The sequence below is a fragment of the Erigeron canadensis genome, chromosome 6 (genome assembly GCF_010389155.1).
Source record: "Erigeron canadensis isolate Cc75 chromosome 6, C_canadensis_v1, whole genome shotgun sequence".
In the NCBI taxonomy this organism is placed as follows: domain Eukaryota; kingdom Viridiplantae; phylum Streptophyta; class Magnoliopsida; order Asterales; family Asteraceae; genus Erigeron; species Erigeron canadensis.
In genome coordinates this window covers 27,083,492-27,153,945 of record NC_057766.1, presented here as the reverse complement: position 1 = coordinate 27,153,945, position 70,454 = coordinate 27,083,492, and the positions used below count along the sequence as shown (strand labels likewise).

General features: G+C 33.4%; 9 protein-coding genes across 20 annotated transcripts; 3 read left to right on the top strand and 6 right to left on the bottom strand.

The window, feature by feature from the left end:
• Positions 1-1,676: 1,676 nt before the first annotated feature.
• LOC122604597 (uncharacterized protein DDB_G0285917-like) lies at positions 1,677-2,533 on the top strand. The gene is made up of 2 exons (XM_043777477.1): positions 1,677-1,875; positions 1,992-2,533. Exons 1-2 carry the CDS (start codon positions 1,677-1,679, stop codon positions 2,531-2,533), a joined length of 741 nt encoding a protein of 246 aa, XP_043633412.1.
• Positions 2,534-9,586: 7,053 nt separating this feature from the next.
• On the bottom strand, positions 9,587-14,502 carry LOC122605469 (uncharacterized protein At4g38062). The gene is made up of 2 exons (XM_043778423.1): positions 14,388-14,502; positions 9,587-13,568 (listed from the first exon to the last, which is right to left on the bottom strand). The coding sequence occupies exon 2, from the start codon at positions 13,547-13,549 to the stop codon at positions 9,725-9,727; it is 3,825 nt and encodes a 1,274-aa protein (XP_043634358.1). The 5' UTR covers positions 13,550-13,568; positions 14,388-14,502; the 3' UTR covers positions 9,587-9,724.
• Positions 14,503-23,324: 8,822 nt separating this feature from the next.
• LOC122605579 lies at positions 23,325-26,978 on the bottom strand. Of its 8 annotated transcripts, none has more exons than XR_006324646.1 (6): positions 26,823-26,978; positions 26,658-26,697; positions 26,482-26,555; positions 25,547-25,662; positions 25,209-25,325; positions 23,325-23,659 (listed from the first exon to the last, which is right to left on the bottom strand). XR_006324646.1 is itself a non-coding variant. In XM_043778541.1 (5 exons), exons 1-4 carry the CDS (start codon positions 26,919-26,921, stop codon positions 25,234-25,236), a joined length of 285 nt encoding a protein of 94 aa, XP_043634476.1. In that variant the 5' UTR covers positions 26,922-26,978; the 3' UTR covers positions 23,325-23,659; positions 25,209-25,233. The 8 variants fall into 8 exon arrangements, 4 of the variants coding, with proteins under 4 accessions (XP_043634476.1, XP_043634475.1, XP_043634473.1 ...); XR_006324645.1 differs by having other exon boundaries at positions 23,325-23,652; XR_006324647.1 differs by having other exon boundaries at positions 23,325-23,652; positions 25,209-25,305.
• A 1,880-nt stretch (positions 26,979-28,858) lies between these two features.
• On the bottom strand, positions 28,859-33,111 carry LOC122605143. Of its 3 annotated transcripts, none has more exons than XM_043778025.1 (4): positions 33,047-33,111; positions 29,606-29,676; positions 29,411-29,484; positions 28,859-29,308 (listed from the first exon to the last, which is right to left on the bottom strand). In XM_043778025.1, exons 2-4 carry the CDS (start codon positions 29,637-29,639, stop codon positions 28,928-28,930), a joined length of 489 nt encoding a protein of 162 aa, XP_043633960.1. In that variant the 5' UTR covers positions 29,640-29,676; positions 33,047-33,111; the 3' UTR covers positions 28,859-28,927. The 3 variants fall into 3 exon arrangements, with proteins under 3 accessions (XP_043633960.1, XP_043633961.1, XP_043633959.1); XM_043778026.1 differs by lacking the exon at positions 33,047-33,111 and adding an exon at positions 31,511-31,829 and having other exon boundaries at positions 29,606-29,639; XM_043778024.1 differs by lacking the exon at positions 33,047-33,111 and adding an exon at positions 29,754-29,796 and having other exon boundaries at positions 29,606-29,639.
• Positions 31,747-33,786, top strand: LOC122604596 (kinase-interacting protein 1-like). The gene is made up of 2 exons (XM_043777476.1): positions 31,747-31,842; positions 31,952-33,786. Exons 1-2 carry the CDS (start codon positions 31,749-31,751, stop codon positions 33,784-33,786), a joined length of 1,929 nt encoding a protein of 642 aa, XP_043633411.1. The 5' UTR covers positions 31,747-31,748.
• On the bottom strand, positions 33,218-36,900 carry LOC122605142 (nicotinamidase 1). Of its 2 annotated transcripts, XM_043778023.1 has the most exons (6): positions 36,683-36,900; positions 35,614-35,797; positions 35,346-35,479; positions 35,078-35,263; positions 34,407-34,539; positions 33,218-33,490 (listed from the first exon to the last, which is right to left on the bottom strand). In XM_043778023.1, the coding sequence occupies exons 1-5, from the start codon at positions 36,836-36,838 to the stop codon at positions 34,447-34,449; spliced, it is 753 nt and encodes a 250-aa protein (XP_043633958.1). In that variant the 5' UTR covers positions 36,839-36,900; the 3' UTR covers positions 33,218-33,490; positions 34,407-34,446. The 2 variants fall into 2 exon arrangements, with proteins under 2 accessions (XP_043633958.1, XP_043633957.1); XM_043778022.1 differs by lacking the exon at positions 33,218-33,490 and having other exon boundaries at positions 34,303-34,539.
• A 2,120-nt stretch (positions 36,901-39,020) lies between these two features.
• LOC122603754 (protein ecdysoneless homolog) lies at positions 39,021-45,166 on the bottom strand. The gene is made up of 6 exons (XM_043776548.1): positions 45,039-45,166; positions 43,095-44,306; positions 42,667-43,005; positions 42,349-42,473; positions 41,476-41,639; positions 39,021-39,481 (listed from the first exon to the last, which is right to left on the bottom strand). Exons 2-6 carry the CDS (start codon positions 44,252-44,254, stop codon positions 39,305-39,307), a joined length of 1,965 nt encoding a protein of 654 aa, XP_043632483.1. The 5' UTR covers positions 44,255-44,306; positions 45,039-45,166; the 3' UTR covers positions 39,021-39,304.
• A 4,511-nt stretch (positions 45,167-49,677) lies between these two features.
• Positions 49,678-57,355, top strand: LOC122605055 (nucleobase-ascorbate transporter 11). Of its 2 annotated transcripts, none has more exons than XM_043777927.1 (10): positions 49,678-50,244; positions 54,763-54,860; positions 54,948-55,118; positions 55,214-55,314; positions 55,392-55,527; positions 55,681-55,731; positions 55,835-56,122; positions 56,204-56,438; positions 56,530-56,810; positions 56,899-57,355. In XM_043777927.1, the coding sequence occupies exons 1-10, from the start codon at positions 49,779-49,781 to the stop codon at positions 57,118-57,120; spliced, it is 2,049 nt and encodes a 682-aa protein (XP_043633862.1). In that variant the 5' UTR covers positions 49,678-49,778; the 3' UTR covers positions 57,121-57,355. The 2 variants fall into 2 exon arrangements, with proteins under 2 accessions (XP_043633862.1, XP_043633864.1); XM_043777929.1 differs by having other exon boundaries at positions 56,530-56,806; positions 56,899-57,008.
• On the bottom strand, positions 57,216-60,920 carry LOC122605054 (putative U-box domain-containing protein 50). Its single transcript, XM_043777926.1, has 8 exons — positions 60,701-60,920; positions 60,504-60,616; positions 60,297-60,421; positions 59,823-60,204; positions 59,603-59,743; positions 58,960-59,499; positions 57,967-58,629; positions 57,216-57,516 (listed from the first exon to the last, which is right to left on the bottom strand). Exons 1-8 carry the CDS (start codon positions 60,843-60,845, stop codon positions 57,322-57,324), a joined length of 2,304 nt encoding a protein of 767 aa, XP_043633861.1. The 5' UTR covers positions 60,846-60,920; the 3' UTR covers positions 57,216-57,321.
• Between the last annotated feature and the right edge of the window lie 9,534 nt (positions 60,921-70,454).

Genomic DNA, 70,454 nt, shown 5'->3' with positions numbered 1-70,454 from the left:
CGGGTTTTAAGCCCCAATATCTCGACGGTGTATGGAGGAGATTAAGATGTAGGCAGACCTTACCTCTACCTAAGTAAAGACTCCAACCTTTGCATGGGATGAGGATCGAACCCATGACCTCTACCTAATTATTGATGTGTAATATGTAGATACAAATTCTTACTTGGTTTAAAGTTTTTCTTTATAAACTTTGATTTTAAATATTTTGATTTATGTTGGTATATAATATTCGATAAAAATTATATAAATTGATTAAGTTCTAAATGTATATTTAATCAGTATAATTCTCATCAAATATGATATACCACAAATTAATATATTTAAGGTTAAAGTTTATGAGAAAAAAAATTGAAAAATTCAAAATATGACACAGGGATTGACGGAGTATTATTATTAGCTAGATTATAATTAAATTAAATTAATTTAATAGAATATTAAAAGTAGATATTTACGTATGCAGATTGAAATTATACAATGTTTATAGCTAGAGAAAAACTTCCGTACGCTCATATTAGTTTGACTGAGTATTTTGAATTTTCAGTATGTTAATTTATCTTTTGATCTATCTTCTTGTAATTATAACTAAAATAATTACAAGGATATAAAAGTTCATGTTCGTCAACTTTAAAATTTTACATTAATCGTTCAAATTTAGCGGGTTAGTTGCATACAATGAACCAAATGAAAGTTACATTCATACAATAGAAAAAATGTAAAAATCACTTACACTTCCAGATACTTAACCCTTATGTATATGGAAACTCATATTTGTACCATGATTGACTCAATCAAAAGTTATGTTAGGATTATCAATTCTCATTATATATACTCCTACACTACCCTCATCGATATCATTCTCCAAACTAAGACAACATCCCTAAAAATTCGTAAGCCCAATATTCGAGTATAGCTAGTTAGGAGAAAGAAGTAGTTAATTCCATCGAAGGGAAAAAAATCTGGGGATCTATGTAACTTGTCATATTTTACTATTGTATGTATGCATCAAAAAAATTGAACGTTTGATGGATGTACGTTTCCATAATGAATAAATCGTGTACAATTTTACCTGCTTGATGCTTAGCTGGTCACATAAAATACGAGGCGCGTGTTTTTGATGCTGACATGGAAAAACAATTACACGTCGATAATAATTTTCAACCACCTATAAATGCGCCCACTAATTTCTCTTTCGGTTATCACTTCTCTTAAATTAACACCCACCCACCCACCCCACCCCGATCCCTTTCCATTTCATACAAAAATCTTTCAAATAACCCACAAAATCAAGAACGATCTATGGTTTAGATAGTTATTTCTTGTTATATTAAGGTATCTTATACATTAATCATTCAGCTACGATACATGTTTTGTAAAAAAATTTAGGGTTTTCAAAAAGGGGAAAAAATTAGGGTTTTTGATTTTGATTATAAAAATTGGGGGTTTTCATAAATAACGTATTGGTTTTCAAATACGTTTGTTAATTAGTCTGAATATATATTTCTTTTATATGTTTGTGTTTAAAAATTAGGGTTTTTGATTTTGATTATAAAAATTGGAGGTTTTCATAAATAATTTATGGGTTTTCAAATACGTTAGTTATTTTGTCTAAATATATGTTTTTTTTATATGTTTGTGTCTGAATTTAGGTTTTTTTTTTTATATGTTTGTGTTTGTAAATGGAAGAGCAACAGCCTGTTTTGTTCCCGATAAATGTCCATCACGATGGTATGTTCTTTTTTCACCCTTTTCGTTATTCTCATGGTCTTCAAAATCCACTTCAGATTAGACAGTTTGATACGTTACAAGGGTTAGTGCATCACATTGAGCTTGAAATAGGAAATCCAATAGAAGGGTTGTACTATCAGTTAAGACCAGGTGACATGGGTTATTCATGAAAATAAGAGATAATGCTGAAGTAGTGACCTTTTTTGACTTAGCTGATACATATGGGCTTATGTAAGTGTTTTGTGAGCATGTGGGTGTCAACCTAGATAATTATGTGCAAAATAGTCAAAACAATGAACCACAAAAGGAGATAGATTTACACGACCATGAGAATGAAGATCATGAGACTGAAAAGGAAAACAATGAGGAAAGTGAAAACAATGACAACGCTGAAAATAATGAGGAGAATGAAAACAATGAGGCAAGTGAAAACAATGAGAATGAAAACAATGAGGAAAGTGAAAACAATGAGGAAAAAGAAAACAATGAGGAAACTAGTGAAGGTAGTAGGAATCCAGGAGATGGAGATAGTGATAAGGATGATGATTGGGATGTAGCTGATGGGGATGATGAATCAGTAGCTTCCTTAGATCACTTAAGTGAAGGAGAAAATGAACTCAGAGAAGTCAGGCAAGGTAGACCCATTGCAAAGATGCCAAAGCCAAGCCAATTACCTAAAATTGATGACTATAAAAGTGATCTTGGTCATGAGAGGTCTGTTATACAAGAGGAGTATGATGAATTCTTGAGGGACCTAGTTGAAGCAATGAACAAGAAAGATGGGGAGGAATTTCAAGATCCCCTATAACCACCACCTAATGACAATGGAGCATTCCCTGTTTATGACAAATCAACTCACTGGAGATTAAAAATGCCAAAGGTAACAACTTTATATGATTAATTTTGTATAATATATATGATCTTGTGACTGTAGTCATCTGCAATGTATAATATACATTTTTTTTGTAGATTGGTGAAAAGTATGAAAGCCCTGAGCAACTAAAGGAGTGTCTGACATACTATGGCCTTGCAAATGGTTACTCTTTATGGTATGAAAGGAGTTGTAGTAAAAGCATCATTGCAAGGTGTGGAAACAGACCACCAAAGCTGAAGGATGAAGAAAAGGGAAAACAGATAAAGGATGGGATGAGATATCAAGACAAGGGAAAGTGTAAGTTTAGGTTGTTTGCAACTTGGATGGCTACAGAGAAGAATTTTCAGATTAGGACAATGCAAGAGGAGCATACTTGTGCCAGGAATTTTAAGTTTGGGACATTGATAAATTACAAGTGGATAGGCAGGCATTTTGCACATAGGATTAGGCAACAACCAGATATAAAATTGTGTGTCATTCAGGAGTTAGTCATGAAAAAATACAAGTGCTTTGTAACACATACATAGGTCACAAGGGCTAAGACTTGGGCATTGACTGAATTTGAGAAGTCTTTAGAGGAGCATTATGCTCTACTTAGGCCATATGGTGAAGCATTGCTGAGGACAAATCCTGGTTCAACTGTTCAACTTGGCACCACTGTCAACCCTGATGGGGCAGTTTACTTTGACAGATTCTATGTATGCTTGTATGGTCTGAAACAGGGGTGGAAAGTTGGATGCAGGAAGATTGTAACATTAGATGGTTGTTTTTTGAAAACAACATGCAATGATGAGGTACTGACAGCTATTGGAAGGGATGGCAACTAGATATATCACATTGCTTGGGCAATTGTAGGAGTGAATAATAAGGATAATTGGATATGGTTTTTAAGGTTACTAGAACAAGATCTTGAGTGTGAACAAGGTGATCAACTGGTTTTGATGTCTGACCAACACAAGGTTGTCAAGAGACCAATGAAAGACATAATTCATCGGAACAAGTTTGTGCAAGGTTGTCTGGCAGGAGACAATCTCATAGTCAGCCACTTCCTAATATGCAGAGGACTGCAAGTCAACCACCACCAAGTCAGCCACCAGTTTATATTCCTAAATTTGGAAGTGAACCAAGTAGTTAGCCAACAAAGGAAGGAAGTCAAGCAGATAATGAACCACAAAGTAATGATGCAACAAGGTTTTCAACTCAACCAAGTAATGAGCCAGTAAGGTTGTCAAGTCCACAAAGGTTCTCAAGTAGCCAGCCAGCCAGGTTTTCAAGTCCACCAAGTAGCCAACCAACAAAGTCTTCAACTGCAACCAGTAGTCAGTCAAAACATGGAAACAAACCAACAAAGACTTCAAGTGCAGCTAGTAGTGAGTCAACACATGGAAACAAACCTGAACCAACAATTGAGAAGGCAACCAACTCCTTTACTCAACCACCAATCAGTCCTGGAAGGAGGCATGGGGTTACAAATGGAGGTTTCAAGTTTGCATTGCCACCAACAGTCAGTAAGTTATTACTTTAATCTTGTTTAATTTATATATTTAGTCTTGTTTAATTTATATATTATACTTACAATAACATATAATCTTGTTTAATTTATGTGTTACAGATAGTGGTTATATAAGAAGCACTGGGGCCAAGTTAGGAATCAAGAAGGGTGGAAATGATTTTGGTAAGGGTAGGGGAGGACACACAATTGCTTTTGGCAGAACAATGTCATGGCTAGGAAATGGCATTGGTACATCAGGAACAATGGTTCAACCATCCAGACCACAAGCAATTGAAGAAAGGATTCCAGTGTCTGCACCAAGGCAACCAAGTGAGGCACATCAAGGAAAGAAAGTTGCATTAGACAAGACAAAGAAAAAACCTCCAACACCAAAGAAGAAGGCTCCACCACTGAAACTCAGGACCCCTAGCCAGAGAATTTTGTCAATAAAGCTTGCAAAGCATGTGCTAGGACCAGGAAGCACACCTGATAACATGTTGGTAGTTGATTAGGAATCAAACAATTTAAGTCTAAAACTTAACTTATGTAACTGTATTGTTGTCTTTTGGGGTATGAAATTGTAGTAGTATGTAGATGTGGTAGACACTTAACTGCAGGTAAACTGTGATCTCTTTTGTGACTGCTAATTGTGTGGCATGCCACACTTAACTGCATCTATTTTGTAACTATTAATCCTGCTATGAATGAATGGTATGTTGCAGTTATAATATGATGCCACAATTTTGTATATGGTTTGTTTTGTTAATCATGCAGGAAATATATGATCTAGTGTCACTGCTAATTGATGTTTTTGTTTAAGTTAGGTATGGTATATTGTTTTTGTATATGGTTTGTTTTGTTAATCCTGCAGGAAATATTTTGTAACTATTGTCACTTTTTTTTCCCTTACAAAAATTTTGCAGTAAATTACATTATTTTGACAAAATCAACATAAAATCTGCCAACACTTTCATTACATAAGTCCAATAAAACAGATACAATCAAACCAACACAACCTACTTAGTTCATAAGCACTAGTCCTATCACAACGATCAACATGAATGCAACACCAACAGAAAAATAAAAAAACTTGTCTTTCATATTCACTCTTTTTTTCGAGAAATTCAAGTCTTCCAATGCTTTCAACAGAGATTGAACCTTTGAATCGTCTTCTTCATCTCTCATTCCAGATTTAAAGTTAGCAGTTTCCTTTGATTGAGAATGAAGATCATAAAAAAGGTCCTTGTAATACTGATTCGGTAGTTCTTCATCAAGGAAGGAAAAGGTCGTACACTTTTGACTTTTCACCTGGACAAAAAACACAAAATAACCCTAGTAAACAAACCCTGATTCAATTTATTCATTATTATATGGAAACTCACCTAGGGGCATCGTACAAATCGCCTCCCTGGATTTTTTGTAGTCCACGAGGTGTAAACGAACATCTTTTCCCCGCAGTGACACTACACATATCGATTAGTTGGGTTTCTTGAAGCAGTAGACAAGCTTGAAGCCATGGCAGAAGAAGAAGAAGAAGAAACAGAGAGGGAGAGGGAGCGGTAAAAAAAGAGAGGGAAAAGAGATGGGGGCGGGAGAAATAAAGAAAAAGAGGGGAAATATTAGGGTTTCGTTATTATTTACGTGACATGGAAGCCACGATGGCACGTTACCAGCTACAAAATTCATCCAACCGGTAACTACACGCTTTATTCAACCTAGTAAGTTTACATCCATCAAACGTTAAATTTTTTTGATGCATACATACAATAGTAAAAGATGACAAGTTGCATACATCCCCAGATTCTTTTCGCTTCCATCGAATAACAAAATATATATCTCTCTCTCAATATATATATATATATATATATATATATATATATATAGCATGGTGTCGGAGGATTCATCTACTGGTATCAACGGATTTTTGGTAAAGCATGACAGGAAGTACATTGTTACTGTTACGAATGAAGATGACCCGATGCACTGTTGCGTTCTTCAAATCGATCCCTTTCCACGCCAGTCGTAAGTTTTTTTCTTCTTCTTCTCTTTATCGTTTTCGATTTATGAAATTAAATACAAGTATATATATCCATATTTTGATACATACAAAATATTCTTGGAAAATAACAATGACAGTCGTCCTAGTATTTTACATATAAAAGACCACCCAGTGAATTTTCGTATAAGAAAAACAAATTTTCGCATAAGTGGTGTCATTAACAAAATCCAATACTTTTTATATATAAATATATGACATAAGCAAACAGGTTTTGCGGATTGTAAGCATTGAAGTAAAACAAATAGGACAAGATCTTGGCCTTTAAATCATGGTTAATTTGATACACAAAGATTCACGGAGCAATTTTTGCACGATGATTTTCATGGTGCACGGTGATTTGAAGAGAGACCTATTGTTTTATTTGTTTTACTTTAATACTTGTTTTATTTTACCTAAAACTTAAGCAAATATTATTACCAGTATTAAGTAAATATGACATAAGCAAATTTTAATTTTATAAAATTTTAGTTGTCTTTTAGCATATATAAAGACTAATCTACTTGCAATTTGTACGTGTTTTAGGTTTCGCGTATACTTTTGCTTTTTGTCTCTGATGCTGGGATTTGTTTTCATGAGACTGCTAGTATGCCTTAGATATGATATCATAGCCAAAAATCAATCTCCTTTTGAAATTAACAGTTTGTTTATGATCATGTCGATTGTTGCGTTATCTGTGGCTGTTGTCGTAAGTGGAGTTATGATTTTTACATACTACTTCCTGCAAATGAAGGATAGACATTACCGTCATTACACCATACTTTAAATCATCGGTGTCTACTCGGCCATTTTTGCAACTTTCTCCCTTGGGATGATGTTATATGCTCCCCGTAGCATGTCCAACTGGCCCATCTGGTATCCGTGCTCATGTCTATTTTTGTTCGGTATTGTGCTTTCAATTTACTACTTATTTTCAGAAGAATCGTCGAATGCTTCTCTGCAATTAATGCACCTTTCTCCCTTTGGATGGTGTTTTTTGCTCCCCCCCTGGACATTGTATCAGCGATGCTTTTGTCTTTTTACGTGAATCAGAGGACAAAACTCCCAAGATATATTATGTGGGACTTCTTGTACCTGTCTCGCTTGCGTTGGTGTTATTGGTCCCCAACAACCTTCATGACTGCATAACATTTTCGCCGTTTTTCTTACTTTATCTCATCATGTTACTGAAGACGTTTCTTGGTGTCTCAATTGAGTCAGAAACATTTGCGCATTCAAAAGAAACCTTGGGCAGAATTGTGTTGAGGAGGTCAAACTACACATTCACCTATGAAATCGTACCAGAAGATTAAGCTGTTGTTTCGTAATGATGTTTGTTAAGACATTAAGTACTTGTATGTATCCATCCTTGGTTTATTGTTGATTTTACTTTTGTCTGGCCTTGTTAATTACTCCTAGTCAGTGCGTTAATGCTGTTCCTTAATCCTTACAGTTTTTTATCTGTAAATTATTCTTATTCGTGAGTCGCGTTGATTGTTTGTTTGTAGATGTATGTGGCCTAACCGAGTATCTAGTATACTTTTGTTTTGAGGTGGTTTATATAACATCATCCATGTAAAAACTTACTCGAGTTTCCATACCGTTGTGTTTAGTTAGTAATGCTTTTAAAACTATCATATCATATTCAGCTGAAGTAAATTATATATATTCAAAACCCCCTATAATAATATCATCTATAATATACAGAGTTCATATGAAGTCGATGGTCAACATGTACACACGCATATAAAGAAAAAGAAGAAAGACGGATGCTGCTTCCATAGCTCGTACATTTATATGACGGATGTTAGTTGTATTCTCTCCTTTCTTCATTTTACGCTATACTATATATCGATCTGCGTACTCTGCCCAACCTTGGCTTCTTGATTTCTAACATGCTTCTCAAGCCGTTTCAGGCTTTTACTTTGAGTTTAGCGGCTCATCCACTAATCTTATTCCAATTTTTTTCACATGTTGAGCGCTTATATTTGACAAACTAGTCACTAATGTGGCTTACCTGTCACTGATTTCTAAAATCATGTCTTGCTTTTAATAATAAAGCATTGTCTTTACTCATGCTACCTAAATGTGGTTACCATCTTTTTAGTCAAACACCTAAATAAATTTTTTCTTTTTTTTACATCTGAACATGAGTTCTCTATGGATGTCGGTGGTTTGCCTTTTTGCATTAGCATTTAAAATTTTCAAGTCAGAAAGACTCGATGGTTTTTAGCTCCTGTCTGCTTGGATACGAATGAGATATGATATATTTACTCAAGTGTATTGATTATACATGGACTGCCCAAGACAATGAATCAGGTGGCAAAATGGGTGGGTTTTACATGGTGGGTAACTGGTCAAATTTGGGTGGTGTCAAGGGATCACCTGAAAAACATGTTTGGTTCATTTCTAGGCATAATTAGTTAAACTATGACCAAATCAATATATTTATAAGTAAACCAGTTGAAACTGCCACCTTTTTTATACAATGCAAAAACTATGAATTGTTCATTTGCACATGCTAATTTATATTTTTGGAACCACAAGTAGCTCTCCTAGAGGACTGTTTATGCAAATGTGAAATTGTAACTTTTGACAAGACAAAATCTGCCGCTGTAGATGCTTTAACAAAATCTTACACACCAGGTTATTTGACTGATAGGTCTCATTTTCTAATTATGGATAGTTTTGACTTTTGTGTAGTTGACTAAACGAGGCTCAGAATAATTTCAAAATGTCTAGGATCTATAAGCTTAAATTCTGGCACTTAACTTTCAACTTGGAGAAGAAGACATGCACGGCATAGAGATTTACAATTCAAACATGTGCATCAGTTGTTGACTTCGACATATCAGCATCAAGTTACTACAAAGATGAGGAATTCATCTGCTGACAAAGAAAATTTTGTTTATTGATGTGTACTAGATGTAGATAGTCGAGTGACGAATTCTTACTAGGTTCCACTGAGAAATGTTGCGACTGTTGTAATCATACAGGATTCATGCGTCTATTGTATAATTTTTTTCTTAAAACGTGCTAAACTTTTGCTGCTTTGAACTGTAATGCACCATCCTCAACATTCAAACCCACCAAAACACAATACCATCAGTAGCATCGATATAAAATCAATGATCATGTTCCATTGAAATTTTGTTTGTTATCCCAAGCATAAGTACCAAGTAACTACTAAATAGTCAAAAGTATTTTTCAAGATACCAAAGATCTTGCTATACGTTTTACATGAAAGTACTATGAAATGTGTTGTTGGGATCAATTTAATTTGTCCCAAAGTAACATCAATTTGCTTATTAAGCCCGATAGGCGAGCTTGTGCATGGGTACAAACCTACAACTAAAAGGATCATAAAGCTACAGCCTTTGTCAAATGACAAAACAACATAAAGATGACTTTCTGTACAGGATGAGAGCTTTAAGAAATTTGTTTGCTAACTGAGTTAAACTGCATTCAATCATTCAGTTATGTTATTTCAACAAATGGGGTTCATACAAGTCACATATTGTATCCCGTAACGTGCGGAAACAAAAAATCAGAAATACAAAAAATACATTGGTTAGCTACTTTGGACAAACAGGTTCAGCTAACTGTTGAGAGTTCTCAACGGTGATCGCTCATCAAGACTAATATCTACTGTGTTCCTCTTGGGAGACTGATACAAGTTTATGTTTTCTTTCACTGGATCAAAATGGTCTTTCGAATCTGGATGCCCATGCCCTCCTCTGCTAACATGGTTCTCATCAAACCTCGACATTATATTCCTCAAATTTCCCATCACTTGCCCATCCTCCCTTGATAGCTTATTAATCCATTCTGATGCACCACCAATAATATCCATCAAGTTTTCATTGTCTGATGACAAGTTCTTGACACTTAATAAACATTTCTTCACAAACTCAATCTGCTCTCCTAGATCTTTTTCCAATTCTATGATCATCAAACTCTTTTCTTGGACTTCAATCTCCTTCAGAACCACAGTTGTTCTTATCTTCTGCCAAGCTTCATGAAAAAAGTTCATTTCTGCCTGCATTCTTGTTAGTTGAGAAGAAAAAGAAGCACTCGAGTGATCCAGTTCTTTTTCCAGAGAGCTCATAATTTCCTGGAGGTTAACGATTCTCTGATCTTTCTCTTCTACAAGCTTATTTAGACTCTGCTTTTCATACTCATGAATTCTCTCGTATTCTAACTGTGCAAGAATTGCAGCTTCGAGTTCCTGTGTCACCCAATCTTTTTCCCACTTTTCAAGATCATCACCATTCTTTTTAGCCAATTGTAAAAGCGTGTTTTGCCTGACTTCTTTTATCTTTTCTTCAAGATCGGTAATTGTTTTCTCCTTTTCTTTCAAAGTGCAAACAAGACTGCTGTTTTCTTCTTTTAGCTTCACTTCAGTGGCCACTTGAGCCAAAAGAGAAGCTTCTACATCCCTTCTCATTTGTCGGCTGGCTTCCAAATGGACTTCTAACTTTTCAGCAACTGATTTCCATATTTGTAGTTCAAATTCAACTCCATTTACTTCACAATAACTATGAGCTAGTTCTTCATTTGCTTTATCTAACAAATCACATGCGTTCTCCAGTTTAGTCGTTGTTTGCAGCAGTTGCTTTTTGTGATTGTCGAGTTCTTTATGCAACAAAATCTTATCTTCATCAATATTCGATCCAGCCTCCATAAGTGTAGATTTCATTGCCACCATCATGATTGCAGACTCCTCTTTCTCCATTATTAATTGCAAGACTTGAGAGTTACAATCATTCAGTTCTGTCGTGATCTCTTTCAAACGTGCTTCTTTACTTTCTAACAGATCACATACATACACAAGCTCACTCTCTGTTTGCAGCAGTTTCTTTTTGCGATTCTTGGCCTCTTTATGCAATAGAACCTTTTCTTTATCAATATTTGATCTGGCCTCCGTTAGAGTAGATTTCATTGCCACCATCATGATTGCAGACTCCTCTTTCTCCATCGTTAACTGCAACACTTGAGTGTTACAATCATTCAACTTTGACGTGATCTCCTTCAAACGTGCCTCTTTACTTTCTAACAAATCACATACATACACCAGCTCACTCTCTGTTTGCAGCAGTTTCTTTTTGTGACTTTCAATCTCTTTATGCAACACAAGCTTCTCTTTATCAATATCTGATCTGGCTTCCACAAGAGTAGATTTCATCGCCACCATCATGACTGCAGACTCCTCTTTCTCCTTTATTAGTTGTAACACCTGAGAATTATAGTCATTCAATTCTGTTGTGACCGCCTTCAAACGGGCCTCTTTACTTTGTAACTCGAGTCTGCAAGAATCCAACTCTGCATCCGCTGCAGATTTCATTGCCTTCATTTTCAGTGCGGATTCCTCTTTCTCTTTTGTTAGTTGTAACACCTGAGAATTACAATCATTCAGTTCCATCATTATCTCCTTCAAACGGGCGTCTTTACTTTCTAACTCGAGTCTGAAAGAGTTCAAATCTGCAGCTACCTTAGATTTCACTGCCTCCATCATGTGTGCAGCTTCCTGTTTCTCCATTGATAATTGTGACACCTGAGAGTGGCAATCATTCAATTCTGCCATTATTTCTTTCAAACGGGCCTCTTTACTTTCTAACTCAGGTCTGCATGAATTTAAATCCTCTACCACTTTTTCAAATCGAGAGTTCCATTCAGCTTCTCTTGCTTTATGAATCTGCTCCAATGACTTAATCTCCATAGTTAACTGTGACACCTGAGACTTATAATCATTCGATTCTGTAATTATCTCCTTCAAACGGGCATCTTTACTTTCTAACGCGAATCTGCAAGAATTCAGATCTTCAACCAATTTGTCCAACTGAGAGCTCCAGTCAGCTTCTCGTGCATTATGGATCTGCTCCAAAGATTTGATCTCCGTTCTTAACTGTAACACCTGAGAGTTATAAGCATCCGATTCCGTCATTACATCCTTCAAACGGGCCTCTTTACTAGCTAGCTCGAGTCTGCAAGAGTTCAAATCTGCAGCTACTTTTTCAAATCGAGAGCTCCAGTCAGCTTCTCCTGCATTATGGATCTGCTCCAAAGATTTGATCTCCGTTCTTAACTGTAATACCTGAGAGTTATAAGCATCCGATTCCGTCATTATATCCTTCAAACGGGCCTCTTTACTAGCTAGCTCGAGTCTGCAAGAGTTCAAATCTGCAGCCACTTTTTCAAATCGAGAGCTCCATTCGGCTTCTTTTACATTATGATTCTGCTCCAAAGATTTGATCTCCGCTCTAAACTGTAACACCTGAGAGTTATAAGCGTTCAATTCTGTCATGATATCCTTCAAACGGGCCTCTTTACTAGCTAACTCGAGTTTGCAAGAGTCCAAATCTGCAGCCACTTTTTCAAATTGAGAGCTCCATTCAGCTTCTTTTACATTATGATTCTGCTCCAAAGACTTAATATTGTTTTGAAGCTTTGTAATAGAAGAAGAATTACTTGCTTCTCGAATCTGAGATTCTTTGAGAGAGGAAACCAATTCTTGATTTTCATCCCCCAACTTGACAATCTTACTTTCCATTTCCTTACACGCAGACTCTTTCTCATTGGTCAACGCAACAAGTTTCGACTTCGTTTCCTCAAGCTCCAAAATCTGAATATCTAAGCCCTTTCTTCGATTCTCTTCACAAGCCAGAGCTTCACTACACGTCTCTAATCGCCTTTTAAAAACTTCAGAAACTTTAGACTGAGAACCTAACTTTGTTTCCATTGCAGATATGTGATCAACAAGTGCACACTTCTCCATATCCCACTCCTTTTCCTTTGCCTTTAGATTATCTCTAAGCTTTTTATGGGCTTCTTCCAAGTGTTGAAACTGTTCGTTCTTCCATTTAAGCTGCTCCTCGAGCTTCACTTTTTCTTCCTCCAGCTTTCCAAAGATATCACCTCTTTCTCTCATTTGTTTTGAAGCCATAGCCATTTTGCTTTCAGTGACACATTTCTTTTGTGAAACTGACACAATCCCTTCTTTCAAAACCTCAATCTTGTCCATAAAAACACGATTTTGGTGCTCTAAATCCGACATCTTTACATTGGCCTCCTCTAATGAAGAAAGAAGCTTTTGTTTCTCCACTTCACTCTCCCGAAGCTTTGAATCAAAATCAGCCCGAAGCTTATCATTATTAGAAGTGAGACTCTTAACGACACTCTCCTTCTCTTTAAGTCTGCACTCGAGTTCTTCAAGTGACTGCTTTGTATCAAAAACTTCATCAGCCTTTGCTTCTACTTCCTGAGCTTGTTTCTCGAGTTTCTGATTAAGTTCCTGGATTCTTTTGACTTGATCAGCATGTGATCTCTTGAAGTTGTCAAATAGTTCAGCTTTCGCACGACACTCTAATCTAAGCTTTTCGATTTCAGCTTTTGCATCATCTAACTCTTCATATACTTTTTCCATGTTCACTCTTTTTTACAACCTGCAGTTACAAGCTAGCATCATTAACACTCTTATTCGACATCCAATTCATAAAAAGTCTTCAAAAAACCAACAAAAATATATCATATTTAGCATTATCTACACTGACCAGAAAAGTTCTGTAATGTCATAACTTAGCCATAAGAACTATCCAATCCTCTAACATTTTTTCCGAATACAGACATTTAGATCACCTCAATACTGTAACCACCAACCACCCACAATTTTAAACTACATTTATATATATATATACACACACACACTCACACGATGATTGGCTAAGGCTTTTTTTAGCACTCAAACACAATCTACAAGTCTACAACGAACACTTAATGATCGTTTTTTGTCGAAAATTCATATAATCAGTCCAATATAATCGATACTAAAACTCCGCTTCCAAGTGCAAACTTACTTCATTCTTATAACATATACATACATTTACAGAACCATGGTAACATAAGTATCGATTTTCTTTAAACAAGTCAAAATCAAAACTATAATACTAATTTCCCCCAAATTAGTCAACATTTTGACTTTTACTATCAAATAATTACTATTTCTTAACTAAAAATGAAAATAATCAATGTAATTACAAGATCACACAATTATTATATATCATTCTGAATACAATTAACTTAACCGCGATTCGAGCGAATATCGATTCACTACAACATCAACAGCATATAATCCATCACAGAAAATATATAGATATAGTCATGCAGATACAGAATATATAAACTAATTGAATTAGGGTTTCATAATATATATATATATATATGTATGTATGTATAATTGAAAATAATTAAAAAAGGAAATGTACCTGGTTTTGGAAATAGAGATCAATCCATTAACAGAGCAAAATATTTAATGAATTAATTTTGTTGAATTTAAAGAAGTATTATTGTTGAATTATTGATTGGATTTCTTGAAGGAATTTGGGGGAAAATAAAATCTAAATCTAAAATAAAGAATGTAATGTAAAATCTTGGGTGTAGCAGGTAGCCGTTGTAACTGAATTTAAGATATATGTATTTAAAAATCGGCTTTTTTCCGACTTTAGTTACCGTTTCACTCATTACGACGTCGTTTTACCTTTTTCAAGGAGTACACTATTTCTAATTTTAACTTTATTTTTTATTTCATTTTACAAAAGCTAAAATAAAAAAGGGAAATCAATGGTAATTGATATGGGAATGATTTACCTATATACCAAAAGGATAATGATAAATCAACCTAATTGGTATGCCTAAAGTTGTGCCTAATCATAAGATGATGACATGTAAAAAAATTAGGGGGCAAGATTAGGAAAGAGAATTAGTGCATTCCACATGTTAAATTCTTAAGGTTTTAGGCATATCTTTAGGCACATCAATTAGGTTGATTGATCATTTTTCATACCAAAAACCAAGTTCTCTCTTATAGGCAAGGGTGTAGTGTCAAATTCTTGGCAAATTGGCAAGTTCTAAGCCAATGGAATCATATGTTTTAGACAAAAGGCAGCCAAAATTAGCCACAAAGTAACCAAAAGACATGGTGTAGTGGTAAAACTTGTCAATTTTTTGGCAAAAAAAACTTATCAAATAAATCCTAAATTTTCATTAATTTTAAAAACACAATACAAATAAATTAAACATTTCATTTAAATCTTAACTAAACATCTAACGGCTATATGCCTTTTTATTTTTATTTTTTTTCCTTTTACACTTTATTTATACCCAACAAACATAACCATTTCAAACCACAACAATATTATCTCAAATTTTTTCTATCCTTATCAAATCATTTCATTCAAACATCCCAACCAAATGGCGCATCCGTGGACTGAAGCAAAAGATCATTTGTTGTCGAGGTGTTGGATGTTGAGGCATCCTGACCCAGTGACCGGTAGATGTGAAATGGCTAACCCAAGCGAAAACTTGTGGAAGCATAAGGTAGAGGGAATACAAGCGTCAGGCCGCAATGTTTCGAAGCACGAAGAGCACTATTCTTTGTTCTACAAGGGGATATCAACAACGTCAAGAGTGTAGTGGATGATGTTTTTAAGGCTGGTCACACGTTGGGTGACCAATGCACTTGGGCCGAATCATTCCACGACAATTGCAGGGAAGACAAAACCACGTGGGAAGTCAATTGCCCGGAACACGACAAGTGGTGATTTGACAATTACGCTTACCGTGGCTTAGGAAGTATGTCAATCAAAGACGATGATGAATAATTGTACGCAGTGTATTTCGTGTTTTTATATGTATTGTCTTATTTATTAATTATGTGTTTTTTTTAGTGTAAAATGTGTTTTGTTTAATTATATTTTAAAAAATGTATATATGTAGAAGTTGGGGGGGAGGGGGGGGGGAGAGTATAAAAAAAAAACACGCTCCCACATGCAATTTGTCAGCCAAAACTTGCCACGTGTCCTTGCCCAACATTCACTAGCATCGGCCAAAACTAGCCGATGTACCTTGCCAAAACTAGCCGATGTACCTTGCCAAAACTTGCCGATACAAGCCGATGCATATGATATAGGATTGCCGATGTTAGCCGATGGTTTTTGCCGATGTTTTCTTGCCGACTACACCCGTGCCCCTTGCAAGCATATATGCATAAAGTATAAACACCATTTTTACTTAACTATAATGCATAAAACACTCTTATACTTTAGCCAACCTATACTTTCACCCCTTAAGTTTATAACTTTTGAGTTCTAACCCCATCATAATATAATTTTTGACTTAAAACTAACATTAATTATACAATTGTTTTTGAATGAGGTACAACACTCTTATACTTTTGCTAATTTATACTTTTATCCATAAGTTTGTATCTTTTGACTCTTAACCTCATCATAATATAACTTTGTGACTTTTAACTCTTTTCAAATGTTGTATCTTTCAACTTTTACCCTCATCGGAAATTTCGATTTCAACTTTTGACACTAAACTTTTGAATTTCATATTTATATCAAACTACGTTTACACATTTACGTATTCATCCTTTAAACAACTGGTTTTGAGTGTCATTATTTGCATATATATTTTATACATCTTATAAATTTTATCGTTCTTATACGTTATTTTTAGTATTGCTATGTATTCTATTGCCTTTCTTTTTTTAAATATGAGTTATTTGTGTCGTATGCTTCAGAAATATTTTGTTAAAAAAATTTGCTTGTATTTTAGCGGTGTGTTTTGTTCACTATGATAATGTAGAGTTTAAGTTTTTGGTTTAGGTTATTCTCTTAAAACTTTATCTGTATTTTTCATACTCAAATATTTAGTAACTATACAAAATTTAAATCTTATAGCATATATTTTCTTTATGTCGTCTGATTGTGCACAGTTTTATTAAGAATGAGATAATATAATAGTTAAATAGATCCAGTTGGAGTAGACGAAAAGATGCTAAACAACAGTGGGAAATTACTTTTTTTTGTTTTTCTTTTTTCATTTAGAAGGGTTTCGTTTGGCTTATGTTTACAATTAGATTTTTATCAAACCTCTTAAATAACCAAAAAAATATATCTTCTTTTTTTTATCATCTTTTCTTCCATTCCTATTGGATCAATTTTATCATCCAATTTCTTGAAAATACTTCGCACAATTTTGATAATACAAACAAAATACATGTTATAACATTAAAAATTTGTTTATTCACTAGATAAACTGACTATGAAATACACATGAGAATAAAAAAGTAAGAGAATAATCTAACAGAACTTACGCATTATTATCATTGTGAACAAAACACATAGCCAAAATTTGGCACACAAATATTTTTCAGAATTTATCTCTAAAACATACGGATCACTAATAAAAACAATCATAACTTAGAATTTTTTTATTTTTTATTTTTTTTTTGACAAATAACAAAAGATATCTATGATAATCTTGTATATGTTATTAAGAAAACCAAATTAAACTTGAAAATAAATTAGAAGTTGTATCTAATAATTAATGAAATTTACTAACAATAAACTTGATAAAACTTTTGAAATAACAAAAAGAAAATGTATGTAAAGATATAATAGAAATTCCAAATAGAAAAAACAACTAGAAAGCTTTAAAAACATAGGTTATTAATATAATAAACTTATTTCTAAGTGTTTTTTTTCCCCACCTAATATTAAGACTCAACACTCATCATGGTATAAAGGTTTTTGCCCATGGGCTATAAGATAAAGCCCAATCAGTAATAATATATGGCAGGTTGTAATGGGCCAACTAAAAATATTCTGCAGTTTGTGCAGGTTTAGTACGGAGGGGTTAGAAACTTATAACAAAGCGGTTTTGCTACTTAATATATTTCCACTACAGTTGGGTTGTAAGTAATTCTCCTATTGAACTAATTAAAATCATTAATCTAAGGTCTCTTATCAAACACCGAACCTAATGTATTAGAGGCTATGATGGATGTCTCTCAGAAAAAGTTTACCCTCATGTTTTTAGTTAAGTAATAATAATTGGGAATATGTCTAATGAAAAGATTTTATGGCAAGGAAAAGTATGATGTAGATGTCGATGTCGATTGGATTAGTGGTTTAAGGGTTTGTAAAATATTATGAAGCGGAAGAAAAAGGTTGCAAGGCAAATTGACCACAAATCCATCAAGAAACATAATTTTTATCTTTTATTCTCTTTATAAATAAATGGTTTAGGAATTTGATAATGTGCCCCGAAAAGCAACTTTACTGATTTAGCAGTATAATCAATTGTCTATAACACATTATCTAATATACTTGTACGCGTGACAAAATATGATCTACGATTAGGTTTTTTAGGTTTGAAATTAGGAAACCTTGATGATGGTGATGTTAATTGTTCTTATTCAATCAGAGACCAACTCGATCTTCAACACAAAAAGAAAAAATCCTAGATTTTGTAAGAAAAACCATAAGATACCAGGTAATAACTTTTTTGTCATTGTTAGTCTGTGATAATGCATAATAACTTTTTGCACTAGTCTATATTTCTTAAAATATTAAAGCTATATGAAATACCAATTTTTTACTAAAATGATGTCCGTGAAGATTTTTTACACTACTATCAAAACATGTCCATATATGTAGATACTAAATAAATATCTATTATCATATACGTACCTACAACATGTTTGTTAACATCTTAGATGTATGTTAATTTGGACAAGTCATGGGGAGATTTCACGACGATACAAGCCGTATGTGTCGCGGTTAGTATTTTTCATCTGCCTAATTGCATTTTTTCTAATTTTGTTTCTCAACATGAAACAATTTGTATTTGCAGTATAAAAAGGGTCGTGTGATTTCAATGGTTTATTTATTGTTGGAATTATGCTTAAGAACAACTGTTTCAACGTCATTATAAATAATGGGCACTAAAAGTTGAAAGAGTGGTGTTCTGAACAGTGAAAAAAACATCAAAAACAATTTCCAATTACAAGCTTAATTCCAATAGACGAATTGAAATCACCTAACGTTATTAGAAGCACGAAAGTCTTTAATACATAGATTATTTTTAACACCAATCACATTAAACTTGGTTTTAAATTGTTTCATTTTATAATAAAACAAAACTAGAAAAAATTCAGTTAGACGTAAACGAAAGATATTAACCGTGTCACATGCGGCCTGTATCGTTGTGGAAACGCCCAACACATGGTATTAACTTACATTTAAAATGTTAAGATGGTATTAACGGACATATGTTGTACGCATTTATACGATAGGTGTTTATTTTCTACTTAAATGGACATACTTCAATAGTGTCGTAAAAAGCTCCACGGATATCATTTTTGTAAAAAAATTGATTTTTCCTCTCGTTCTAATATTTCAAGAAATATAAAAGCTATTAAAAAAGAAAAATCATGCATTCTCAAAAAACTAGCAATGACAAAAAAAAAAGGGGTTATTACCTCGTATCTAATGAATTTAAATCCATCCAACCCTCCTAATGAAATTCTTTCTAATGATGTTGACATTCCAAGTTTCCAACGGAATCACATATTCTTTCAAGTTTTAACAATCAAACGCATTATGGTATGAAATTCAATTCAAATTTCATCAAGTTCTATGAAAATTTGTGAAATAGATCTCAATCGAGATCACAAGTTTATACAGACAAAAAGCATCTCAAGTATGATTTCGATTGGTCATTACCACATTGCTAGAAGCAATTATCTATAATCCTTTGTAAAATAAATTACCTCCTCCCTTTTTTCTCAAATAACGATCCAGTATACCTAAGATACTGATGTGTGTTTTTATTCGGTCTTTAAATTTAAAAAATGTTGTACAAGTAACTATCTTAAAACAAACCACACTAATGAGAAGATAACCCGGTCAATGTAATATAGTCTAGTGATAAGTTACAGGATCGTTCGCAGGGACGCGTTGCTTTACCTAATCTAGTAATATGTGTAATTCTAGTTGTTTTGGGGGTTTGTCACTAACTCCTAAATAACTAATACTTTAAAGTAAATATCCGGTATTACCGGGGCAAGACGTTTCTGAAGAAACAACGTAAAATTGTGAGGAACCTAATGACAGTAATTAAATTAAAATACTTGTTTGGCATCTTCGATCTCATGATACGACCAAATACTATCCTACTGGTTTGCTAGACTGTTGGAAACTTCATCACGGCTCAGATTCTCGTTAGATTCACTTCGCCTAATTACTAGTGTTGTCGTTAGACTCACACTACCCTATAAACAAATTCTAGTTAGATTCATTGTTTAAGCATTAATGACCTAAAGTTTGTGCTACTAATTCATCTTTTAATTACCCGGCTCTTAAGCCATCGCCAGATATAATCATATAATTATCTCCGGTGACCACAGTGCTCGTTTCCAAGTCAAAGGATCGCGTCTAACATTGTTAAGCATCATGTTCAATTCATCCTAATGACTATGGTTTTGGATCCCTTGGTTACAAGTGAATCGCTTTTTACTTCTAGTTATAGACCGCTAGTCGTTTTCTGTCCTAGCATATTAGTCCTGGTGTATGATCATAGACAACCATCAGAATTAAACTAATATGTTCACCTATAGAACCGATAATAATATGAATTACTAATAAACATGGATCTACGATAAACAGTAAAACACACTCCAACAGATTCTAAACAAACAGAGTAAAATAATAAGCGTCTACATGATCACATTTATCCAAACAAGTATTCAGCCTACTAGCCTAGCATTATTAAAAGAAAAACAAAGTCTGAGAAGATAAAAGACATTGTTCAACAATAAAGGTAAATAAAAGATAAAAGATCTAGACCAAGAATGAAGTCGGAAGGCGTTAGAAGCTCCAAAACCTTCTGAAAATTTGTAAAGTCAATCTAGGGTTGATACTGGGCGGCTGGGGCTGCTGAATCGGCTATCCCTTAGGGTTTTGAGGTTAGTTCGACTTAAATATGTGTTTAAGTCGGTTTCTGATCTGGGGCGATCAGCGGAGCTGGTGGGCCTACCAACAGCGCTGGTTCTGGGTTTCATAGGGCCAGCGGCGCTGGTGACTGCTGTTTGTTCTTTTGCGTCTTCGTTTGGCTCCTGAATCACTTCCTTGTGTCTTGTAACTTCATAGGCTTCCTTCTTGATGTCATTTCCCCTCTCTCGCATCTTCAGTGAACCTGCATAATCATATGATTAATTAAGTACCAATAGTTCCGGAATAATAACTCATTTAGGCATAGAAATGAAGCCTTTCAATAGGGGTTTTTATCACAAAATGGACGCTCATCATATACCCTTATTCGTTATTCACTAATTTAAATATCTTTACCAAATATACTTATAATACCCTTAATAAAATTATTTACAACATACACCATTAACCCTTAAAATAACTACAAACCCTTTTTTGACATCAATTATATTTACATCAACAACCACACTCCTAGCGACCATCGACACCGTTCCCGCTACCACTATCACCACCACCACTCGCCGCAACCGCGTTGTGCAAGTACCCTTTTAGTTGACATGTAAAGATCCTGACTTCTAGAATATGTTTTGACTATATAGACATCTATAACACCAATGATCAAAAGATATTTTACTCGAGTATGTGAAATTTACAAGTGGAAATTGGAGCTGTATATGTAGAATTGGGTTGATATGGGTTACATTATATGCAAACTTTAAACGCTTTGACTTTACGGAGTGAGGCTCCCTTTGTCCCAACGCCACTCATTTGATGCCCTTTGTCGCCATCTACATTTTCTCAAGGGGCATCTTGTTATAAAAACTCTTTCTAATTCTCCTTCTTTACGACATATTTCTTCCGACCCTCCAAACACTCCCTTAACACGCACACATAGATATAGATATATACAAATATATAAATATATGTACAAGGGATGCCTAAAGATGTCTCGTTCCACATAAAGGAAGGACATCTCCCTAAAAGCACCACCACATGTGGAGCTGCCTCACTCCGTATAGTTTTAAATACCTTTAATCCCTTAAATCAACTTAGTACATAGTATATAAATAACTTCATAATATAGTGTTTATATATGTACCCCAAATCATTATATTCAATGGCAAAGCTATGTGGTGGTAAACGGTGGTCATGACAACCCCAAAATTTCTATAACTCTATATTTTTAGTACTACGTATATGTATTTATTAATTTTCAAAGGTATTGGGTAACCCTAGACTGATATAGTATAACTTTATGTTTTTTTTTATTTACGCTTGTTAGTATCATGAAAACTATTTAGCGAACCCAGAATGAAAATTTTTGATCCGCCACTGATCATTTATAAAATTTAAAGATTAAGGAAAAAAAAATCTATAAAATTTAAAGAATAAGGAAAAATATGTGTTCACGTGATTTTAACAACAAATGGCTACTTATAGTTGAAACTTTTACACCCGTTACGCAATCCATTAGACCCGCCCATCTTCTCACCTCCAATGACACTCCAATCACGATAATAAAAGTTAGTTGATGCCAAAATGCACAAAAAAGGTTCATGATTCTTATTTTGTCAAAATATTTGTTGCAAGTTTTGAACATACTCAAAGCTTCATGGATGCATCGACCATCACTGGAATAAGGCAGACACAAAAATAAACTATAATACTTGTTTAATAGGTTTTAGTTGAGGAAGAATGGAGAGTGAGGGTTGGTAGGTGGGTTGGTAGGTGAGGAACGGGAAGTAATAATGCACATCAAAAGTGATTTATTGGGTAGGTTGGGATCAATAAACGCACTGCCAAAAAGGTCGAAATATCATTAACATCTGCGTTTCTCGCGGGGAAAACATGTGTATTTTAATGGATTGGTCCAAAAGATAAAGTATCTTTGGTACTTATTTACGTATAAAATAACAGAGACATTTTATAAATTAAAGTAAGAAACTTGATTATCCAGTAAATCCAAATAGACGACCCATAAAGTTAAACTGTTTTCAATGTTACGGACTTCTTTACCCAACCTTAATTGTCAAGTTAGCTCCCACATCAAAGACTTGCTTCTCGAATCTGTTTTGAAACTTTATAATAGAAGAAAAATTACTTGCTTCTCGAGTCTGAGATTCTTTGAGAGAGGAAACCAATTCTTGATTTTCTTCCCCCAACTTGACAATCTTACTTTCCATTTCCTTACAAGCAAATGCGTTTTATTTTGATAAAATATTTTTAATTACCTTTATACATGTTTATTATTGGTATATGTGAACGAGAGAATTCGTTTTATTTCATTTAATGATCCAAGTTTAATTTTACATTGTAATATAAATGATAATTTCGGCTATATTTTTTTTGTTAGTTCTTTGTCTTGGATACACATAGTGCGATCTAATCTTTTAACCAAATGAGTTTTCATCAACTCTTTTAAAAGTTTGGTGTTATAATTTTTTATATACCGGCTGTCATATCTTCGTTTTGCTCACATATTTAAAAGATAAAATGTTCTTTTTTGAACAATTAGTCAGTATTCGACATCAGGAAACATCTCACCGTATAATAGTAAAGTCCTGTACGTACTCTAGATTACGAAATATAGGTCATAAGCCGTTACAGTGATTCAGAGAAAAAACTTACAGACTTGTCACTTTTAAGAGTTGAATCCAAGACCTGTGAAAAAAACTAGAGATCCATTTGCCTGTTAACTATAAGAATCGTTAGTAGACAATTGCATTAAAGGGGTAATGATAAAAACTTAACTTTTTATTTACTGCAGTATAAAAATAAGGATTTATCCCTTTAAAAAGGAAAGCAAAAAAGGAAAAGAAAGGCCTTCCAGATATATTTGACTATAAAATCTTATGACCGAAGACCTGGGCTTTAAGTTTACTAATATTCATAACCCACATTAAGTCGGAAGAATCCCATATCTTAGGAGGCCGTTTCTCGGTTTTCTAGTGGCTGGGCTCAATACGTCCAGCCTTGATGCAGACAGTAAAGTGAGTCTAGTACTTTTGTTACCCAGCCTCCATTAGAGTTTAAGACACCCAAATAACATTTAAAAGGCTTGTCCATCCAAAATCTAAAGATATAAAAGGTTAAATGAAGCAACATTTGACACTTCACAACCACAAAAACATCATTCTGCTAACCAGAACAATAACCAAACAGTCAAAACTATTGGCTAAATTGGAAAAAAAGTTGAACTGAATCTACAATCTTGGAAGCTTAGCAGATAACATTAGAAGATGAATAAAAAGGATGTTTCTGTATCTCATACTAAATAAGCTTTTTAGCCATCAATTCCATAGGTACATCGCAACTAAGAAGAATGAATTTAAAGTTTCTTTCTAACAAGTCTTGGTGACCACATTTCAGTTTACAATGTGTCTAATTCAATACATATTTTTGACACTTTTTTGAAACTTCTTGCTGAGAATTAACCATATGCCCCCATGAATGATATTTTTCGTTCAGGCCTAAGTTTATGATAGTTGATATAAGTACAAAAGGCAAACCTTTCTAACAATACCCATCTGAACCAAGTGCACAAATATATCAGATTGTTACATTTACCTAAAATGTATTCAACCAGTAGCAGGAAACCCCAAATGACTCGTGTAAACCCAATTACGTACTAATAAACAGAGGCCTTATTGTTATATTCATCTAACCTCGTAAACTCTCACTAAGTGGAACTGTTTGAACCTAACAACCTATGTATAGAACAATTATGAAGGCCAAAATCACAAAGAGCACTAAGTGTCACAAAACTAATATATAAACAACTATCTGACCCAAAGTAAACGATATAAATAATTAAAACCTAATTATTTCCTATATCCAACACAATCAATCATCATAACTAGCAATTTCCAATCATCAATTTCAAAATTACAAACCCTAACAAGAAAACCGCATTATACATACATACATACATACATACACACATACATACATATATATATATACAGATATTTGTAATTTAGGAAAGAAGAAAGCAGTAGATGGTAGATGAAGATGATTAAAAGGGCTAGGGCTTTAGAATAAAGAAGAAAGCAGTAGATGCTAGATGAAGAGGAGAAAATAAGGCTAGGACTTCAGAATAGAAAGAGTATGTGCAAAGCACGTGTGTCCATAGAAAAAGAAAACAGAAAAGAAAGAGCAGATGTAAGCTCATTTGGAATAACTTAGCTACAGTAAACTACTCACACCAAAACTTTGCTAAATTGTTATATACGGAGTATATAATACCGTTGTAATAATAGAGGCCCTGAAGTCACCCTCTTGAGATCAGAAACCTCGCATCATCTACCCGCAACCCAATATGAGTACGTCCACTCACCATATTCTGCAGAATACACTATTAAGCTGTTGCACATAATGAAGCATGATTTAGATTACCATTGCAAAATTGGCAGTTTGATAAGGTTTAGCACAGGTTAGAACAAGGAAGATCATGACATAGGTCTCAAATAAATCAGTGGTTTAAGGGTTTGTAGTATTTTATAAAGCGAAAGAAAAAAATTGCAGGCAAATTAACCGCACGACCACTAAGAAAGAATATTTTTATCATTTATATTCTCTATAACCTCAAGCAGAATATGGTGAAGTTTTCTTCGGAAAAGGGGCTGCCCGACATCCTTTCGTTTTCGTTTCCTTTACTTTCTTCCTTTTGGTATTTGTAATCATCTTCCAAGGGATGACTCTGTATATATATATATATAAATAGAATATAAGGTAACACTCCGGTAAAAACAATCTTAAAATAAGAACGGTGAGAACACTTAAAAACATCATTTTGATGCATTACAAGTCCATAAAACTAACATAGTGCATAACTAATTATCATTGTTTAAGTATTTAACAACACATTGATCTGTCAAAATCGAAAAAATCACGTTTTTTATTTTGTGCATCCATCTTGGATGCATATATAAATAGAAAAGTGAATAGATTGTCCGACACCTAAGCTTAGGTGTGAAACCTCTCACATACAAATTTTTTAATATTTCTTGATTAATGAATAAATGTCTGGGCCCCATGAATTTTTATGGATTAAAAATACAATACGTGAAACCACACCTAAATTTAGATACTAACAACCTTATATTCTCATACTTTATATATATGTATAAGGGTGAGTTATTTTCCACCATTGATCAAAATTTTCTTACATTACAAAAAAAGAAAAAAAAAAGTGATTTATTTTAAGAACTCATAAATAAAAATGACTATCCATACTTTTTTTTTTATCTAACAATTTGGACGAATTTTTCTATTTTATAGAAGAATAAAAAAGAGTAGCCATATTTTTTTTATTAAAAGATAAAGTACTTTGAATCATTTGGATGACTTTTCCTATTTTATAGAAGAGAACATATCAGGGAAAATGAGTAATCAAAAATTATTATCGCGTTTATTTATATTTGTGACTTTTCCTATATATATACATAAAATTGATGATGACAAAAGAAAGTAAGATATGAACATAATCTCTTATACATAGGAATTGAAAGAAGATAACCTTGGGATCTGCTTCGTCTTCTGGGTCCAACTCACCAAGTGTTTTCAGCATCATCCTCTTCCCATCTTCCAATGCTGCAACATACATATAGATATAAATTAATAAACCCCAAAAAATCAAGTAATAATTAAACACCTATATCAAAAAAAAAAAAAAAAAGTATTAAATGCACGAACTCAGAGGTCTCCGTATCTTTTTTTGCTCTCGGTCAATCATCTGGAAACACACACACATGAAACACACGTCAATAATCGGGAATCATCAGATTGAAGAAGAAATTCGTAATTCGTAAATATAAATAAACGAATCAAAGCAAAGCAAAAAAGAAAAAAAAAACTGACTCGATCGCGAACAGGTTCCATCTTGGTAACCGAGCGAAGATGGAAGCGGAGGAATTGGCTAGGCGAATGGGAGTTATTCTTTTCGAAAGGGTCATGCATATATACAGGTTCAATTTGGACTTTGGCCAGACCCGACTTTCCTTTTTTTTTCTTTCCTTTTGCTTTTCAAACTTAAATTATATATATTATGGTGACGTTTCCATATTATATTCTTTGTATTTTTCGATCCTTCACCTTTAAAAATAGATACATCATCTATTAGAAGTCTCGTTAGATAAGGTTTTCATTTCTTTGGATGTTTTCTTTCATCCAGATATGTCTGCATTGTCATTATACTTGTGCTTTAACGTTTTGCTCGAATAACTTAGTAATACACTAAAATTACTAAGCAATTTAATTATCAATCTATATTGTTAATATAAGTTATACATATTACATTTATTTTTATTTCTTATAATTTGTAAATACGTTTATATATTTAAACTTTTTCTCTTTTTAGTGTACAAATCTATACAAATTGTATGTTTTAAAAGAAAACGTACATTAAAATCAATTCGTTTTATAAAAGTTATATTAAATTTAACACCTAAAAAAAATATAATTAGTTAATAAAAAGCATCTCTATATTTTAGTTTCTATATCATAATTTTTTTTTAACAATTTAAAACTAAATTTATAACATCATATATAAAAGTAATTTTTTTTTATAACATCTCTATATTTTAGTAATATATAATAGTATTAATGTAATACAAAATATATTTATGTTAAAGATCATTGAACTAAAATTTAAAAACGTAACAAAACATGTTGCTGCTATAATAATAACAACGTATAATAACAATAATAAGAACAAAATGGATAACAACACAGGGAAAAACAATAAGTATATTAATTTACATAATAACATTCTGACAACCTAATGTAATATAATATTTTGCTTTAAATATTTCATAAACGTACAATTTAATTATGAGGATATTTATTATATATTAAAATACACTTATAAAATTATCATGCAGTTCAAAAGACATAAAATAGATTTTGTTCAAACACATAAAACAGACTTTGTTCAAAAAACATAAGACAGTACAACCATTCTTAAACAAGGTTGATACCATTATCTTTGTGGAGTCCAGGTATCACTTGGGAAAGGGTAATGATTCCTACACCACCTAATTTTAGCCGTACACCACTAAATATGCATAAGGGTGTTGTATTGTACAACACAGTAAAGCACGATTGGTGGTGTATGGCTAAAACTTGGTGGTGTACAGATCACCACCCGTTGGGAAAACTCTTGCTTCAGGATTCTTTGACTTTTTCCTCTTACCTTCTTAACCGGTTTCTTGCCACCATATGATGGTTTGCTTTTGCATATCATATGATCGTTTTATTGGTTTACTTTGTCTACTTGGTTACAAATGAGAAAGAAGATGGTGCCAATCACTCGTGTTTGCTAGTTAGTAGTGTTTTGAATCACTAGAATTTCCAAGATGACCGGAAATCGAGTCACAGGTTCCTAAAGCAAAATAAGATATCATTTATCTACTTGTTTTACACCAGAAGTGGCAAAATTGATGGGGTCGACAGGATGGGTAACCCGTCAAATTGGATGATGTCATGGAACTTTCCAGCAAACTTAGTTAATAGTTAAGGGTTTAACATAATTAAATTGGACGAGCCCGTGAGCATCAAAAGTGCACTTGAACTCTTGCAACGACTTCAACCCTTTTGACCCATTCCATTTAGCTAACTTATTTTTGAACGGTTAGAGACCATTCTTATGTAAACGAGTCAAAATTGCCGCCTCCATTTTATATAAGATTGAGCCTTTTACATGTAAAAATGATGAATTTTTTATTTGCACATACTACTTAGTAGATTATAATGCACAGCTACTCTCCCCGATGTGAAAATGTAACAAGTAATGAGAATCATGCGACCATGGAACATTTGATGTACTATGTTTCTAAGAGCAAGAGTATACACCGATTTAGCATAACTAGAACTTCAGTTAACAAGCCTACTTTTTTGTGAAGTAGAATGCCAAAGTATAAACCTTCGTCTTAAAAATATTGTCCACATATAAATATCATACAGTTTTATTTTAAAGTCTTCAAAATTATTGTCCCTAGATATATAAAAATCATATACAGTTTACTAAAAGTGTAATAACTACAAAGTGCAACTAATAGCAGTTGTATCAGTTTCTTCTCCTGGTACATTTCATCGGTGAATGTGTAGCCTGACCTCCTCAACACAATTCTGCTCAAGGTTTCTTCTGAAAACCGAAATGTTTCGGGTAAGGGATTTGGTGGGATTACCAGCTTGTCTTTGATAATGTAGCCTTTCTTCCTCAAGACAAATTTGCTAGAATTTTCTTCTGCAAATGGGCCGCCGAACATCAATTCGTTTATAACGACGGTTTCTTTTCCTTTCCTTTCTTTCTTTTGGTTTTTTGGCCCCTCTTCTAATGGATGACTCTGTAATATATAAATAGCATAATTTGATACGATAATAATAATAACAAAAAATAATATGATGTTATGATAATATAATAATTATAGGAACTGAAAGAACAAAACCTTCGGATGTGTTTTTTCTTCTTCATTTAACTCAGCAAGTCGTAATGCCAATTTCTTCTCTAAATCTTTAGGTGCTGCAATATACATATACATATAATAATTAATAAACAACAAATAATGAGAAATTTAAGTAAATAATACTTGGTAGGCAACATAACAAATTAAGCACAATTATCGATATTTAAAGAAACCAACCTCTCCATTGATCATCTTGCTCTGGTTCAATCATCTAGAAAATACAAAAAAAACGTCGATATTTGAAAAATCTACAGAACGAATTCATAAAAATATATAAATATAAATAAAAAAGAGTAATGGATCGAAGAATTTAAAAGAAAATAACCAATGAAGCCATTCCCAAATCCATGTATCTATCGATAAAAAAAATCGAAGTCTAAGACGTAATATTTTTTTATATATAATTAATACTAAGGTAACACTTTTGGGAGAACATTTTAAAATATGAACGGTAAGAACACTTAAAAACATCATTTTGATGCATTAAAAGTTCATAAAACAAACATAGTGTTTAACTAATTATCATTATTTAAGTGTTTAACAACACATTGATCCGTCAAAATCAAAAAAATCACGTTTTTTGTTTTGTGCATCCATCTTGGATGCATATTCATCAAAATGATGCATCCAACAAAAACTGTGATTTTTTCGATTTTAACGGATGAATGTGTTGTTAAACACTTAAATAATGATAATTAGTTAAGCACTATGTCAGTTTTATGGACTTTTAATGCATCAAAATGTAGTTTTTAAGTGTTCTCATTTTAATTTCATTCTCATTTGATAGTCACCCATTAATACTATAGATAGGTACAAAACCCGTCCTGGCTTTTTTTTTTTTTTCTCATTCTTTATGTAATTTTTCATAAGAGTTAATGTAAGAATCGTCCCTGTAATTTGTCACTTTTGCAACGATAATTTCTCTCTTAATTTTCTAACAACGATGACCCCTGAAGACATGGTCTAGATGGAACCACGGTCCACTTTAATGGATCTGTTTAATTAGTATCATTAAGTGTCGCATGTAACTATGTAAAGTAGAACGTGAGGAGTATTAATGTCTTTCTACTTAGACACACCTAAAAAAACAACAGGGGTCAAATTTGATAATATGATACACCTCAAGTTAACTCTAAGTTGTGATACATGACATGGGTCTGAACGACTAATTCTAGTTATGATTTTGACTTGTTTGTGTGATCATATAAGCAAAATAAGTACCAATGGGTTAATAATCCATAGGTAAGGAAATCTTTCCATGAAAGCTTGAATTTGGAAAGATCAAGTTTCACTCTAAAAGGGCAAAATTTTCCCCGAAGATGTCGTTATGCCTTTGTCGGGTTAAAAACAAGTCTAGCAAAGCTAGGTGTTCCAAGTTATCAAAGCTACAAGTCTTTTATGGTTTAAAAACAAGTCTAGCAATTGTATTTTGAGTTGGAAAGATTGGATTCCATTTGATGTGTGTAAATAATCTGACTACGTTGTAATTTTTGGCCACACTTCAATTGTTTGAGTGACTATATATGTGAATAAAAGTAGCTTTTCAAAAAAATATATATATATTCGGTAAGAGGGCTTTCTAACGTGGATCATGTTAAGAAAACATACTCTATAACTTCCGTTGTAATATTCCAATCTCCCTGTCGATAAAAAAAATATAGCAAAATAAGTGTTGGCGTGCTGCAACAGTAAGTTTAGTGTGTTATAGTACATAAGAACGTATCCCTTTATGAGCTTGACAGGCTTCTTTCGTTAACGTTTTGAAAGTTCGATTCATACCACAGTATTTAATTTGCATAGACTTTGTTGTACGGTGATTTCATTCCCCGAACAACTAACTAGACCAGCTCTAGTGAAATGACTGTAAAAATGGGATATAATGAGATAGTGTACATACAAAAATCCTTAACCACTATATTCTTGTAGGTTGTGCAAAGATTTCGAGTCCTAAATGGTCTCCTAGACACATTTGTTATTTCCATTTTAAGAAAGAAGTTCCCTTTATAAAATGCCTCCATGTCCCTCTGTCCTTTCCTAATTTGTTTAAAGAAAAGAAATTGTTATAAATATATATCTCATTACCCTTTTGCTCTTGTCTTGTTTGCTACACAATTATCTCTCCAACTTTCCTTCCTTTGAACCCAAGTTTTCTTTGTCTCTCTCCCCCTCTCGTGCATTCTCTTTCATTCCATATCGAATCGAATTTGAGTCGAGATTAAGAGTTTAAGAGTTGTTCGAGACCAAAACCAGAGAGAGGGGGGGAGATAGAAAGAGGAAACGGAAACAAGCAAGGAAAGAAGATCAACTTGTTTGATCGGAGATGTCACAAAGAGCAACGGGCAATGCGCATTCGTGGTGGTGGGTTAGTCACCTTCGTACCAAGCAGTCTAAATGGCTCGAACAAAACCTTCAAGGTTAACAATCTTGTTTTCTTTCAAACACCGCCTTCAAGGTTAAGTATATATGTGTTGTGCATGATTGCAAGCATTTTTAATGTAACAAGTTTTTTTTTATTGTTTGCAGAAATGGAAGATAACGTCGAGCATGTCCTGAACTTGATAACAAAAGATGGTGATTCGTTCGCTAGAAGGGCAGAAATGTACTACAAACATCGGCCAGAGGTTATAAGCTTTGTTGAGGAAACGGTCCGTGCTTATAGATCATTAGCAGAACGTTATGATAAATTGTCAACGGATTTACAAAAGGCCAACACTACCATTGCTACAATTTGCCCAGAAAAAGTCACATATGAAGATGACGACGACTACACTGTTACTCCTAGAAAGACACCCAAAACCACCCGTCAAAATGCAACCAAAATCCCCAAAGCCCCAAAACCTCCTAGTAAAGAGTTTTTAAAGAAGATGAAAGCATATGCTAATGATGTCCAGAAATCTGATTTGGCAAAAGACGGTCAAGACAATGTTGAGATTTTGATGGCGGAATCTGCATTAAAGTCTTGCGAAGAGACCTTAGATATGCTACAGGAGAAACAAAAGAAGGTGGCCCAGACGTTCAATGAGGCTAAACAAAGACTTGAGTCCCTCAAAAACAAGTTCAACCCAGACCAAGTCAGCAACGAAAAGGAAAATGTCTCAAATCAAGATGACTTGAAGGAGACTGAAGAAAGCTTCAAGGGTGTTTCAAAGAATCCTGCAAGTGTTACTGAATTGGCAGAGAATTTTGACAAGCTCGTAAACAAGATGATTAGCTTAGAGACATCGGTTACATCTCAGAATGCTCTCACGGACATGTTAAAAAAAGAAACTGATGATCTACAAACAAAGATTCAAAACTTGGAAGCCGAAAAGGCTGCTTTGATGCATATGCCAAAAGGTGAAAATATTGAATCCAAAGTACACAGCGATGACGTGGATTGGCTAGAGATGTTGTTGAATGGGTTAGAAGACAAAGACGAAATTCTTCTTGAAGAGTATGTATCGATCTTAAAGAGCTACAAAGATACTAAGAAGAAACTAACTCAAGAAGAGAAAAGAAACAAAGGAACTCTTTCTCTCATGAAGTCTGCCATAGCTAAGAGGGATTACAAAATTCAATTGCTAAAACAGAAGCTACAACATCTTCAAGAAACTTTCGGTGACGATAAAGTAGACATACCTTTGGCAGAAACCGATGACAGCATCCTCGATGAACCTCAAGTTGTTTCTGCAATTGAGGGCAAGCTAAGAATGGATATCGATGCAATATTCGAAGAGAACCTTGATTTCTGGTTGAGATTCAGCAATGCATTCCGCCAAGTGCATAAACTTAAGGCACAAGTCAAAGAACTTCAAGAAGAGCTTAAGAAAGTGCAGGTCAAAGGACTAACGGGAAGATCAAGCACATCTATGTTTACCACGGACTTAATATCAGATATTAAGCCGATATACATATATCTTAAAGAGATAAACACCAAACTTACAATGTGGTTGGAACAAAGCAAATCATTGAAATATGAACTACAGATGAGATGCTCGTATTTGACCAACATTGAGGAGAAAGTGTCACAGGCTTTGAGTGAAGGTGTGGAAGAGGAGGAAATCAAGTTCAGTACACATCAAGCTGCAAAATTCAAAGGTGAAATTATGAACATGAAACAAGAAAACAACAAAGTTAAAGAAGAACTTCAAGCGGGTATAGATCATGCCATTGCCCTAAAACTGGAAACTGAAAAGACTCTAGAAAGGCTAGAAATGGAGTTTGGTTATGCCACCAATCAGAAACAACCATGCAAGGGAAGGTCATCGGGTCGGAAAGTAACCTTGAGGTCATTGATATTTGGGAGTAAATCAAAGAAGCAAAAATCTTCCCTTTTTGCTTGCCTGGGCCATCCTAAGAAATTCTGTGCATGCATATAAAGTGGTTGTATGTAAGTCTTTCTACGGGTTGTTTCCCTTTGCTCCAGATGTTGAGATCATATCATTGTCATACGACTCTCCTAAAAAGGTTCTGGAAAGACCAAGAGGAATTTGAGGTTACCGATACCTTGAGGCCATCCATTGCTGGGATTGAAACAAAAGTCCATATACATCGACATAGAAATAATCAAGGGCATACAAAGGTGGCCACATATAAGTCATCCTACTTATAGCTTGTTTATTTTTGTATGGCGGGGAAATGGCTAGTTCGTATAGGGTGTATCTAAATAGTAAATAGTGACAGGAAACTCTGTTTCCTTCTGTTCCTAATTCGGGAAATAGGGCATGTCATGATCCACTTTGAATATTCAAAAGCTTGCAAGTATCACATAACAAAGGAGCTTTCCATTTCATATCGATGTTCCTATTTCTTGTTACTGTATGCATCACTCTCATACAATAAGATCCTTGCACATAACTGCAAGAAAGTATGTTTGGGTTTCTATACAAAGAACCTAAGCAAATGGGACATGTCCTTTATTGATTTTACAAGAACTTAAGCTCACAATTACCATAAGTATATATACAAAAATAAAATGGACATAAACAGAGAATCTGACAGGTTTTCAAGTATCATAAACATGAGAAGGCCACTTAAGATTATCCCTTCTTTGATGCTGCAAATGACACTTCTGAAACCACCTTGGCTCCCCTGCCCTTTGCCATGTAAAGACCAACATGGTGCATAAGTTCCTGTTTGTTGCAAGATCCAACATTAGATGTAAACAAATATAAATGATTTTAGAGAATAAACAATTTAACTGGGAGAGGTTTAATCCAGATACTTAATATGTGTTTTCCACACTGAAGGTTATTTCAACGATTCAAGGACGCGTAGCTGTATCCGTACAAAAATGAACAAAAAACTAGCATATAGAGTATGGAATGCAAAACTTTTTTTTTGTTGTAAACTAACTAAGAGAATATGAATGACAACTTTTTTTGTTTGTGTTCCTTACTCTATATATATGTAGATCCTTAATAACAAGGCCAGCCAAAAGAAAGTAACTCGTGCTAGGCCGATAAATCATGATTCAAAAATCTGAAACTAACGACACAATAACATCCCATACACAAACAAAAAATATAGTCATACTGAAGAAGAATAAACAACTATCCCTAAATAATTACAACTAACAACATTGATAATAGTGTTTGATTATACTTTTTTGCAGATGACGATGTTAAACAGACTTCTGACTCTGTGAAACCGACACAGTAATGGGTATACCTGTGGGTGAGCAAGAGCACCAGGGATGCTTCGGGCAACATGTAATGGAAGATCAAAAGTTGCACACCCGCCAGAATATACAACCACATCCTTAAGAGGTGTAAGAAGACCACGATTTCTTGCAGAAAGTGCAGAACACACAAAATCCAGTACACATATATCCGTGCATATACCTACCACCAATATCTGAAAGAGTAGATATCGATTATAGAAAGCACAAGAAATCATATATCATGAGTTGATAAACAGCTATAAAAACTACACTTACAGCTTCAATCTGGTGTTGTTTGACCCAATCTACGAAGACATTGGTTCCATCTTTCTCAAACGAACCAAGATATCCATCAATACAGTCTTTACATCGAAGTGTCGCAATTGACTCATCTTCCAACCATTGCAAAGCTATAAAACAGAGGTGAAATCAAAATTGGAACAACCAAAAATAGCTAGAGCAAAAAAACTTTTACCAGCCCATATTCAGGAATATCACTATAGGCTGTACTGAGTATTGAATATTTCACGGGGAGTAAGACTACCTGGAACCAATTTGGCTTCATCTGTCCCGGCTATACAATGAGGAGGATATGGAGGCTCGGGTACATCTGGGTGATGAGTATCAAGGAAAGCAAAAACGGGCCATTTCTTTTCACAAAACGTTCTGGCAAGATGTGCTGACTCATCAACCATTCTACTTATTTGTTTATCAGGTACTCTTGGAGCCTGTTCATGCAGCATATCATAATGAAGTTACCTGAATCCCTGATTTACATATTAATTGCACAGCATCTAAAAAGCAACACAAATACCATGTTTCATATGGTAGTATTATCATCAATCCATGTCACATATTTCTTATATATTGGTCTCTCTCAGTCTCTCATTAGGTAAAACCATAAAAACCGTCGTTCTGTTTGCCCAATCCTACACATTTGTATGCTAACTTGTGATATAAACTCATACTACCCAAGAAGAAAAGTACTATTGTTTAGGCTTGGTTTCCTACCAAAGAATTATTTACCAATCGTTAACAAGGGTCGTTTCTGAGTTTTTGGAAGTCATCGTGCAACAACTATCACTTACTAAACATGCGACTCTCAAAATAAACATGAAAACCTATAAGGCACTCGCTACAAACAATTTGACTAAGCAACTAATAATAACCACTAAAACGCTTATCGTTTTTGCTTAGATATACGAGTATTCGTGATAAAATTTGAGACACTAAATATTTGTAGACCCCTTATGATCAAACTTAGCCTTATCATGTGCCATCACATTACACATTTAACAACCAACTTAAAGATTTTACATTAAGATCAGCAGCTCATATAATCTAGAAAGTAAATCTAAAAAGTAAAAAACAATGTTGGGTCCCAATTTCTACAATCGCTTTACTAAAAACAAAAGACATAAAAACAAAGTATCAAACAAAAAATAGTCAAAGTACTCCCTTACTCACACACTAACTATGAGTTTGACTTTTGAATGTCAATATGAAATACTAGCAGAACATTTCAACATTAAAAAATATATGCATATATATATTATAAATACATATTAATATACAGATATGAATATATAGATATAGATATGATAGATATATACCAGATGTCCAGCACCAACAGTACAAAAACCGTTAACGATATCGACAAGGACAAGACCTGTACGGACATCTGCAGATAATATTATAGATTCTTCATTAACTGGAATCTCATTCTTTACCATTTCTATTGCATTTCCTGTTCCTGATGACGTCACCATTTTCTTTTTTCTTTTTGTAAGAATCTCTACACACAGATTTTCAACATAACGCGTTTGAAAATATCTCTGTCTACATATATATTTTTCATTCAAGTGGACCATATATCGCAGTGTGTTTGGATTGTTTTCAAAGGTTTTACATTTTGAATAGATATACCCTTAATGATTTGGATAATGATTTATATGGCCCTTTTGTTTTATTTCTTACGGTTGGTTTTTAAAAAAACAGATGTGGTTTTTTCCATTTGAAGAAAACGAGTCTTTTAAATATTTTTGAATTAATATTTGAAGGAGGATAAATATTTCGACTCAAACATTTTGACTCAACCTGTCATCCTTAATATTAAATCTCGGTTTCGACTCTATTATTTTTATGAGAGCTAACTGGTTATTTCAGTGGTTATTTTGAACATGACTTTTTCGACCACTTACAAGATATTGTTATCAAGAGAGTTTCATATCTAAATCATTTTGTGAGAACATTATAATGCCTAACCTAGGTTGTTTGTAACTAGCTGATATTTAACCAAAAAGAGAAAAAAAAAATGGCTCTTATTAATATCTCAAAACATAATTTTGAGATCATCATGTAAATACATATCAGAGTTGCTTTGATTGAAAAAGACCAATAAAATTATATTTCTTTTTTGTTTAAAAAATCTTTTTAATTATGCCATTAAATCAATCTAAATATTGTATCTCACATATTCTCCTTTCGGACAAGACATGTTGGCTAGCTAACTTAGTTAACGATAATTTTACAGATGCTAACAATCTACTCCGATATACTTATTGTGTAAATTAACCTTAACTTTAACCAAGTAAACAAATGAAGATAGTCAAATTAACTATAAAAGAAAAAACTTTTGTTTATTAGTGTAAACACAACTAGAAACATATTGAATTGAAAAGTGAATAGTTGTATGTTGTTAAAAGACAATCAAAGTTTGAAAACTGATTTTGCCCTAAACTAGAGTTATTATTTAGAGCTACCGGGGAGTCATATGCATTAAATAAAGGGATAAATACCTGAGAATGTAATGGACTATGTAAGAATGTTTATGTCATGTAATGAACTACTTAGATGTTTATTATATGTAATGAAATTTTAAATCCTATTTATTGGATGCAACCGGGTATATGTGGCAACCATATAAGCTGCCACTTGTAAGTTTTTGATTGGTCGGATACATCCAATAACTTGGATTTGAAAGTTCATTACATACAATAAACATCCAAGTAGTTCATTACACAACCTAAACATTCGTGCATAGTTCATTACATTTCCAGACACTTACCCCTTAAATAAAACATGAAGGAGAATAAAAAACCTAAAAACCAAAATGAAACACAAAGTGGCCCCCAATTTTTTGCAATTCAACTTTTTAAGGTCCGGAATCTTTTTTATTTTTATTTTATTTTTGGAATAGCTTAATATCCGGATCCAGAATCTGACTACTCTTTTGTCGTGATTATTGCTCAATATTACTCCATTTGTTTTCCTGTGTGAGATGTTAATTACATTTTAAATTGACGGATTTTTGATCATCATATACAATGTTTTTATACGTGTTACCCATAAATATGATTATGATTAACAAACATGATCAATAAAATTTCTTTTCGTTTGTATATCAACTTAGTAAAAAGAAAATACAACCACCTTCCAAATTACCTAACGATTAAAAGTTATTATTAACCACCTTATGTACAATAATATTTAAATGTGAATTACTCATAACATTGCAAGTTCGTTAAAACAAACATGGTAAATAAAATATATTACTGTCTATATACGAACATAGATATATAGGAGTATACCAATCACCTATAAAGTAGCCTAACGATCAAATGTCTTGGATGTCTTTACACAAGATTTTAAATCCAAATCTCGCCAGTTTTTAGATAACACGCTCCTAACCTGTACTCAAACAGCCAATACCCATATGGCACGCTTATATACAACCTCGAATCAAACTATATGGCCAAACATTTACACAAAATGTTGTCCTTTGGAAACTAAAGGTTCGACACATGTTCAAATCGTGTACTTAAATTAGTTCAATGATCGCATAGAAGTTCTTTGATCTTCGAGATCAATTTGGATTTGAAGTTAAAGTTCATATCCTTTTGAAAAAATCTGGGTCACATGTTTGGGAATTTCGACGCGGTGCCAAAGTCCTGAAGGCAAGGCCATCCTGTAACTAGAAGAATTTAAGTAGACATTTTACAAGACAAAATCATCGTTTCGACTACCACCAGTGGATGCCGTTAAAAAAAAAAGAAGATGATGATGCCACCAGAGGATACCTTCAGATTTAGCCTAACTGTAATATATATAATTTAAAAAAAAAAAAGTGAGCAGGGTACAGGGTACTCTTTTACATGAGGATCTATCAGAAGGCAAATCTCTCAAAAAACAAAGGATTCTTTAGCTGTTGAAATTTAGTAATAGAGATGGTAGAATCATTTGCCTTTGTTGTCATGTGGAAGTTGAAGTCCCATGAGACCAAGAAGATTGGAAGCCGGGCCTGGTAATCCCTCTTGAGAAGAAAATGAACCGAGAAAGTTCTTCACAAGATTCAAATCCACGTTTACAGGAGTAAACTCCTCCTCTACGTCTCCAGAAGCATTTGATGTTCCCTGCATTTTGAGAAATCATGTCCATGACAATCAGTGATAGAAAACGGTTCAAAAAGACATAATGATTTTGTCACATACACAGAGTCGAAAACTAGTTCTGTGAACTATATTGGCTAGCATAAAAGGCTCAAAATATTGCAAACGCATATCTGTTAGTCATCCCTTATTCTTTAAATAACTCAAGGAGACATACAGATGGAAGAGATAGATAGAACAAAGATAATGTATAGCATTAGAGGTGACAAAAAGGGTGAGTCGAAAGAGTTCAGTAGCTGGTCAAATGTGGGTTCACGTCGCAGCATGCAGTTATTTAGAATGAGTTCAAGTGGGTCGGGTCAGCTTGGACCACCCCTTTAGGCACTATTTTGGTATTTCATCAATAAATTAACTCTTACGAATACATACTTTAAGAGGTTTATCGCATTTGAGTGCTTAATTCATAGTAGTTAGGAGGTTGTTGTCCTAATGAGTTTAGCGGAGTGTATACTTTCGAACACTTTTACCCCGTTTTGCCGATAACATAAAAATTAGTCTGAACTCGTAAGACAAAACAGAACCAAAATCAACCAATTTTTCTAGTAAATAGGCTGAAATTAGCAATTCTACTGATAATATCCATCAGCGGTGGAAAATGTGAGAATTGGGAGTTTGGGACAGTGACAGGACAAAACCGGTCATTTTTTAGAAAAGGAATGAGCTAGTCAGGACTCAGGCGGAGTGGTCAGGTTGGACTTGGCTGACCCGTGAGTTTTCATCATTTTAGCTTGGGCCAAATGACCCGTTTACTGCAGTTTTTTAAATTTATGTTTATAACACTAATAAAAGACCAGATGTCTTACTTTTTGTATAAAAAAGCACAACACCAATTTTATTTAGAAAGGACATCCGTATTATATGAATAAGGGAGAGCATTAAAACCAATTCAAATCTCTTATTATTGGAAGAGAGCATTAGAACCAATTCAAATCTCTTATTATTGGAAATCAAATTCGCTGAGCATTTCTAACATGTCTAATAGAAACCGAACGCTTCTGTTCTCTCTCCCAGTAAAAACAAAAAGTATGTTAATCGAAAAGTTTGCCGATGCCAACATTAAAAGTATAAAGTGAGTGAGTGAGCTTTCTCAATTGGTAGGCAGTGGTGCCATAGTTTAGTGGTGGTAACTATGTGATGGCTCTACCAACGGCAGTCAGAAAGAAGTGGTGTATATATCATTGTAAGTGGCAGTGGTAGGTTGTAATGCTTCATCTCCAGTTCACCATATATCACTTATAAAGTGAGTAAGCAAGAGTGTCTCATATCAAAATTTCAACTTCATGATGGTCAACGGGTGTTAGAGAATAGAGATATCACAAGTTAAGGTGTGGTCTGTCGTCACTGTGGTGTAATCAAAGCTAAAATTACAAATTACAAAATAGATAACAGTTTCTAATATAAAGTAGATGTAACAAATTAAACTAAAGCCACACAAACTTCATACTGTAACAGGTATTGGTAATATAAGAGGCATAGAGGGTGTTCAGTAATAAAAACTAGTACTGTTTTCTGGAGAAGTTCTCAAAGAAAACACACATTCATGGTCGAAATTTGAATAGTTGTTTCAGGGATGAAAAGAAAAGGCTTGCCAAAAATGATGATCCCACTTTTCCATTCTCCGACTAAAATATTAAAAAATGAATCACATTATTCTACACCTCTCCATCCTAAAGTCTACTACTTTTCCAAAATTTACCCTAAAACGGACCTTTTCCAAATTGGAAAAATAAAATTTCTTTAACAAACTTTCTGTAGTTTCGTACGTTTTAAAGAAAGAAAATAGTTAAACTTTAAAGGAAATTGGGAAAGTAGAAAAAATCTCTCCAATCAAGTGTACCTAAAGTCCTTGTTCAGATATATGTGCATTCAATGAGTGTAAATAAGCTTAAAAACTATCAGATGTACAAAATATTGAGCAGTTAGTTTCTAAGTTATTAAATGGATAGAGTAAAACAAACCTCATCCTTCTTTGGTTGTGGGTCACTTGCATGAACAAAGCTCTTGTTAAGTGTTGTGCTCTTAAGTTCCTCACTAAGAGCATCAGAATAAGAGCTCATGAAAGCTGCTTGTTCATCTCCATGTTCATCAGCCAACTCTTCATCATCACTATCTTCAGAGTAATCTGAAATCAAATGATATTGTAGAGAAATCAAGTAATAGAAACGACGAAAACAGATGAAAAGCCAAAATCAACTTGTATGCATCCTACAATGTCCAGCTACCCTATATAGATACTTTCAATCAGAGTTGCATAAATATGTTAGAAAATGTATCAGGGTGACCAATATGACCTCAAGACATATGTCTTTTACTATCAGAAGATGGCAATGAACATCATTCCAAACCAGGATACTAACCTCACAAAAATGAAATATCCCACAGAAATAGTATGTTAAAAGCTGCTTTACATCATTTAAATCCGACCAACAAAATAATTGACCCATATATCATGTTAGCGTCATTTAAACTGCTGATAGTTGTGTATAAATACTGAAGCTACTGTCATCTAATCCTATCAGAACCTACAAAATATGCACAAAAAGCAGCAAAGCCATCTACCAACTCTCCTCAGAATACACCTTGACAACACAGTAAAGCTACAATTAAAGAAGATCATATTTTATTTTTACGAATGTTTTATTTATTTCTCTTTTCTTTGTTTACAATACTTGGTTTATATACTCTTAGCAATCCATTGCAAACCATGTCACAGGTCTAAGAAAAACTCAAAAACAATCAACGTTATACGTGACAGAGATATTGGGATATTAATAGATTAAACAAATTAAGTACTATTTAAGATTTAATATAAATTTATAGAAAATACTTACCCAAATCCATGTCAGAGGAAAAGTCTTCATCATCTCCTTCGGCATGTACCGCTTTTGGAGGCTTCATAACTGAATCAATTTCTTGCATAAAGCGCTCCACATCAAGATCCACATCATTTGAACTCCTGAAGAAAAAAAGGGAACACTTATTGTATGGAGTAGCAAAATGTCGACTTTATAACCCATAGTTTTAATCATTCTTAAGTCAACTTAGCCTGTAACAGATAAATCACTTGTAAAGATAATCAAAATACTAATATTGTTGATATCATTTCCTCTGAAGACTTAACCACTTAATTAATAGAAGGATATACATACCTGTCTCTGGGAACTTCTGCTCCCTCGAAACTTGACATCTTCTGAATGAACTCTTGCATTGATTTTGCTATATCACCAAGATCATAATCATCCATATTTGAGGAAGACGAGGGTCCTACATCCTCCGGCTCTTGAGGCTTACTGCTTTTTTTATGATTCAGGTCATAATATTCCATCTCTTGTTGTCTCTCAAGAAGAGCAGCATTTAATTCATCCTCGCCATCGTAAAGCCATGAATCGTCATCTGATGGAGGTATTTCTTGACCCTTAAACGCATCTAACGAAAAAGGCTGAGAAAGTATATCATCTATGCGTCTAACAGGAGCACTCATAATTTCACTACAGGGAAGACTACAGGTATTAGCAACATACAACATACATAAACACGATATCTGAGATAATAGATAATCCATATTTCTTAATAATACCTTTCTCTAGAATGTAATGAACTTTTTCTGTAATAATCTTGTGCATTCTCCATCAATCTTTTATACTCATTTGAACCAGGAAGCAACCCTTCAAAGTACCCGCTCTTCTCTAAACTCTCTCTGTAAACCTCCCATGTGCCCCCTTTCCCTTCCAATCCATCATGTTTTCTTGTTTGATAAAACATTTCAAACCCACATGCTATCTTCATTCCCAATTCAGCTGCAGAGTAACCAGCATCACTCCTTGGCGGCATTGGGTAGCATTTCGGGGCCTGAAACGTCTGTTGCATCAACTGTGCGTACATTGCACGAGACATTATTACCGACACTTCAACAATCTCATCACTGCTTTTATTAGGCAAAAACCGGTCCATATTTGCTGCATACTTCATTGAATCAATGTCTCGGTCATAGAACCCCTCCACAGCTAGTGATATCAAACAAGGTTCATGCTTTAATATTTGTGCTACTGAAACCGGAACCCTAACCTTTGCCCTGTGCATATTCTTAACTGCCCTATCGGGATAATCTCCAACTCGCTTATTTATAGCTAACTGAACTGAACTTGAAGCCTTGGTTTTTTCCTCATGTGTCATTACATACGAAAGTGCGTCAAACAAACTAGGAACCGAACGGAACTGACTATTGGGAACAATATGCAAATTACCACCGCGGATGAAGATACGGTTAGTACTGGTCTCGGGATTGACCCACTTAGGGAGATGGTAAGCAGACTCTATTAAAAGAAATTCACCATCAGTATCCCAAACACATATCGAGAGATTTGGGAATTTACGTGAAGTCTCAAAGAGCAAAAACACAACGAACCATTCATCTTCCAGATTGTCTCCATACCTCAGCTTTCCATGAAGGTGTGGAATATGATTCGAAGAAGACGGGCAAAAGGCACACGGCGTTTGGGTAGAGACAGAGATAGTGAAAGGTTCGTGTTGCCATATGTAGTTAGCAGTGTATGACGACAGCGTTTGAAGGATCTGCAGGTGCAGAGACTGAAGATGGGACGAAATATTTGTTTTCGGACTTTGGGATTTAAGGTCCGGTGAAAGCGAAAAATCAGGGAATATGGAGAAAAAGACAGAATCTTCAGGAAGTCTTGAGTTTTTCTGAGAGAATATGGATGACACGTCGGCTTCTGACATTTTATTTTACAGATTACAATTACACTAACCAACTCCTTAATCAGTACTGTATCTGCATACGTAAAACATAAACCAAATGTAAACAGACAAAATCAATATGTGTGTTACATAAGCGTTGCAAAATTAAAAGCACTTCACTACCAGTAGACAAACATCAAAAATTTCAACCCGTATGTATAGTTTATATGTAAGCAAAAGGGTGGACATATATCTGGGGGAGCGATAATGGGTCACTAGTCAGTTATCCATCTACATATAACCAAAACAAGCCAAAAGGAAACAAAAAATCAGTATGTGTGCTATATACACCTTACGAAATTAAAAACGCTTAATCTACGGTATATATACATCTATTAATATGTATAATTTATATATGTGTGTGTATGCAGCAGGTTTCAATCTGGTAACAAGAAAGTAACAGAAAATTAGAATAATTTATCCGTCTCTTTAACGCTAAACCCTAATAATCGAATAACTAAAATTAACCCAACTGAAAGCACACAAACTATAATATGGGCATGCTTTTAGTATGTATCTATAAGTATAGGATCATCAACCAGCTCTAAAATACTATATATAAACACTATAGCATAACACAGGTATTCGCCTATTCGGTGTCCCTAAAACCCTAATACCAAAATTATTATATAAAAAATTAACTGCAAGCAAAAAAAATGATGTGGGTATGCTTTATTTGTAAGCTAAAAGCTATATTAAATCACATGTGATAATCAAGAAACACCAAAAAGAAGTACAAAAAAAAAAAAAAAGAAGATGAACTTACAATAGAGATATTAGGGCATGAATGAAATTAGACAAGCTTCAAAATGACAACAGGGTTTATGTTTTAGGGGTTTACTAGTTTCCAGAATGAGTTAGAAAGTTAGAACCCGAATTGAGATTTGGGTATTTGGGCCTGGATAAAACTTGGCATGTGAAAACTTTTTTGTTTTTAGTTTTTTTAACGGGTCGAACTTTTATCAGATTTTTCTAGTTTGAACATGAGTTCAGTTTTTCTAGTTTTTGATATTTTCTGAAAGTAAAAATAAAAAATGATAATGTATGGTTAATGTGGGTATGAAAAAGATGTTAGAAAAATTGAAGCTTGAAAAAACTTTTATTTAGTACGGTATGAAATACCTAAATCTTCTAAACATGTATTATAATACTAACTCGAAACACTGAGCAGATTCTATTTTATACATCTCGATATCATACTATTCAACATAAAATTTGGTCATAAAGTTTTATGTTAATAACAACCAACAAATCTTGACAAAATTACTAGGTTCGATGCACCAATTAGATTGTGTAGCGCCGCTAACTTCGATTTATCCATGTTTTGACTCATCCTCACTTATACCCCGCATCAGATAGCATACTGCCTTTAAAAACTTCAACCATGTTTGTCGCGCCTCAACCTTACAAGGCACTTTACCTACCGTTTCAAAACACATCTCCAAACTCATCCAAATCGAGTATTAAGTTTTACTTTTCACAACACAATTCACTTATTTTCGTTCCAAACACATTAATAAAGTACATTTATACCATATCAAATTCTAAACCGGCTTTTGCTATTGTATGACACACAAACAAAACGAACCAAGTTGATATCATCACAATCATTCAAAGTGACTCGTACCACTACCAAATATAATCGCAAAAACCATCCACCTTGAAGTACTCAACTCTCCAAGTTTAAGCTTGATTAATCTTTCTTTCCTTTATGTTTTTCGGACTGCTTATTAAACATTAGTACATTACACAACTAAAAGATAAGCAAATCCTATTACACATTACACAACTAAAAGTAAGCAAATCGGTTAGTGAATACAAAGACTATACAAACATCAACAAGATATTATTGATGTACTTTATACAATAAAGTACACCAATAATATCTTATTTAAACGAAATTCTGAACATGTTTGATGTAGTTGATAAGATATTATCCATTTAAACAACACAAATGAACCGGACCGGAATGATCAGAGTAGGGTTGAATGTCTCATCTTAGATCGTTTAATGGTGTTGGTCGCAATTCTTTTCAATTTGCGGTTCCCTTCATCTACAATTAACTATTTATTTGTATATATTAAAATGGGTAAGTATCACAAATAACTTATGGTTTATTTCGCTTCTTGGAACGTTATGGTTCATGACTCCACTTTCCTTCATGAATCATTCCATTCCGTAACTCGTTTTGCTTCACGAGTCATTTTGTTTCGTGATGGTTGCATTGTATAAGTCGCTTGCTTCACCACTTGTTTCCAGTAGATAATTATGTGCTATATTATTCATATTTACTATTATTCATATTTGCTATATGGTGTTTGTTACTGAATTTTTTGATCCATTGTTCAACTATTCATGTCACATAGTTCAATAAAAATAGGGATAATGACCTATGGATGTAATAAATTATGACAAAATGTCTATGTTATGTATTGATCTAATCGGGGGTCTATGTTATGTAACGAACTTACCAAAACTGTCTAAGTGATGCATGTTACCAGGTAATCTACAGGTAGCCGGTTACCATCCATTTTTTTAAACTTGAGATAATGACCTGTGAATGTAATGAACTATGACAAAATGTCTATGTTATGTATTGATCTAATCTGTAGATTACATGGTGTTTGTTACTGAATTTTTTGATCTATTGTTCAACTATTCATATGTCACATAGTTCAATAAAAATAAGGATAATGATACGTGGATGTACTAAACTATGACAAAATATCTATGTTATGTATTGATCTAATCGGGGGTCTATGTTATGTAACGAACTTACCAAAACTGTCTAAGTGATGCATGTTACTAGGTAATCTACAGGTAGTCGGTTACCATCCATTTTTTTAAACTTGGGATAATGACCTGTGAATGTAATGAACTATGACAAAATGTCTATATTATGTATTGATCTAATCGGGGGTCTATGTTATGTAATGAACTTACTAAAGCTGTCTAAGCGATGCATGTTATTTATTGTTTACAACTCCTCCCGAGTATTTGAGAACTGATATTTTCTTGTTTCCATTTAGTTATATATTAATATTCCGAAAAAAAAAATGATGAATTATGAGGTCAAGGGGATTTGATCTTTTCAGCTTTAATATTGTAATGCATTCTTGTCAGTTTGTTGTTTTGTTGCTTTAACTAAAATCTAACAATTAGTTATTCTTTCCCATTTTAATTATAAGTTATGTCTCAAGAAGCCATGTAAAAATACGTCTTCTAGTCTCTCATTGTTTGTTTGTGTAGATTGTATATATGTACCCCTAGATTTGTGTGTGTCAACGTGTATATGTTTGAGAATATATGTAATGATTGGTTTTAGGCTCTTGACCTTATAAGGGGTCGTAATCTTCAAATGCGATTTAATTACATAAGGTGTTTACAGTTTTTATATAATTGCAGAACTTATATACATATATGTTTCCATAACTTATATTTATTTATATATGTTAAATAAATAATTTAATTATTAAAATTAAAAAATAAAGGGAAAAAAAGTGATGACTGGCTTTAGCCTGTAACATGCATCACTTAGACAGTTTTAGTAAGTTCGTTATATAACATAGACCCCCGATTAAATCAATACATAACATAGACATTTTGTCATAGTTCACTATATCCACTGGTCATTATCCCATAAAAATATGTCCGTGGTTCATGTTCAAATTATTGAACTTTAAGGTGCCAGTGTTTGACAATTTATAGTCCAAAAAGTATCGAAAACATAGTGTACACGTACATAATCTGTTTTTACAGGACTGATTACGGTTATAAACCAACAATTTTTGGTCAACTGTTACAGGGTTAATTCACTTGTCAAAAGAGTCACATGGTTTAATAGTTTTCGACTCCCTGATTCTAAACCAAAAAGTAATGAAAATTTATGATTTTTACATGTTAAAGTTCATTCAAACAATTATGAAAAGGTTGTGTTATTACCTACCTACATCATTTGTGTATTCCACTACTTAATTTTAATCATCACCTTTTATCTTTATTTTTCAACTTTCACGAACACTAAGGTATGTTCTTTCGTTTGTTAATTACACTTTAAAAGTCATCTTTTAACTATGATTCTCTATTTTGTCTTATGTTAGAAAAAGACTTTCATATATTTAATGAGTAATGATATGCTAGTCGTGACGCTAAATGGTTTTTGAAATACATTGCACAAAGTAAAGCTTTTAAAATGTACATTATACAACGTGGATCTTAATCCTAAATTACCTTTAAGACATTAAAAAAAAAAAAACAATGATGATCTTACAAATCTTTTATGCATCTACAACAACACATACATCATAATATTATAAAAAAATTACTACTTGATATATATAGCATTACTAATACAATCATTTATCAAAGGGTAATAATTAATTGTTCTAAATTAAATTATGCTTAAAAGTTCTCCTAATTTATAAGATAGTTATATATGAAAAATCTGAAGGTAAGATTAGAAAAAACAAATAGTAATTACTTCATATCACATATCTCTATATATAATAAAACAAGATTGTTTTTTATAAGTATTTTTAGAAAGTTTTTGATGTGGCAAATCCATATTTCTGCTAAAAAAATCTTTTATTTAATTATGATGTCATATATAAATAAAATAAAAATAACCCTTTACATGTTTAATTAAAATATTAATCATTTATTTAAAAAAAAAATTTCTCTCTTATATAATATTACAAATAAAATGTCTTTTTCTATTTAGTTGATTTATTAACTATATAGTTATTGTGTTAGTTGAATTATTAAATTTTATATCAAGTTATAATGTTTTAAGAACAAACATAAAATAAATTCTTTTAATATATTTTTTAATTTTAAAATTTTAATTAATATGCTCGGGTTGAACCCGGGTTATTAACTAGTATATAATTTTAAAAGGATTGTTAGGCTAATATTATAAAGATGAAAAATGATTAATCAACCTAACTTATATGCCTAAAAATCAACCTAACACCTTAAGTATTTGACATGTGAATTTCACTAATCCTCTTTCCTAATCTTGTCCCCTGATTTTTTCACATGTCTAACATCCTATAATTAGGTTGATTATTAGACATATAAATTAGGTTGATTTATCATTATCCTATAAAGATTAATCATTTTTTTTTTCAAATAACAAAGTTGGATTACAAAACATAAATTTTCAAATAACAAAGGTTAAAAGATGGATTATACTGTACTAACTTTTTTTAAATAAAAAGCAGTAGAAACTTGAAATCTAAGGAAACCAAATTGACAGTGACAGTGACCCCCATTGGCCTATTTTCTCTCCAATTTCAACATATCAAACTCAAATCCCAGGGGCATTTTTGTCAATTCACCATTTCTACTTTTGATTGCTGACAGCAACTCCCAACCTGCAAATACAAAACCATTTTCAAAAAATAGTAATCAAAGAAACATAGATACATATACTACAAGAACCAAGGAGTGTGATTTTGATTTTGGGTCTGATTTATATTACAAAAATTCATCAAGAAAAGGTGAAATGGAAAGTGGGCCAAGCTCAGAATCAAGAAATAAAGCAGAAAAACAAAAGGGTCATAAAAAGATTGAACCTTTTGTAACACAAGGAGACCACAATGCTAAAGATTTAAGATCTTGGGCTAAAAAAACTGGGTTTGTTTCGATGTTTTCTAGTGAAGTTGGGAGTTCTAGAAGTAGTGGTGGTCGGAATGTTGAAAGAACCGGCGGCGGCGGTGGTGGGTCAGTGTTGCCAGAAATTGAACCGGTTCAGAGAATGATGAGAAATAGTGGGTTTGAGATTGAACCGGAAGTGAACCGGGTTAGGAATGATAATGAGGCCGACCCTATTCTGTTGGAAAGAGAGGAAGATGAGAGAAGGAGTAAAAAGGATGAATTTATTGATGTGAAATATCCTGGTGGAGATGAAGGAGAATTTGGTAATGGAGAGCCAGAAATGAAATGTGGGATTAGAGATAATCCTGGTTTTGGTATGTTTTTTTCATTTTTTTTTATGGTTATTTCATTTCATATATTTTACATGGAAATAAAAGGCGAAACGGGCAACAAGCTGTGCTGTTAAACGGGTAATCGGAGAAGGATCCTTGTTTAGGCTATCCTGATAAGTCGAGCGTTTGGCTTTGATGTATGCAGCCTAAATGGTACTTCTGTACCCACTTTTTCCTTGGATCATTCCAAGATATTTACCAAATGAGGTTCAAACCTGGGTCTCTTATGAGAGTTTGGTAGGCATGTAGCCTGTAGCCTTGCCAACAACTAGGCCACCTTCATGATGCCGTTTCCTAGACTTCTATGGTTATATTGTTCATGATATATAAGTTATGATTTGCATTCTTTTTTAGCCAAGTGACTAAAAGTTGGGAAGTCATTATGTTGAAATATTGACTAGTGTATGGTTTAGTTCACTGATATTTATTTGTCAAGTGTATGTTGACTTGTTTAAGACTATATAAGTTCTTGAGGAATACATGTCTTCTCTAAACTCTCTCTGTAAATCTCCCATGTGCCCTCTTTCCCATCCAATCCATCGTGGTTGTTTGATAAAACATTTCAAACCCACATGCTATCTTCATTCTCAATTCAGCTGCAGTGTAACCAGCGTCACTCCTTGGCGTCACTGGGTAGCATTTCGGGGCCTGGTATGTCTGTTGCATCAACTGTGCATACATTGCACGAGACATTCTCACTGACACTTCAACTATCTCATCACTGCTTTTATTAGGCAAAAACCGGTACTTCATTGAATTAATGTCTCGGTTGTAAAATCCCTCCACCGCTAGTGATATCAAACAAGGTATATGCTTTAATATTTGTGCTACTAAAACTGGAACCCTAAACTTTGCCCTATGTGTATTCTTAACTGCCCTATTGGATAATCTTCTATTCAGTTCTTTATGGCTAACTGGACTGAAATTGAAGCCTTGGTTATTTTCCTCATGTGTCATTACATACGAAAGTGCGTCAAATAAACCAGGTACCAAACAGAAGTGACTATTGGGAACAATATGCAAATTACCACCACGGATGAAGACACGGTAAGTACTGGTTGATGAGCAGATTTGTTAACCATATTTCCTAACAAGTTTTAAATTTATAATTTCAAGGTTAACTTCTCTACTACACTCACTCACGGGCAGTGGACCCATTCGCTCGTAGTATAGTAAATAGGTAAGACCAGGATCGTTCGCAGGGACTATGTCTAAGAACTAGTGCTGTAAACGGTTCGGTTCGGTTAGCTAGAAATTTCGAACCGTTTTTCGGGTTTTGGTTCGGTTCGGTTAGTTAGAAATTTTGAACCATTCTTCGGTTCGGTTAACCGCGGGTAATGAATATTGAAAAGCGTAACTGAACCGTTACACTTCGGTTTTTATGTTTTCGGTTTTTTCCGGTTTCGGTTTTTTTGGTTTCGGATCACGCAGTTCGGACCGGTTTATCGGTTTTCCGGTTCATTTCTTACACCCCTACTAAGAACTAAGTTAGGTGTAATTCTAGGATTTGGGGGTTTGTCACGATTTAAATAAAACTAAAATAATAAAAACATTAAATGATTGATCTAGCAAAATAATAATAATTAAAACATCGCATCTATTTGGAACAGTTCACATGCCATGATCATTTTGGAAAACAGTTTAGATTTGTTGAACAACTCTTCTCACGTAAGGATTCTCGTTAGATGCACCAAACTATTTAGTAGTGCCGTCGTTAGACTCACACTACCCTATAAACAGATTCTCGTTAGATTCACTGCTATGCATTAAGATCTGAGTTTTGTAACTATGACTTAATCTTTTATGTAAGCCAAGATTCTTCTAGGTTCCTAAAAGTCACTTGACACTGATTACCCTAGTCACCCGGATCCGGTTTCCGTTCGCCAGATCAACTAGATTAACCTAATAAAACACATGTTCAGTTGAGCCAAATTATTAATTGACCATCCCCTGCTCGTTTACAAGTCAAGAGACTACATTAATTATAGACCGATTAATGTTTCGCAAACCAAATTAAATGACCCTAAGGCCTTGACGTCAGTTCGACCTAACCAAATCAATAAAACCGATTTGTATATGAAAACTAATAACATTTGTCTGACTCAATAACCATGGATCTGCGACAAACATAGAAACGGTTCAACAATCTAATATAAAAACTATCACGGCATGATCACATTATCCAAACAAATGCAAAACTACTTAGCTACTCATGACAATACAAATAAACCTAACAATCATAAATAAATCCATAAAGATAATTGTCAAACAAATAGTCTCGCAATCAAGTACGCTAACAATAATAAAAAGAGTAAAGAAAGATCAAACTAATAATAGCGCGAAGTTGCGCGGTCCGTATCCTTCTTGGGCGCTCCTTCAATTCAACACCACGAATCCTCCTAATTTGTTTTTACCGAATACTGCTTCGAATTTAATTGAGATATGAATATTGAATTGTGGATTGTTGTTTGAATAATTGATGCTTGATCTTCCGGATGATATGGAGGTGTTACAAGGGTTTAGATATGATGAAAATACCCTAGAACGGCCCCCAAAGTCGCCTGGAGGAAGTGAGCTACGAATCTTAGGGTTTAGGGGGGTATTTATAGGTTTAATGCGAAACCCTAGATCTGGCCGACTTTCCCAGCGGCGCTCGCTGGCTCCCAGAGGCACTAGTGCACTTCCAGCGGCGTTGGTGAGTTCCCAGCGGCGCTGGTGAGGTCCCAGCGGTGCTGGTAAACTTCGGGATCACTTCCAGCGGCGCTAGAGAGAAATGAGCGGCGCTGGAGGCTTCAGATTTAACATGAAAGTTGTAGATCTTTCTCTCACCTTTCCGTGGATAGCTTACTCGTCAGAAACAGAGTCCGTATGAAGAAGTTATGCCCAAAATACTAACACGTGGTCGTGTGCTTCATGTTGCCCTTGAATTCTTCATCTTCCGCTTGCTAGTCTTCGTCCAAAAGTCTTGTGGCTTCGTGTTAAGTTGAGTAGAGACGTTTGTTTTCACTTGCACGCCTTATGAACCTATCATAACATGTCATTCTATTAAGTACCAAAAGTTCACATTTCTTAACTCATTTAGACATCAAAACACGACCTAATGATATAGAAAATAATCACAAAATGGACGCTCATCACTGGTCTCGGGAAGATGGTAAGCAGACTCGATTTAAAGAAACTCACCATCAGTATCCCTAACACATATGGAGAGATTCGAAATTTATATAAGGTCTCAAAGAGCAAAAACACGACGAACCATTCATCTTCGAGATTGTCTCCATACCTCAGCTTTCCATGAAGGTGTGGAATATGATTCGAAGAAGATGGGCAAAAGGACACAACGTTTGGGTCCAGACACAGATAGTGTAGGGTTCGTGTAACCATTTTAGTTGGCAGTGTATGACGAGAGTGTTTGAAGGATCTGCAGGTCCAGAAACTGGAGATGAGACGAAATATTTGTTTTTGGACTTTAGGATATAAGGTCTGGTGAAAACGAAAACTGAGAATATGGAGAAAAAGACAGAATCTTCTGGGAGTCTTGAGTTTTTCTGAGAGAATATGGATGACGGGTCGGTTTCTGACATTGTTTTTTAAAGGTTACGATTACATTAACCAACACCTTAATCAATACGGCAATACCCTGTATCTGCATATGTAAAACATAAACAAGATTACATAAACAATAAGAACTAAATGTAAACAGACAAAACCAGTATGTGTGGTACATAATTAAATCACTTAACCTCCAGTGTACAAACAAAAAATATAAACCTGTATGTATAGTTTATATATAAGCAAAAAGCTGGGACACATATCATGTATGTGGGGGAGTGATAATGGGTCATTATCTTTTATATATGAGCGAAACCAACCAAATAGAAACAAATAATCAGTATGTGTGTTACATCACCTTGCCAACAACTAGGGCACTAGGCCACCTTCATGATGCTGTTTCTAGACTTATGGTTATATTGTTTATGATAAATGACTTATGATTTGCATTCTTTATAACTAAGTGACTAAAATTTGGGAAGTGATTAACTGAATATGTTGAATGGTTAACATAGTGTATGGTTTAGTTCACTAATATTTATGTGAAGAATGTATGTTACTTGTTTAGGACTTTCTAAGTTCTTGTGTGAATAAATGTTTTGATATTTTTGGGGACAATGCGAACATATGAAGTAGAAACAGAACAGTAACACGCCACGTGCTTTGTTCTGATCTTAGCTGATAGGAATGAGAGATAAAAGTTTTACACTATAGGAGCTCTAGCTACAAGTATTTGCAACTGTTGTACCTGAAACATTGTGGAATGATGCTTAATCATATACTTATCATTTGAAATTCCATATGAATTTACCAATTTCTAATATGGGAATAAGGGTTGGGTTATAATTCCGTAGGGATCCACTATCCTATTCAAACTCATACTTTAACAAATATGATGATCGATTGTATACCTTTGCTAATTCATATCCGTTACATTTTATTATGCAGTACCGCTTCTGTGTTACGGTATGCAGCATTACCTTTCGCTTGCCGGCTCATTGATTTTGGTTCCTTTGATAATTGTCCCAGCTATGGGTGGAACCGACGTGAGCTATAATTCCTCTAAGCAATATATTTTTGAGCTCAGTAATCAAAAAGCAGTTTTATGACTTGTTTCAATCGTTTGTTAACAGAAAGACACAGCTACTGTAATTTCCACAATAATGTTAGTTTCGGGCTTAACCACAATATTGCATTCATACTTTGGGACACGACTACCATTGGTTCAAGGGAGTTCATTTGTCTTTTTGGCTCCGGCTTTAGTTATCATTAATTCTCATGAGTACCGAAATCTTACTGAAAATGTAAGTTTGTTAAGTTACATCACATAATTCTTTAGTAATTTTTATTCCGTATTAAACAACCTTTTATAATCACTGATTCATATTCTTACGTGCAGAAATTTAGACACATAATGAGGGAACTACAAGGGGCTATAATAGTTAGTTCGATCATTCAATGCATATTAGGGTTCAGCGGTTTGATGTCTTTATTCCTACGGTATATATTGCATGCGTGTGTGTGTACATATTATCATGATCATTTTATGTCTTTGTCATAATACAAGTTCTCTTCAGGTTGATAAATCCAGTTGTAGTTGCACCTACTGTTGCCGCTGTGGGCTTGGCGTTTTTCAGCTATGCTTTCCCTCAAGCTGGTAGTTGTGTAGAAATCAGTCTTCCTCAGCTATTATTGGTGCTTATTTTTTCCCTGGTGAGCAACACAAGTAATGGACTTTCAGTTTGATTCATACACTTGCTTTCTTTACTAGTATGTACATGGGCTTGAATGTCTTATTAGTGTATAACTTCTGTTGAACTTTCATATCATATAAGTATATAACATAGCCTTGCATCTTTTGTGCAGCACCTTCGTAGAGTATCTATTCTTGGAAATCGGGTATTTCAAATATATGCGGTAAGTTTACAGTTATAGCAGATATAGACATATACGTGCATCATAAATTATTTGATTATTCTTTTCTTTCATAGCTGTAACACCAATGGCAATAATGTGACAGGTCCCTTTAAGCATTATAATCGTCTGGGTGTATGCATTTTTCTTGACAGCTGGCGGAGCATACAACTTCAAAGGATGTAGCCCAGACATACCCGTATCCAACATGTTAATGGATTCTTGCATTAAACATGCATATACAATGAAGCATTGCAGAACTGATGCATCCAATGCATGGGAAACTGCTGATTGGGTTCGAATACCTTACCCTTTACAATGGGGTGTCCCCATTTTCCATTTGAGAACCTCCATGATCATGATTGTTGTGTCTTTGGTGGCATCAGTTAACTCCGTGAGTATCCCGATACCATAAAATTTTATATATACGTAGATACACTAAATAGTATTCTTATGTGATTTCACATGTTGACAGGTTGGAACATATTACTCTGCGTCAATGTGTATTAATGCAAGACCCCCTACACGGGGCATTGTGAGTAGAGGAATTGGTTTAGAAGGTTTTTGTAGTGCACTGGCTGGGATATGGGGTTCAGGGGCCGGGTCAACAACTTTAACTGAAAATGCACACACCATTGCCATCACAAAGATAGCGAGTAGACGAGCTGTTGAGCTTGGAGCAGTTATATTAATTGTCTTCTCTTTTATAGGTAATTTGAGATAGGACTATGGTTCATCCGTGACATTTTTGTTACTTTTTTTATAAAGGTGTATTGATCTATTAATGGTAAATTGTATCAGGGAAAGTGGGTGCCATTCTTGCTTCTATACCACAAGCGTTGGCTGCTTCATTATTGTGCTTTGTGTGGGGCCTAATTCTGGCATTAGGACTATCGACATTACGATATACCCACACAGCAAGCTTCAGAAACATGATGATAGTTGGTGTATCGCTATTTTTGGGCTTGTCTCTACCCGCATACTTTCAACAGTATCAACCAGAAACTGCCTTGATTCTGCCTGCTTACTTCATTCCTTACTCAGCTGCATCAGATGGGCCAATTCAGTCTGGAAATAGGCAGGTAATTACAGAAGTAGCCATTAGTTGGGTTTGTGGACTTTTGACTACTGTAGATGATCTAACATCTATCTGTGATGCTTTTCTTTCAGTTTGATTTCATAGTAAATGCCCTTCTATCGATGAATATGGTGGTGACACTCTTGGTGGCGATAGTACTAGACAACACCGTACCTGGAAGTCAACAAGAACGTGGTGTATACCGTTGGTCAACTTCTGAGGACTTGTCCATAGACCCATCTTCTCTTGATGATTACTCATTACCAACTAAAGTGTCTCGAGTTTTCAGGTGGGCAAAGTGCTTAAATGCATGAGCTGTTTTAGGGTCAGCTGATTCATAATAGTCCAAGGTCAGCTGATTCAAAAGGTAATACATACCTGTTTTAGGCTAATTCTTGAGTAGAAGTGATTACGATTGATTGTGTATCATGCTACTTCATATATAGAACATCAAAAATCTCCATTAATCTGTTTTTCAATTCAATTAATGAACACAATGTATAGTTACACATGGTTTATGACAGAGGAATGGATCTTTTGTTGTGCCAATCTTGAATCACGGAACGCAGGATGTGATTAGGAGTAAGTCGGTGTTCTAATTCTAAATTCGTCATTGGTGATGTATTATGCCCCATATCTAGCCACTGCTTTATGGCACTGAGCTCATATGAAAACCCATCTGAAGCTATGTGTGGGTTCTCCATTATATCCTGCAGACAACACAAGTCGTGTTAGACGCACAAAACTGCAGTTACTATGCAGTGGTTAAAATTTGAAACCATTTCACTATAGTCTAGAAGTTCTGAGTTCACATCCCCATTTAGTATTGCCTAAAGCATTGCTAGAGGTCTGTCAATAAATGGTTATCGGGTGTGGTTTTTGCATTTATCTTTAAAGATCAATTTGCCTGTGTTTAGCTGTGTACCGACATATAGAGATAGCGAGTTGTGTCAAATGGGAGTAAAAGATTTTCAAATTATGTATTCAGTTTTACTGCAATTAGTATGAAACTGATTATTTGGTTAATCAGTTTCAAAACAGAGGAATCTGTTGATGAAAACTAAAATGCATATCCAAACACCAGATATGACTCGTATGCAAGTACTACACTACTACCTATCATGTGATATACCTCACTAATGCTTAGACAGGATGCATACCTTTAATATCGGGCAAAAGAAGAAGGATGGTATGCTGGTTTGATCGTCCAAATCCATGTCAAACTCATTTCCTGAACATCCAACACCTGCTGCTAAATCATCTGCCTTCTTTTTGACCTCTTCAATCTCTTTCATCACCATTGTCATACTCGTATACTCCCCTTCGTCACTCTTTTTAGCTAAACACTTCATTGCTATTCTACCAAGCTCCCTACCCACTTCTAATGGCCATTCCTCAACCCTCTGTTCGAAAACATCATCTAGATTATCAATGCAATTTCTCCCAGACAGAAGCTGTAACACCAAATGCCCAAAATCTTGAATATCAGACCTAATATCAGATTCATCATGTGAAAAGTCTAGCCTAAACCCGTGTAATTTTGCAACATTATTACGGTCCAAAAGGACGTTGGCTAGGCTCAAGTTGCCATGAACCACGGGTCTGGGCTTGGTTAGATGGAGAAAGGTTAGGCCTGAACAAACTTCGGTTGCAATACAGACTCTTACATGCCAGTTTATGTCTTGAATTTTCCTACTACTTGAGAAAAACACATTTCTTAAGCAGTGACGGTGCATATACTCAAAGACTACACATTTTAGCTCTTTGCAGACCCCGAGCATGGCCACCAAATGTGGATGTTTTAAGCTACATAAAACCTTCACCTGCAGATGGAAAACCTTTTATTAGTGGTGGCAAATTGGGCGGTTCAGGAAGGCTTAGTGGGTCGAAACCAGTGTGGGTTGAAAGTGCTAAATCTTATTATAAGTTGAAAAGGGCAAGGTTAACAAAACCAATAAAATTAATTCAAATCTCTGAATAAAATCGATTCTTGGAGATTTGATGAGCCAGTTTTTTTTTTTTTCTTTTATTTTGTGTCCTATTTTTTACTCAATAATCCAAAATAAATGACTTGAAAATAGTTGGAATTGAATCCTTATGTTTGATTTTACATGCAGTGATTATTCATAGTTTGGTTTTGGAAAATTGTTTACCTTACTGTCAAATTCCTCTTCCGAGACTCGTTTGTTAAAATCATACAACTTGACAGCAACTGTGGTATGGTTGATTCGAGCACTGTACACGTTTGTGATATCACCCAAACATTTTATTCTAAAGTTCTCTGAGAAGTTTTCGGTGCCTGTTCTAATCTCCTGAGCAGTATATTCTTTATAAGAGAAGTCTAAATCATTCAATCTTGTGACCATTTCGATAGCATCTTTATCTCTGCAGAACTCTATTCTCCGCTGCATAACATCTTTTTGTTTCCTTAATTTCTCAATCTCTTGAATCATGCCACCTCTTTTGCGTATTATCTTGCTTAATTGTTCTTCAGATCGTGATTTTGCCAATGTGGACGATTTAAGTTTTTTCGATAGTTCCTTCTGGATTTCAAGAGTTGAACTGAGCTTGTTTGTATTCTGCTCAAGTATAGTTCTATTTTCAGTAAGCTTTTCTGTTAAGCAGTCAAGATCCTTCTCTAAATCCCCTCGTTTCAGGATTTCTTCATTCAATCGAGCTTCAACATCAGCAGCCTATGTACCCAAAAATCAACGATACATACATTATTTTCACTGACAGAGCAAAAGAAAAGAAATTCTAACCGACACAGAATCAACGATGAGATTGATGAAATACCCTTGAATTACACAGATTAATTGCCCACTCTGCTTTCGAATATTTTGTGGCACTTTCTTTAGCTTCACTTCTCTTCAAATGAATACTGTCTCTTGCTTCACCTATTTTGATTCTCAAGAATTCAGTTTTCTGAACTGGATCCTAGTACATCAAGTAAAAGGGTGTTTTTATATGTCATCAGCAAATGCAACAATATTGCTATTAAACAACGAAAAATTACCAAATGTATAGGAATGTCTGGTTCTGTTGAAACTTGCATAGGTTCTAGTTCTTCTTCATCTGCATTTGAATCCATCAACTGATTGAAGTACGTTTCAATCTCTTCCGCGCAGTTCTCCCAAAGCAGAGGCGAATTTGTGCTTGTTGAAGAAGAAGGCGAACTAAGAGGACTTTTTGGATTTTCTGGAAACATTTTGACAATCCAATGTCGAAAACTACCCTTCTTTTTGTTTAATTTTGCCACCATTTCACCTTGATCATCTTCTATGAACCCCTCATTGTTTTCCTCTTTCAAGAAGAACAATTTCCCTCCACTTGTCAAAAAGATTTCACAGAAATCTGGCTTCTTTCGTTGAATATGCTTCATTAGACTTCCATATTTCCTTCCAAAAGAAACAACATAGCAAAGTACATTGTTACAACTACATGTTTTTCTTTGTAATATAACACAAGTCAAAGGTTTAAGTCACCATACAATGATGATTTCAAGAATGAAATTCCGATCACTAGTTTTTGTATTCGAAGACCTCTTATCAATTGCAGAATTCTCTTGTGTATCGGTTCATCATATTTTTCAATATTTAGAGTTTCTGTTTTCACCTGTGAACAACATTTAACACTTTATTTATAAGAACATTTCTAGTTAATAAAAATAAAAACATATCGTTTAAGAAAACAAGACCTTGCCACAAAAGGCTATGTATTGATCTAGAATCTTGTTGAGTTTCCCTTGCTCATATCTATAAAGAGAGTTAACACTCTCATCATTGACATAACTTGCAGGAAGCTTTCCATCTTTAATCAACAAACCATATTAGTCTCTATTTATATTATGTATCGAACTTTAATTAAACGAATTTTGTAATAAAAAGAACTTACAATAAGTGTAAACATAGTCTCTATTTATATCTGCATGAAGGATAACAATTGAAATTTGATGAGAAGACCATTTTCTAAGTGTCCATTCAAGCGTTGCAAGGCCTTCTTGTACATCATTTCCAACTGCTACGTATATTTTCTCCATCTTCTTTATGTGATGTTTACTTTGCACTAAATTTGATCAAAATATGTAAATATCATGTCAAGATGAAGACTTTCTTGATGGGGTTTGAATTATGAGAAAAGGGTGTTTTAAAGTTTGATTAAATAAATCCAAGAATATGCAGGCCAGAATCCTATCAAGGTATATACTTGTTGCTTTCATTGGTGAAAGGTTGAAATTTGTTGTACTCATCGTCTTTGAAAATAAAGATAATTTCTCTTTAGAAAAAGTCAAATGTGGTACTGTATATATATATGTGTGTGTGTGAGTGACTGTGTGACATATTGGTGCACCAAACGACAAGAAGTTTCGTCTCCCCGTACATCAAGTTTCAAATGTTTGTTCTAAGAAGATATTTTGGGGCTGAATAAACATTGTAGATTAATCTTTTTATTATCAGAAGTTAAAAAATATAAACTATTTTAAAAAGATTTTCTTTTACATTTTTTAACTAATAATTAAAGTTTAACGGTGTTTTTTACTCAGATATACATAACTATGTAATTATGTATTTATGTAACCATTTTCCAAACTCTTTAAAATGTACGTTTATAAAAGGAGGTCCAAACTTGAGACCTAACTAGGTATTCACCTAACCATTTTATGCTATGTGAGCAGTGACTTCGGGTAAGAGATCTATTTATAAGTTTGAAACACATGCTTTCAAACCAATCAGATTCTATCATGTTTATCCTCATTTCATGGTTATCAAACCTTAAATCAAAACATGCCCTAAAAGTTGTTTAGGAGAACCGCAAAGTGATGCCTTTAAGTTTTTTTGTTTTTAAATCAAATTATATGCCCCACGTTTTAGCATAATAATTCCCATGATTATCGGCTTATAACCACGTTTTTATCAATTCATATCTTTCCAAATTAATCCAAACTAGTACTATTTAGTTTTTGATTTTCTTCTTGTTTTTATTGTACTTCATTATGGTCTTGTTTCTTTTTTACTCAATAAACTTAATAGTTAAGAACTTAATCATTCAGTTAAATTTTATGTTTCTTTTTTGACTTAATACACAAAAATAACCGTTAATTACCTATATTTTATTTAATACACACAGACATTCTTAATGCATTCAGTCACTCAATACACTCAGTATTTAATAACTAAAAAAAGAAACGAGCCCTTTATAAAAGTTTTCATTCATCATAAAAAAAATTAAAAAAAAAGTATATATGTGTGTGTGTTCAAATCATTAATTATGGAGTGTGACATGGAACAAGTTTTCTTTATTGAACAATATGTGTTGTCAAAAAGTGTTTAGTACCTTCAAGTTAATTTCAAATGTTGGCGTGATGGAATTGCATAAACCTTTTCAAAGGTTGAATACAAAGCTTGCCTTACCTTTTACTAAGTAGTGTATTATAATGTCTAATGATTTGATTTGATTTGAAGTTTTTTGTTAAAAATTTTTTTGAACAAGTTTGGTACATACTTGTGAACATTGATGTTGACATGATAATTATATTTTACCAATTTAAATGAGAATGACACAATCACGCGGGTTTGGGAACACAAGAATCTATCTTTTATTGGAGTGTAGCTACTCGACAATCAAACATAGTGTTGCCTAGTTACAAAAAGATTTGATAAACAAGATGAGATATACATTTGGAAGCTCCAAATGGCTATATTACCTTTTGGGAAAAATGAGTATGATGATGTTAGTCATCTAATTTAAGTGAAAAATCGTTTATATGTTAATTTTTTTAAATATAAAATAAATGATTGAGTCCTCATGTTTTTTATATATTAAAATTTGGTATTTGAGAGGCTTTTTTTATCCAATTTGGGTGCCTAATAAACCCATATTCCTTTTCCCGTTTTATTAAAAGGATTACTGAATCGGAATGTAAGTAATTATATACGAATTTATATTGTGTATAACTTCTTATATCATGGACACCGGACTAACTATCAAACTAGTAAAGTACTAAAATATTACACAAATTAGACAATAGAACAAATTACATATTTATAACGAACACGACTGAAGTTGGTTACATATAATGTAACATTCGAACATAATTTCTTACATTTTGTTAGGCAGATAGATTTATTAAAACTAGAGTTTATTTATAGAAAGGTCGTCTAATATGCCTTAAAGGTATACACAAGGTGTAGTGATGTAACAAATATTTCTCTCGAACTTGAAAATTACATTTTCTAAGAAAAATGTAAATACTCTTTTCAATTTATAAGCGGAATATTTGATACTATATTACTATTGTAGGTTGTAGCTATAATTCTAACCATTTTTAATGCGGCTTTTTAACATTTTAGTGCGGCTTAATAGTTAGGCCTTTTAACATTTTAGTGCGGCTTAATAGTTAATAGTAAGAGAAAACCGAGTTCCAATCCTATTATATAAACTTCTCAGGATAAACAAAAATAGTATATTTTGTATGTTCGTAAAAAAGATCAGAGACGTGTCACAAGACAAATGATATGTGACAATAGAGTAGCTCCAAAATTATTTATACCACCAAATATAATTAATTCTTGTACTTTCGCGTGCTTGGTAAAGAGCTCTTTTTTTTCTTTGAAAGAAAATTTTCTTTTGAAAAGAAAAAGATTCTCATTCAATTTGTAAAAGACTTTAAAAAATAAATAAAATTAAAAAAAAAAAACAAACTAAACATATATGGCCCAATGGCCCGTTAAGGATAGATAGATTTGCAATTCAATAACTAATACTGTAATACGTACTCTCTATGTGATGATACAAACTTAAAAAGAGTACTAGCTTATTTATAACTTAGACATGATATAACAGTATAATACTATACAAAAGGGGGAAAAAAAAGGTTGCAAACGTAATTAACAATACCTCATATTCAAGGTTGCAGAAGTCGCTAATCGTTCCCAGGTCGGTTGACAAGCGAGTTGGGAGTACTCGGATGTATGCGGTAAGTACTCGGGGTCAAAGTGGCCAAGTCGGGGAGTACTCGGGGTAATCGGCCTACCCGACATCCTACCTTGTAGCGAGTACTCGGAGAGTACTCGGCTCCACTCGGTGAGTTTTACAATAATGCTCATATTATGTTATATTATATTATATTCTTGTATATTAATTTTAAATTTAATGTTGTGTGTGGAATTATTGTCCATTGAATCGGGGATCAGGATGCAGCATATCAACCTGTATATTTTGGGGATTTTATTTCATTTTGAGTTTTAGTTTTCTATTTCTTACTTGATGGCCACCTTTATATGTATCTACATGATGGTTGGTTATCAGTCTGCTTTTTTTTTTTTAAAGGTGAATATCGCTTAAGAACTTCGTGTTGTAATTCGACAGCGGGAGGTCTAACATACATTGTCTTAACCGGGTCCGCGTTAGAGAGCTCCCTCGAAGTAGAAATGCCTATTTCAAATACCAGATGGGGAAAAACCCCATACTAATCCTTCCTGAAGGCACAACGATCAATAGGGGTAAACCCTGCCTTCTCAGACTTGAACCTGGGTATACCCAAGTCAAGCCTTCATAGAAAGACTTTTTATTTGCTTCCCAAGTCTTGAACCCAAGACCTGCTAGGCAGGTGCTCAACCACTTGAGCTAACTAGGAAGTACGGTTATCAGTCTGCTTACCTTTTCTTTCTCTCTCTCTTTTTTATTTTTATTTTTTTTCTTTTGTATTTTGCATTTAGAACTTAACTCTTTTTTTCATAATTATTCGTAATATAGTAGCTATTTCTAACTTCTAGTTATCATTTTAAATTTAAAGAGTTGGGGTGTGGGCATTCTCATGATTTGGATGCATCAAAATATGACCATTGGTCCATTGGTCAACCTTAACCACATATCAAAACAAAAAAATGTATATAATCTCAAGAAGTCAAGAACTGTACTTGGTAGGGAGGCATATACCAATTCGAGCGTTCGACTCTTTTTGGTTTTGGTGGCGAACACGGAACATCTGCTTGACAATCATATTTTTATTTGGGCCAAATAAAAATGTTGGGCTTTTCAGTATTTTACATTTGAAGCCCAAAGGGTGAAAAAGAATGGTGGATCAAAGTTCAAAGAGGCCTTAGAACGTTAAATGAACCATATACTTGCCTAGCTAAATGAATTCTTGAGTTCAAGATTTTCATCAACTCCAAAAAAATTAGCCCAATAGGTAAAAATTTTCTTTTATAACATTAAATCTACTTTAATCCTAAATCATTACACGTTAGAAATTGAATTTTTTAATTTGACCTAAGAGATAAAAGCCTTTATCAAGTGAGTTAATTTTAGTATTTCACATAGGCAGCCCAACAGGCAAGCTAATGTAAGCAAGTAAAACATAAATTTTCTAGAAGAAGGGTCATGTGTGAAATGAGAGTTGTATAAGGTGGAGTAAAATAAAAGATAGAATACGAGAAAAATAGTTAATTTGAGCCAATAGATGAAGGGTATGCACGTGCGGCCAGCCCAAGATCATCGAGTCAAAAGATACCACGCACGTGGTATACAGTCAAAGGTCAAAAGCCCCTTTTGTTCTACAATTATCAAATCTAAACACACACATATCACAATTATGTTTTTTTAATACCATCAAATACAATACTTATAAAAAAAAGAAATATCACATTACAGCTTTTATAATAAGCCGAAGATAAGAAGAATGACAAGGAAAAGGGGATGCATCCACCTGACAAAATCTATATATCTTCCCTTTGTGTTTAAATATTTGCTTAAATGAATCAATCATTACCTATTATTTCAATAACAATTTCTTTCTATATACACGTAACATACATTTTATACACATGCATGTATTCTGAGATCATACTACCTTCATGATAGTGTATTAAGTATTAACTGATTAATGTTTATAGTAAGAATTAGGTTTTTTATGAAAGTTATTCAGAACTGATAAGTCTCTGATTTAGATATATGAATGAACGAACAAGTCTTGCATCAAGACGTTTTATTCGTTATATTTTATATATATATGGATAGTTTTGATCTTATTAGTATTCGACCTGTTTAGTTTGTGCATAAACAGATATCTAGAATTGAACTTCTTATAAAATTGCTTATATTCTTTTGGTATGCAAACGAATGTATATGTAGTATAAGATAAAAATATATATAATAATAAAAATAAAAAGTATATATAAGTATAATGAGAGTGTTTATAATAAATGCGGAAAATAACAACAAAGTTTAATAACCTAATGCAAATAAGCATGCATATATGTTTAACTTTGATCATCACAATCACAGCTATAGCTATAGCTTGAGAAATCACTAATGCACGTGTAATATCACGTGCCGGTTTATAAGGTCGAGAAAAAAAGGTGAAATGGGGCATAACGAGTAAAATACGATTTGGTCGGGTGGGATTGAGTCCGAGAAAGTGGTTTTGGGCCATGTATGTACGCAATCGTGGGTTCCGGATCCGGACCCACTTCCCACTATTATTACTATACCTATATGGCTAAACATATTTTTTAATTTAACTAAATAAATAAATATATGTTTATGTTTAACTATACTTTGAGGAGCATTATTTATGTTGTCTCTTAATGAATATTTATATATATGTTTTTCTTATGGAGTTAATAATATGATTTCGTTTGAAATAATTAATCTAAAAACTAATCAAATCGTCATCGCCTAAAAAATATACTAAAAAACAAATTATTCATAGGATACATGAAACATGTTTAATGAGACCTATAGTATCAACCGTGAAACCCAATCACAAAGTGAGCAAATATATGAATTTGAAGCTAAATTCATGTCATCTATAAAATGGCGAGTCAAATAAAATGATAATAAAAAATAAATAAATTGTGAAACTCCCTAATCCCATTTATCATATCATTCATTTAGGCTAGCTCATCTTAAACTTTGTCCTTTATATATATATAGGTTTTAGGTAAAATAAAACAAGTATTAATGTAAAACAAATAAAACAATAGATTTTTCTATAGTGATAATCACCGTGCATCAAATAAATCATAGTACATCAATTGTTTCATGAATCTTCGTGCATCAATTTAACCATGATCTAAGGGTTAAGATCTTATCCTATTTGTTTTACTTTAATACTTGTTTTACAATACCCAACCCCTATATATATATATATATATTTATAATTATGCTATTCAAAAAAAAATATTATCTTACGTTGCAGTTTTTATTTAAAAAAAAAAAACAACAAAGCAGTTAATATAATAAAGAGAAATGTTAAACATTGTCCCCGAAACTATACTTAATTTGTTTAGATACACGAGCATAGTACCCGCACAATGCGGCGACGATGACATTGGTTGCGATGTGGTGACGTCGACGGATGGTGATGACGTCGTCATCAATTGGTGTAAAAAATTGATACAAAGATATTTGAAATTAGGGATAGTGAATATATATCTTTTAAAAGATTATAGAATGGTTGTGTAAGTTAATTTATTAAAGGTAAAATAATAATTTTGTATGTCCCAAAATTGTAAACTTTTCAACATAGATGTATAATTTTTATATAATAGTATAGAAAGTATAGATATAATGTTGTTGCACTCGGATATTTATGTATGTTTTCAAGAAATGGTTCCGAAATATACAATACTTTGATTGATAAACTAAACATATCTTTTGATAATCGTGTTACATTTATACGCCATAGGCTATTAAGACGCCTTTTACATATATGCAATGGTAGTACAATAAAAATAGCCATCATTTGAGAGGTAAATTAACCAGGTATATAAATAGGTTATGCAACTGAACTTAAATTTGAAGTTAAGAAAAATTGTAGTCTTAATGGGAATAAGTTTAATCAACATTAAATTTAATAGTGTTCTAAAGGTGTCTTAATAACCTCAAAATCATGCTAAATGAGCAGTGAATGTCATCCCAAAACATCGACCACGTATAATCAAACACCACACTTTTGTATTTTGTTAAAAGCCATACATTAGAACTTAACCAACTGATCTTCGATATACATCTGTTATGGTAACAAAGCGCGATCGAGTAGCTTTATTCAACCATAAAAAGGAAGTACACAAATGCATATGAACGGAATATCGATTGCACGCATGAAAGACAAGTGTGTGAATTAGGTTAAAGTGACAAGCTTATACTAGTCAACAAAATACGCAACAATCAGTCGATCTCTATCACATTGTTAATTATTGATCTTCTCAAATTAAGCCTCATCCTTAATATTTTAAATATGTTCACTTTATTGATATTTTTTTCCCCCTAATTAATACATTGGATCATCTAAACCTAAACCTTTAAAAACATACACTACCCTATTACATCAAATAGATACATTACTTGACATTAATTACACCATTATTTTATCGTACATGTACCCTTCTAGTTTAAAAGTTTGCGATCACTTAGAGATCATATGGCAAAAATTAATCAGAAAAAAACCTTTAATAGTTAATGAGATATAACGTTAAAACTATAATTAAATTTGTTCCGGATAAAAAGAAGTAAAGAACAAAAATTTTTAAACAGCAAAAAGAAGTAAAGAACATAACTATGTTACATTTTTACCAGGTTAAGCCAAGCCGACATCAAGCCGAGCCCGGATGTTTCGTCACCTTGTTCAGGCAAAATTTCTTCGCCTTTCTGTAGTATACAACTTATTCAGTTAAATAATGGTAACACGGCAAATCTTACTAAAATATAATATTATTTTATTTTAATATAGTTATTTTTAAAGGAAATAAACATTTCATTCCATGTCCACTTTTCCTCCCCTGCAAACTAGGGGTGAGTATGGATCGATTTGGTTTAGTTTTTGGCTAAAACCGAAACCATAACCGATCCATTCGGTTTTTAAAAAACCCAATCCATTGGATTCGGTTTTTGTTCGGTTTGGTTTGTCGGTTTTTTGGTTCAGTTTGGATCGGTTTCGGTTTTTGTTCGGTTTTATTATATTTTTTTTAAAAAACTTTTTTGTTTATTATGTTATAAATTTAATTTTCAGTTGTTAACAAAAAAAATTATGATATAGAAATTAAAATATAAAGATATTTTTTATCGACTAATTATATTTTTTAGGTGTTAAAATTGATATAACTTTTATAAAACGAATTGATTTTCTTGTATGTTTTCATCTAAAACATACAATTTATATAGATTTGTATACTAAAAAGACAAAAAGTTTAAATATATCAACATATTTACAAATTATAAGTAATAAATATAAATGTAATATGATATAAATATTAAATAATTAATATATAATTGATTCAGTTTGGTTCGGTTTTTGTCAGTTTTTTGGCATATGAAACCGAAACCCGAACCGATCTGTTCGGTTTTTAGAAAACAAAAACCAAACCAATGAATTTCGTTCGGTTTTTTCAGTTTGGTTTTGTCGGTTTTTGGTTTTCCGGTTCGGTTTTTGCTCATCCCTACTGCAAACTATACTTTGGTCGTCTCTATATATGGATTACTAAAAGATTTTGAAAAATAAATTAGCAAAGGAAAAAATAGCTAGAGGGGTTCTAATCGCTTTTACTTTTCACTTTTCTTTTTATCTCTTGCTATGAAATTGAAATAAAAATAAACAAAAAAACAAAATTTTTTGAAGTAGTTTGTAAAACAAGTTGGCTATACGTTGAAGGTGAAAGAAATGAATGATCATTAGATGTTGAGAATATTTGTGGTATTTGATAAGGTAAATAGAGGTTGCAAAGTGAAAAAGTCACATTGATTATGAGATATTAGAGGGGTAGCCGCGCAATGCAATAATGGTGATAACGAAAATGGATGACGGTAACAATGTGATTATTAATACAAAATTTAATAATGCAAAATAGTAGTGTGGTTACTTTAAAAGTTGAATGATGTATATTATAACATGTATTAGATGAGAATATTATAACATGTATATTAGATGAGAATATTTAATTTATATTAAAAAAAATAGAAAAATAAAGACATATATTTAATGAAAGGAAATCTGTCAAACCAACAATACTTAGTGAAGTGGTAAGTTGTTTGTTTTAAAAGCCATGTTTCCCCTATTTGAACTTTGTCCACAACAATAATTAATTTTTTAACATTTTAATAAACCAGAAGGTATCTTAAACTTTTCAAATATTAAAAAGTTAAAAGGAAAAAAAAAATTATTTGGTTTATAAGGGTTTAAAGATTAAAAATATATAAAGCCAATAAATAAAATCTCATCTTCAAATAAGTTAAAGAAAATTTTTGTGGTTACTATCTTTTATCCTTAGGGCATCTACAATGGTTCATTTTAAAAAAAAATTTAATCAAAACAATATGTAAAATATGTAAGAGCTTTTTATAAAAAAGTCTTCCCTTGAATGATAAAAAGTTTTTAAAAGCTTAAAAATAAGTATAATATATGTAGTCTTTTAATAGGAGAGAGATGATGAAAAGCTTAATATATTTCAAGCTATAGGTTTGATTTTAAACCTATTTTTGTATATAATTGTGTATTTTATTTTACTTTGAGTGTTTAAAAGATTTTTTTATCATTGGAGAGTAAAGTTTTTTTAAGAAAAAAACTCCTACACACACTTAGAATATCTCCAATAGAAGGTTGATGAAAAACTCTTTTTCAAATAAAAAGACTTTGAATAGCTTTTTACTA

Excerpts from the sequence above, each read along its gene's own strand:
- LOC122604596 (XM_043777476.1), top strand. The coding sequence starts at position 31,749 with ATGTCACAAAGAGCAACGGGCAATGCGCATTCGTGGTGGTGGGTTAGT. Across the intron at positions 31,843-31,951 it reads GCTCGAACAAAACCTTCAAG|AAATGGAAGATAACGTCGAG; the intron begins GTTAACAATCTT and ends TATTGTTTGCAG.
- LOC122605469 (XM_043778423.1), bottom strand. The coding sequence starts at position 13,549 with ATGGAAAAAGTATATGAAGAGTTAGATGATGCAAAAGCTGAAATCGAA.
- LOC122604597 (XM_043777477.1), top strand. The coding sequence starts at position 1,677 with ATGGAAGAGCAACAGCCTGTTTTGTTCCCGATAAATGTCCATCACGAT. Across the intron at positions 1,876-1,991 it reads GTACTATCAGTTAAGACCAG|ATAATTATGTGCAAAATAGT; the intron begins GTGACATGGGTT and ends GTGTCAACCTAG.
- LOC122605054 (XM_043777926.1), bottom strand. The coding sequence starts at position 60,845 with ATGGAGAAAATATACGTAGCAGTTGGAAATGATGTACAAGAAGGCCTT. Across the intron at positions 60,617-60,700 it reads AGACTATGTTTACACTTATT|ATGGAAAGCTTCCTGCAAGT; the intron begins GTAAGTTCTTTT and ends TGTTGATTAAAG. Across the intron at positions 58,630-58,959 it reads AAGAGGAATTTGACAGTAAG|GTGAAGGTTTTATGTAGCTT; the intron begins GTAAACAATTTT and ends TTCCATCTGCAG.
- LOC122605579 (XM_043778538.1), bottom strand. The coding sequence starts at position 26,921 with ATGCATGACCCTTTCGAAAAGAATAACTCCCATTCGCCTAGCCAATTC. Across the intron at positions 26,698-26,822 it reads TGGAACCTGTTCGCGATCGA|ATGATTGACCGAGAGCAAAA; the intron begins GTCAGTTTTTTT and ends GTGTGTTTCCAG. Across the intron at positions 25,326-25,546 it reads TTCACCATATTCTGCTTGAG|CTTAATAGTGTATTCTGCAG; the intron begins GTTATAGAGAAT and ends TATGTGCAACAG.
- LOC122605142 (XM_043778023.1), bottom strand. The coding sequence starts at position 36,838 with ATGGTGACGTCATCAGGAACAGGAAATGCAATAGAAATGGTAAAGAAT. Across the intron at positions 35,480-35,613 it reads TGAAGCCAAATTGGTTCCAG|CTTTGCAATGGTTGGAAGAT; the intron begins GTAGTCTTACTC and ends TCTGTTTTATAG. Across the intron at positions 35,264-35,345 it reads AACAACACCAGATTGAAGCT|ATATTGGTGGTAGGTATATG; the intron begins GTAAGTGTAGTT and ends CTACTCTTTCAG.
- LOC122605143 (XM_043778024.1), bottom strand. The coding sequence starts at position 29,777 with ATGGATTTGGGAATGGCTTCATTG. Across the intron at positions 29,640-29,753 it reads ATTTGGGAATGGCTTCATTG|ATGATTGAACCAGAGCAAGA; the intron begins GTTATTTTCTTT and ends TGTATTTTCTAG. Across the intron at positions 29,309-29,410 it reads AAGAAAAAACACATCCGAAG|AGTCATCCATTAGAAGAGGG; the intron begins GTTTTGTTCTTT and ends TATATATTACAG.
- LOC122603754 (XM_043776548.1), bottom strand. The coding sequence starts at position 44,254 with ATGTCAGAAGCCGACGTGTCATCCATATTCTCTCAGAAAAACTCAAGA. Across the intron at positions 43,006-43,094 it reads TCATTACATTCTAGAGAAAG|TGAAATTATGAGTGCTCCTG; the intron begins GTATTATTAAGA and ends TCTTCCCTGTAG. Across the intron at positions 41,640-42,348 it reads TTCCTCTGACATGGATTTGG|ATTACTCTGAAGATAGTGAT; the intron begins GTAAGTATTTTC and ends ATTTGATTTCAG.
- LOC122605055 (XM_043777927.1), top strand. The coding sequence starts at position 49,779 with ATGGAAAGTGGGCCAAGCTCAGAATCAAGAAATAAAGCAGAAAAACAA. Across the intron at positions 50,245-54,762 it reads TAGAGATAATCCTGGTTTTG|TACCGCTTCTGTGTTACGGT; the intron begins GTATGTTTTTTT and ends TTTATTATGCAG. Across the intron at positions 55,315-55,391 it reads TTGATGTCTTTATTCCTACG|GTTGATAAATCCAGTTGTAG; the intron begins GTATATATTGCA and ends AGTTCTCTTCAG.